This window comes from Wyeomyia smithii, chromosome 2 (genome assembly GCF_029784165.1).
Source record: "Wyeomyia smithii strain HCP4-BCI-WySm-NY-G18 chromosome 2, ASM2978416v1, whole genome shotgun sequence".
In the NCBI taxonomy this organism is placed as follows: domain Eukaryota; kingdom Metazoa; phylum Arthropoda; class Insecta; order Diptera; family Culicidae; genus Wyeomyia; species Wyeomyia smithii.
Genome location: NC_073695.1, coordinates 118910157 through 118982245, shown reverse-complemented (window position 1 = coordinate 118982245; position 72089 = coordinate 118910157). Strand labels below are relative to the sequence as shown.

Sequence of the window (72089 nt, the reverse complement as noted above, 5' to 3'; positions counted from 1 at the left end):
GCTGTATGTGGCAAAAAATGTAAAAAAAGATCTTAAAGTAAAAGAAAAATTTGAAGAAGAAATTTATGAAAATGGTGCGCAGCAATTTGGACAGTTTCAATATGTTTCATTCAAACGCCGTTATATTCTCTTCTTCTTTCTGACAACCACAAATTCAATGCTGCGCCAAAGTTGTAATTTTTGTTTTATACCAGATCTAAACAGTAAAATTTTGTAACTGGAATACATTTAATCCATTTTTATTACTCTTTGGAACAAAAAAGATCGTTTTAAACACCTTTGCACACTGCATAATAATAATGCTAATAGATGGGTAAATGCCTCAAAACTCCTTTTTAGGTGTTTTCATGTAAATCAAAAAAATAAAAAATTTCATTCAATTTTCGAACAAGAAATATAACACCTATGCAGGAAACGCATATCAGCTGATTTACGTGGCAACCATAGGCATATAAACACATTTGCTTGACATTGAATTATGTTAAATATTAAATACGACAGAGTATGCGTAATGAAACAGCACAGGTTTCTTTTAGAAAGCGCGCCTTTTGAATGAGAACGATAAGATGAGCTTCTGTAGCATCTTTCCGATTATCACTGACAGCGCTATCGAGATATAAGTCCAACAAAACCGGTTATTCCAGTATAAAAAGGAAAAATTTCTTCAAAAGAATTTTTCTGACATTCGTCCTTCACCTCGAACGATGAACGACTGTTGAGCAACTTTCTATTCTGCTGTTTTTATTTCACTGCTCGCCCGCTATTCAGCAGTATCACAATAAATCCCGTGAGGTATTTAGGATACTGATTATTATTGTTGTGCTAGTCAATTTAAATTTGAAAGAGTGTCACAAAATTCGAAAAAAATAATGGATAGGTTTGTGACATTCATGACATTCATGAAGTGTATAAAGCTAAATCCAATAATGGCTACATGGCATTATGAACTGATTTGTTCGTGCCTTTCTTTATATTGTATGTTTTCAAGATGCTGGTCTAACAAGCCAGTTTTCGTGTGTACAAATCTCGGTTTGGAAGAGACTGTTAGTGCAATAGGATCTTAACGCGTGTACACTATAACGGTTGGCTAAAGTCTGTGTCGAATCAACAGGTCAAATTCTTGGGCATTTTAGAAAGGCATGTGGATCGATTTTATACAGGTTTTTTAAAAATATTTTTTGAAGAAACAATAGTAAATTACACAGTGCAATAAAAATTGACTGTTTTTTCTGCCTTGGCTTCTATATATAATTATTTTTTTTGTATTTTTATGCAAAACCAAATTTTCCCAAGTTTGAACATATTTCAACTTAAGGGGCAACAATGGCGCCATTTTGAATTTTTGAGAAACCGGTAATTTTTGTGGTTTTTTCGACGCCATTTTGTAATGAGGCCAAATATCAAAATTTTAAGAGTTTGTCCACATATTAGCATCTTTTCACCCATCTTTTGAAAAAAAAAAACAGATCTTAAATCGGACAAAAACTGAGCTCAAAACAGTGATTCTACGAAACCGGGTTTGGCATAGTTTTAGTATATTTCACAAAGCAAAATAATATTGATTATTTCTGAGCATTAATGGTAATTCGCTAATATCTTAAAGTGGTAGTCAAATTATATCTTCTTTTGAGTAAAAAAGTCTCAGAAATCGAATGGTAGATGTCTGATCTACGTAAAATGTTAGCAAATAAACCTATTTTTGTATTGTATGGGAGTTGGGGCAAAATCGACATTTTGCTGACATTTCACGTTGATCAGACACCTACCGTTCGATTTCTGAGACTTTTTTACTCAAAATAAGATATAATTTGACTACCACTTTGAGATATTAGCGAATTGTTGTTGCACTGTGTTATTAATAATATCAAATATGTTTTGTGATTTTAATTTGGTTAGACTATTGTTTTTTTTGCCTTTCTCCTAGAAAGGTATAGCAATCACTTGCAAAACCGAAAGTATAGAAGTGCTCCTAAGGACCGAATGGCATATATCACTCGACTCAGCTCGACGAGCTGAGCATTTTCTGTGTGTGTGTGTATGTGCAGATTTTTATTCTCACTCACTTTTATCGGAGATGGCTGGACCGATTTTCATGAAATTAATTGCAAATGAAAGGTCTTCTTGTCCCATAAGACCCTATTCAATTTTATTGTAATCGGATTTTTAGTTTAGAGGTTTTGTATCAAAATGTAAAAATCATGAAACATCATTAACTCGAAAACTACACAACCGATTTGAACAAAATTGGTTTCAAATGAACGGGCTACCTAAAAAACCTTGAACTTTTGAATTTTATAAAGATTGAACTTGTGGTTCAAAAGTTATGTTAAGAAACATGTCCTGAAGACTGTTTAATCTCACTCATGTTTCTCAGAGGTGACTGGACCGATTTCCATAAAATCAGTGTCAAATGGAAGGTCTAGTTGCCCCATAAGACCCTATTGATTTGTTTTGCAATCGGACTATTACTTTGCCTGTTATGTTTAAAAATGTGAAATCCAGCTATGAAAACGAACATATTCCGAAGACTACTTGAATCCACTCACTTTTCTCAGAGATGACTGACCCGATTTCCACAAAGTTAGTGTCAATTAATAAGTCAAGCTGCCTCATAACACCCTATTGAATTTGACTGTAATCGAACTGTAACTTCGTCTGTAATGAACCGAAATGTGATAATCACGAAACTTCATTATTTCAGAAACTACACAACCGATTTGATCAATATCATTATCAGATGAGCGGGCTAGTTAAGGGTTAACTGATGAATTATGATTGAACACATGGTTTCAAAGTTTGGGTGCCCTATACGTTCCCATTTCATTTGATTATAATCGAACTAAAGCAACAGTTATGCATTAAATTGTTTAGAAAACAACGAAAGTCTATTATCTCAAAGATTACATAACTTACTTGAACATAACTAGTGTCATACGAACGAGTCATCTCTCGAACTTACAGATAACAAATTTAATAACAACTTGATATGTGGCTCAAAAGTTATGGAAAGAAAAGAAATTCAAAGACTATTTAAAACTACACCTGCTTTGATCGATATATGTGGTCCCAACAGATTTTAAATGTGGTATCGCACTATTTGAACGTTCCAAATTCATTGATTCCTTGCGATGTGTTTAAAGGTCTAATCAAGGTATAATAAAGTCTAATCAAAGTCAAATAACAAATCGTTTAAAATTATTGGTTTCATCGAAATGACAACATCCTCGACTTTTGACTTCTCTACATCGCTTTAATTTTGAATATATTCATATTGGGTGGTATACGGTCATTTTCAGCAGATTTTCTGGCATTAATCTGAAACCGAAAATACTAATATTGGGAGGAATTTTATTGTTTCGTTTGTTTTCCAGAAACTAAAAGTGGTCGTCTTTAAATTCAAATGGTGACCAGAGTCAATGTTTGGTTTCTATGCATCATCTCGATTACGGAAATATCCATATAGAGTATTAAACGGTCATTTTCGACTGTTTCCTAGAAGTTACTCTTTAGCAATTCAAAATGGTGCCTGAGGTCAAATGTTAGCTCATTGTATCATTCTGGTTCCAGAAATACTAATATTGGATGGTATTTGGTTATGTTAGGCTGTTTTTCACAAACCGGAAGTCGCCATCTTGGATTTGAAAACGGTATTTAAGATAATTTCTGGCCTCTGAGCGTCATCCTGGTTGAATGTTTTTAGGGGTAACAAATATGTCCATAATGGTTCGACGCCCCTCCCTCTTCAAGAAGCACATGTTCTAGGGAAACAGCCGAAAATGATCGAATAACACCCAGTACCGGAAGTCGCCATCTTAGAATTCAAAATGGTATCTGTGGTCGATTTTGGCTCATGTGTATCATTCTAGATCCGTATATTATTATATTGGGTGGAAATCGGCCATTTTTGGCTGTTTTCCAGAAACCGGTCTTTCAATCCAAAATGTTGCCTGAGGTCGCTTTCGGAACATATTTGTTACCTCTAAAAACATTCACCTGCCAAATTTGGTTCCATTTAGTTTCGGTTTAATTTGCTTGGTTTGTTCTTGAGTTGTGCAGAAATTTATGTTTTATTTGTATGGGACCTCTCCCTTCCAGAAGAGGGAGGTGTCTCAAACAATCTAAGGAACCTTTATCGGTACCAAAAACCCCTACATACAAATTTTCACGTCGATCGGTGCAGTAGTTTTCGAGCCTATATGGATCAGACAGACAGACAGACAGACAGCCAGACTGGACTGCATTTTTATATGTATAGATTACAACATCAATATTTTAGAACCTAAAGAGTGAATATACAAGCGTTCATGTAAATCTACTTAAAAAAAAATAAATTTAGGTTTTTTTTTGACGAATGCATTGCTCATGCCTGGTTTTGTTTTTTTCAAGTACGCTCTGATACCGTTTATCTTTTGGGCTCCTGCTGGTATATCTGAGAAAAACACATACACGTACGTAAAAAAGACCATTGAGCAATTCCACAAAAAAACGGATAACCAATTTTTGATTTGGCTGAAACTTTACATAGACATTTCTATAGGCAAAAAATTATAACTAATTTTTTCCTGATTTCTCCATGATCGGACCGGTTTCATCGTTCAGGTGATTTTTTGTAGTTTTCATTAAAAAAATCAGATTTTTAAAAAATGAGATTTCTTAGATAATTATTTTAAATTTTTCCTTCAACTTTTTTTTTAAAAGATAAAAAGAAAGACAAAATTATTATCTACAACTTTGCCGAAGACATCACACCGATCATCATTCCGAGTCGAACAACCAAGCGCATCGGTTGTGTTTATCGGTCGTTTCGATATATTCGCAAAAAGTATTCGAACAAAAGGCATCGCTTGCCCGGTCCCGGTCTAACGAGTGCTGTGCAGTGCCAAATAATTCCGCTTTGAAGGTCATCCGCTATTGTTTGCTTTGTTGCTGCGTAGCTTAACCGCCGCTGCTGAACCGATCGTTTCGGTGTTTAGCTGTGTTGAAGACAACCAGAGCTACAAACAAAGAAGAAAGTGTAAATCAGCACAGCTGCCGGCTGCTGCACCCAACGATTACGTGACCACATTGTCGAAGACAACTTGAGCATCGCTCGAAATCAAGAAAAGGTACGTGTTTCTTGTCGGTGTTAGGGCGCTAGCCTTAGCACAATGGAAGTCGATCCTCCGACACCGAACCCTCCTGACCCTGTCCCTCCTGCTCCTTTCCCCGCTGTTCACTCTTCAGTTCCCCCTCGTGCCAGGCTCTACCTTGACGAAACAGCAGGTTCACGTTTCGTTGTATATTTCCGGCCAAAAGCAGGACCTAAGTCGAAATCCCTGAACATATTACAAATTTCGAAAGACCTGACGTCACGCTTCAAGGCCGTGACTGAAATAATCAAGGTCAGACCAAACAAGCTCCGTGTTGTGGTCAATGACCTGAAACAGGCCAACGATATAGCTTGTTTCGAGCTCTTTACTCGGGAGTATCGCGTATACATACCGGCCCGAGACGTGGAGATCGACGGCGTCGTGACCGATCCGAGTTTGTCCGTCGAGTGCCTCTTGAAGGATGCTGTAGGCTGTTTTAAAAACAGCAGCCTTCCTGAGGTTAAGGTATTAGAGGTTAAACAACTGCGATCTGTGTCGCTCGTCGGCGACAAAAAAGTATACACTCCGTCAGACTCGTTTCGTGTCACGTTCGCCGGGTCTGCATTGCCGAGCCACGTCTTGATCCACCGGGTTCGTCTTCCTGTGCGCTTATTTGTGCCCCGTTTAATGAACTGCACCAATTGCAAGCAGTTAGGTCACACAGCCGCCTACTGTTGCAATAAAGCACGGTGCGGTAAGTGTGGAGAGAACCATGCCGACGATTGCTGTAGTGCGAATGCTGAAAATGTATCCACTGCGGGGAGAATCAGCATGAGCTCTCCACATGCGCGGTGTACATGCAGCGCAAGGATAAATTGAAACGGTCTCTCAAAGAGCGTTCAAAGCGTTCTTACGCTGATATGCTCAAGAAGACCACGACCACTTCTACCATAACAGCGAACCCCTTTGATCTGTTGTCTTCAGATGAAACCGACTCTGACGAACCACTAGAGGGAACTTCTTTTGCCAATCTTGGGGAGTCTAGAAAGAGGAAAAATCTTTCCTCCCCTAAGCTTCCCAGAAAAGGTCCTAAGATTTCCCAAAGTGGAAAGAACAGTACAACCAAAACTAAAGGTGCTACGGAAAAACCGAAGCAAACCCCTCCTGGGCTTGGCAATTTAAAGTCTCAGAAGGAGTTCCCAGCACTTCCTGGAACATCTAAAACCCCAGTTGCTCCTTTTGCACATCCAGTTGACAAAACAAATGCTGGATTGGTGAATTTTTCTAATATTGTGGACTGGATTTTCGAAAATTTCAATATACCTGATCCAATTAAAAACTTTCTTACAGCGCTCCTCCCAACAGTTAGATCATTTTTGAAGCAGTTGACTGCCCAATGGCCCCTCCTTGCAGCGATTGTATCCTTCGATGCCTAATTCAACTGCGTATATGAAGGATTCTATCTCTGTCTTACAGTGGAATTGTAGAAGTATTCTACCAAAATTGATTCGTTTAAAGTTTTGATAAATAAAAACAAATGCGATGCATTTTCCCTTTGTGAAACTTGGCTTACTTCAAATATTGATCTCAACTTCCATGATTTTAATATTATTCGCCTTGATCGAGACACCCCATATGGAGGAGTACTTTTAGGGATTAAAAAGTGCTATTTTTTCTATCGTATTAACCTCCCCTCGATTCCAGGCATCGAAGTTGTCGCATGTCAAATGACAATACAAGGTAAAGAGCTTTGTATTGCCTCAATATATATTCCTCCCAGAGCACAGGTTGGGCAACGGCTGCTCTTTGATTTAATAGAACTTCTTCCCTCACCACGTTTGATTTTGGGAGACTTCAACTCTCATGGCGTGGCTTGGGGTTCCCCTTACAATGATAACCGCTCCTCTTTAATCTATAACCTTTGCGATGACTTCGACATGACTATTTTAAACAACGGTGAAATGACACGTATCCCGAAACCTCCAGCGCGCCCAAGCGCTTTGGATCTATCCTTATGTTCGACGTCGCTACCGTTGGATTGCACATGGAAGGTAATCCTCGATCCTCACGGTAGCGACCATCTGCCAATTCTTATTTCAATTACAAACGGGTCAACTCGCATGCGACCAATTGACATTCCGTATGACCTCACACGGAATGTCGATTGGAAGTTATACGAGGAAATGATTTCAAAAGCGGTCGAGTCGATTCAACATCATCCACCACTTGAAGAATACAACCTCCTCGCGGGCTTGATTCTCGACGCCGCGTTGCAAGCCCAAACGAAGAAATATCCCGGCGTAACGATCAAAGAACGGCCTCCCACTCCGTGGTGGGACCAAGAGTGCTCCGATGTCTACACGCAAAGATCCGACGCGTTTTTGGCCTTCCAGAAGGGAGGTATACCCGACGACTATATACGGTATTCGGAGCTTAATACCAAGCTTAAAAGCCTGGCTAAAGCAAAGAAACGCGGATATTGGCGTCGGTTCGTGAACGAGACGTCGAGGGAGACATCGATGAGCACTCTTTGGAACACAGCCCGAAGAATGCGGAATCGCGTAACGGTCAACGAAAGCGAGGAGTCTTCAAGTCGGTGGATATTTGATTTTGCCAGGAAAGTATGTCCGGACTCTGTTCCTGAGCAAAACATTGTTCGCGATGCGTCTCCGGGCCACGACGCGATAGAATCACCTTTTACGATGGCAGAATTTTCAGTTGCCCTCCTGTCCTGTAGCAATAACGCGCCTGGGTTAGATAGAATCAAATTCAACTTGTTTAAGAATCTACCCGGCAATGCCAAGAGGCGCTTGTTGAACTTGTTCAATAAGTTCCTGGAGCAAAACATTGTACCGCAGGATTGGAGGCAAGTGAAGGTGATCGCCATCCAAAAACCAGGGAAACCAGCTTCTGATCACAACTCTTATAGGCCGATTGCAATGCTATCCGGTATCCGGAAATTGATGGAGAAAATGATACTCCGTCGTTTAGACCATTGGGTCGAATCAAATGGTCTACTATCAGATACTCAATTTGGCTTCCGCCGTGCCAAAGGGACGAATGATTGTCTTGCGTTGCTTTCAACAGATATTCAGTTGGCGTATGCTCGCAAAGAACAAATGGCGTCTGCGTTCTTGGACATTAAGGGGGCTTTTGATTCCGTTTCTATTGACATTCTTTCGGGTAAACTTCACCGACAAGGATTTTCTCCAATTTTGAACAATTTTTTGCACAATTTGTTGTCCGAAAAGCACATGCATTTTACGCATGGCGATTTGGCAACTTTTCGCATTAGCTACATGGGTCTTCCCCAGGGCTCATGTTTAAGCCCCCTTCTTTACAACTTTTATGTAAATGACATCGACGAATGCCTGGCAAATTCATGCACGATAAGACAACTTGCAGACGACAGTGTAATCTCTGTTACAGGAGCCAAAGCTGCCGATTTGCAAGGACCATTGCAAGATACCTTGGACAATTTGTCTGCTTGGGCTTTACAGCTAGGTATCGAATTCTCTCCGGAGAAGACTGAGATTGTAGTTTTTTCTAGGAAGCATGAACCTGTTCAGCTTCAAACACAGTTAATGGGTAAAACGATTTCTCAGGTTTTAGTACACAAATATCTTGGTGTCTGGTTCGACTCTAAAGGCACCTGGGGTTGTCACACATTTGATCAAACTGGAGCGAATACAATATCGTTGTTTGCGTATCGCTTTGGGATGCATGCAGTCGACCCATACGATGAGTCTGGAGGTCTTAGCTGGAGTACTACCATTGAAAAACCGCTTTTGGAGCCTCTCTTCTCGTATTCTTATTAAATGTGAGGTCTTGAACCGTCCTGTGATTGATAATTTTGAAAGGTTAATCGAACTCAATTCTCAAACCCGTTTTATGACATTGTATTTCAATCACATGTCTCAGAATATTAACCCTTCTCCGAATATTCCAAATCGTGTCAACTTATTAAATACTTCTGATTCTACTGTGTTCTTCGATACATCCATGATAGAAGAAATTCGTGGAATCCCGGATCATTTACGCGTGCAGCAGATCCCTAAAATTTTTTCCAATAAATATCGAAACATCAACTGCGACAATATGTTCTACACTGACGGATCACTTCTGGATGGGTCCACTGGCTTCGGTATCTTCAATAATCATTTAGCCGTCTCCTATAAGCTCGATAATCCTGCTTCTGTTTACGTCGCAGAATTAGCTGCAATTCAGTACACCCTAGAGATTATCGAAAAAATGCCCACGGACCATTATTTCATCTTTACGGACAGTCTCAGTTCTATCGAGGCTCTCCGATCGATGAAAGATGTTAAGCACTCTCCGTATTTCCTGGGGAAAATACGGGAACATTTGAGTGCTTTATCCGAAAAATCGTTTCAGATTACCTTAGCGTGGGTCCCTTCTCACTGCTCGATACCGGGCAATGAGAAAGCGGACTCTTTGGCTAAGGTGGGTGCAATAAACGGCGATATTTATGAAAGACCAATTGCTTACAATGAATTTTTCGCATTTGTACGTCAAAATACGATCATCAGTTGGCAAAATTCATGGACTAAAGGGGAACTGGGAGAGTGGTTACATTCCATAATTCCCAAGGTATCGACGAACTCGTGGTTCAAGGGGTTGGATGTAGGTCGAGATTTCATTTGCGTGATGTCTCGGCTTATGTCCAACCACTATAGATTTGACGCGCATCTCCGTCGTATTGGGCTCGAAGAAAGCGGTATCTGTGCCTGTGGTGAAGGTTATCACGACATAGAGCACGTTGTTTTGTCATGCCCTGTTCACCGTGACGCCAGGTCTAAACTTGTAGCTTCCCTTCAGGCCGGAGGTAGACGGCCAGCTGTTCCTGTTCGTGATGTCTTGGCGAGCCGTGACCTACCCTACATGACCCTTATATACGTTTTCCTTAAATCCATCCATGCCCCAGTCTAGTCCCGTTCCCCTCCGTCTACATCCAACAAAACGACAAGAACACGTTTGAACCTTAAGCACAAAACCAGCAACCAGACCCCGCACAATAGAACCAGGACCCAAGGACTACGAGCCTCTGTCCCAACTCACGACATCGTGGCTCAGCAGTACGAATCCATACATGCCATTCGACGATTATCAGACGACCATTGAACAACAAAACACAGATTGGAAATTCCATGCTAGTTTTAAGTTAGACTTAATTTCAGCTCGTAGTCGGCAGCGATGATAAAAAATTTGCTTTAGTTTTTAAGTCATCAGATATAATTGGCGCCGTTAAACATTAAATTGTATTTGTGCCGTGTCAAATAAATGTTATGTGAGGAAAAAAAAAATCACACCGATCAAACAAACCGTTTTGGCTCTAAAATATTTGTAATCATTAATACCTTCCCAAAATACCATTTTTCAAAAGCTTCTCAAAAATGAGCCGTGTTCCAAACTAAATTAAATTAAACCAATAGCACAAAATGACATCTTTTGCCTATAGAAACGTCTATGCAAAGTTTCAGCCAAATCAGAAATGACAATTTTAAATAAAAAATTTTGAAACTGGGAAATTTTTTGTGGAACTCCTCCATTTTAATAAAACATGAAAATCAAGGAATTTTATTTTCGAAGTTCACTTGCCAACCAGATTCATGTTTCAAAATGCTGAATAAAAGTGTTATTAATAAAAATAGTCATCAACCGGCTTGGATGAATTAGTTCTGAATTAGTTCTCTCAGATATTGTTTCTGTCTGCTTTTACCCTAAATCATTTAGAACGATTTATCGTGAGATACGATACAATTGCTTGGAAAATCTTAAATTGTTTTTGTGTTTTTAACAAGCATATCGCTGTTCCAAAATGCCAATTTTTTCCGTCAGAAAAAACAACAAACGAAATCTTCAATCACTTTGCTATTGAAAATACCTATTTTTCTTATACCAGGTTAAAAAAGTTAAAGTTAAAGTCTTGATACTAAAAATGGGTTGCACACAGGGCTGAAATTTCATCGCTTTGTCATGGAAGTGAAAAATAGCCACCATAAACGTCAGTGCTTTTTTATACCATCACAAGGGAATATTTCGCTTTCATGCTATCTTCTTTCTCTCTTCCTCCGTTTTTCATTATTCTTAAAAAATGAAAGCCAAGTCATCCGTCAGGCGCAGTGAAAGCGTGTTCCTTTGATATTGACTGTTTCAAATTTTCTGAAAATTTTTTATTCTGAGTTTCATTGTGTGATCTGTAATGTTGTAAACTTGGTTTGTGTACTGTACAGGGGAATTACGCGACTAGTGATGGATAAGAAAAATGCTGCCACGAAAGAAATTTTAGCGTTTCATAATGATAACGCCAGCAAGTGTCACGTTGATAACGTCATTTTCGCTTTACCAAAGGAACGGTGATTATCGTTGATTGGACTTTCAGATTTTATTTCGTGACCGTGAACGATGCGTGTGAAGTATTTTATCGGGGTGTGGCAGCTCGTTTCAAGAATAAAATTTTAGTGTGCTTTCATTGGGAGTGAAAATTGAAAAAGATTAACTGTAATCTTCATAGGATTCCGGTAGTGAAAATGAATTTTATCAGCCCTGGTAGCACTTTGATGATTGCATTATTATTTGACTTTTTCCCTAATCTCCAATTTATCCTCACCCCATATTCCAACATTCTTTTTATACGCGATCAAATATTTTTCGATGTTGGCGATGGAGTTAATCTTATGCTTGGGAGTAACTATAATTTATTCAATATTACTCCGAAATTCTCTGATGATTCACATCTTTGAGTGCCTTGAGAACAAGATAAATATATGAAGGGTGAGACTGAGCAACAATCATGTTTATATTCGCGGTGGAGAAAAAGTTTAAGGATGGATATTCAGAGGCACGAGAGTTACTCAGATTTGCTCTTTAATTTTCAGGTTTTCTCAGAGAAACTCAAAATTACTCACTTTTATCTGAGTTACTCTTTTGCTCTGGAGTAACTCTAACTTACTCAATATTACTCTGAAATTTTCAGATAATTCACATCTTTGATTACCTTGAGAGCAAGAAATATATATGAACGGTGGGACCGAGCAACATTCATGTGTATATTTGCGGTGGGAAAAAAGTTTAAGGATGGATATTCAAAGACACGAGAGTTACTCAGATTGGCTCTTTATTTTTCAGGATTTCTCAGAAAAACTCGGAAAAATTCAAATTTACTCACTGTCTTACCCCTCGGCCCTAGATAAAAATAATATAGTTTCCGGTTGTTAGCACTGTAACAGTCTTAGATTCAATAATTTTTGCGTTTGAAATTCAAGAGACCGCTCACAGTCGATCGGGGATGGAGATCGGAAATGACCTGAACAAATGAGTGTAAAACAATATCGCACGCTAGCGGTCTCGATCAACTAAGATTAGTTGAGAGAATTCGTTATCGATATTGTTTTTGGCACATTTTGCATGTGTAGGATAAGTACAACGATACACCGTGTCCCAATGCTGAGTCGAGAAAATTTCCAGCTCGAAAAGATCCTCGACCTGATCGGGAATCGGGAATCGAACCCGATATCACAACCGTGTCGGAGAGCTAGCCGACCGACATCGCTAACCACTGAACCACGGGGACAAATGTGTGTGTACAGCAGAATTGACTTAAACATTTGTATGTAAAAAGTCAAGCAGTACAGATATTAAAAATCTACTAAAGCTTAAGTTGAAGGTGAAAAGTAGTGAACAATTAGTAGTCAGAACCCTGCGGTTTTTATAAAGCCGGTAAAGTCCGGTTACGATCTGTAGGAAAGAGTTGGCGGCAAAGGCCGCAGAAAAACGCGTCGCAGGAACGGTAGAAGTAAAACGCAGAGACGACGTTAAACAGCAAACCTGATAGCGGGGATCGGGAAGAGAAGGTGGATGCAGGAAACGGGGCCCCGTAGGAAACTCCAAAGAGTAGCAATGAACGAGAAATAAAAGTTCTGGATAACGTAGTGCAACGCAGTCTTTACATCGACAATTCCGAGCGTTTCCTTGAATCCGTAAAAACTTAAGATGAGTATGCCGACCCTGCGGTTTCGGTTCAGAAAGTTCGTACAACGCTCGCTACTGTGGCTGGTCGATACTTACAACCCATATCGATTTTTGTTAGAATCCACGGTATTTTGACGTGTTTTGGTATTGTAATCTGAATATTAGGGGTAATATCCACCAAATGCTAAAAAAACAAGGCTTTTTACATGATTTTCTCAAAGGACATTTGAGATGTAAGGTATATAAATAATTAAGCGACTCTTGGAGAAAAGAACAAATATTTTTATTGCTTTCTTAACGAAATGGTGGCTGTGCAGCGATTGCTGTGTACCGCTTTTTTTAAGTTATTCCGCGCCGAGCAGTAAAAGTCGTGCCCAACTCCAACTATAATCAAAACAAAATTTTTTTCTTCATCTACATAAGTGTCGCTAGTGAAGTACACATGATTATATTTTTGGAATTCTTCTTCGCAAAATGGCAACGATATGGAAAAAAATTCTTTTTCGACAAAAAAAAATTGTTTATAACTTTTGTTGTTGTTAATCAATTGCTAAAATCGTGTGTACTTCACTAGATAATCTAATGAAGAAGCTACATTCAAAATTTCAAGTCAATCGGATGTAAACTTTTTCAGTTCTACTGGTCGCCGACTTTGGAAACATGATTTTGAGAAAAACGCGTCCAAAGTTTCAAAATGCTATAAATCTTAAGAATCGCGAAAACAAAGCCCCTTATATTTTTTCACCTTCAGTCAGCTATCCCTGCGCCGTAAAGTTGTCCTTCCTGGGCCTTATTTTTCTCTTCTTCCATTTCTTTATCTGATGTAAGGCTGCGCCTAGCCTCTTTCGCGATATCGCGAAAGCGATGCGATGCTCAGCGACGGACGGTTGGCGTCCGATCCCACGCAAAACTCGTACATGTTCGGTCCAACGGTTAACCCAAGAGCATCGTAAATGGTAAACAGACCCTTGTCGGGTCTTCGCCTTCGTTGAAGGTAATAACGGCTACATCAGCCGCAATATCAACTATTACGTTTTTAACACACTATTCATTCAGAAAGAACAGTAAATATAACATCTGTATCTAGAACAAAAAACTCCAGAAATCGCGTGTAAGATTTCAAAATCTTACTCGTTTGGAACACTCTGAAAAATACGCACGTAAAATCCACCTGAAAAATCACATAAGTGACTGACCTTGAGAAAATCTGCCATTTTACGTGACGTTAGTAATTTGCACCTAAATTTTACGTACGATTCACTGTCAATTTACGTACAACCGGTAGATGGTTCCAGCGCGTTAGTATTTGTGTTTTTTTAACTTTGTTAGTGTTAGTGCGGCTGTGGTTTGACGTTTCCGACAACGATATTTACGTGAATTTTTAGTATGCAAAAAAGTCAATATGGCGGACAAAGGACTTCTGAGCTGCTCCAGATAAATCAATATTGGAAAACACGCAATGTAAGTAGCCAGAATAATATTCATATTAACAAAAAAACATATAAATCTTTTGAATTTTTAGTTGGTGAATTCTTTCCGGAACGATTGCAATCGTCAACAGTCAGTTTCGAGCAGAACACCTCCGGTATCAGCTGCGGAAGAACAGTTGACAATCGTTCCGGCCAGTCCTGTTTCTCTTCTGTCGGAAATGTCGATTCGGAGCAAGTAATTATTTTTTGAAATTTGGAAATAAATTTTATTTGTCATATGCGCCGTGTATTCTATTTACTTAAAGATCACGTAGATTCCATCTGATTAACACGTAAAAAGTACGTGAAAACATGTGGGGTTTATGCGCGTAATTTATGGTTTCACCTAAGTATCACGTAAAAAGGTACGTGAAAATCAGGTAACAATTACCTGACCAACACCTGGTTGATTGACACTAACACACTGACACATGGTCGGCTTTCGAGAAATCGGCAAAAGTTACGTGAAAAGAAGGTGGATGAGAACCAGTCACTTTTCCCGGTAAATTTTACGTGCATTTTTTTTCAGAGTGAATGCTAACGACATCTTTCTGCAACTTGCAACTTTAACTACTTTAGTGATGGCAGTCGAAGCTGCCAGACGCATGAAAATTCTCACAGATTATAGAGTCGCTGTTTTTGAAACGATATAACTGTTTTTGTGAGGTTTGTGTATTTTTTTTTCATATCAACACTAAAACAAACAAATTCTATAAACTGGGATTAAATAAAATTGTCGATTATGTACAAAGCAGGGGGGATCTATCTGTCAAAAATCGTGTAACCAACATATTCGGCAACATGGTGTTTGTTTTGGTTTTTGTTCCTTTTGTTCATGAAATTGATCGATGTGAAATATTATAGAATTGGAATGTTTTTCATCAAAACTCGAGAAACCGCGGAAAACTTTCATGAATGTTGTTTAGCTATTCACATTTTTCCCCCATTATTGTTCATAGTTACAAACATCATGGACCAACAAACGTCATGGACCAACAAACGTCATGGACCAGAGTTGATCTGCGATAACACACACATATATGAAATTTGACAGCAGTGAATCCCCTCTGGTACAAAGTACGACTGCTCAAATTTTCTACTTCAAAAACGGCAACCCTTTTTATGACAATAATATCGATTAGAGCTGGAAAACTATCGATTTTATCGAATCATTGACCACTAAGTGTTTTTAACGTCACCATACTGGGTATTGCCACATGCTAAAGAACCGTTGCGTCTTTTTACACATGAAGTAAAATTAGCTTTGATGTCTGTTATCTGTGATATAAGCAAGCATGCACACCCGTTAGCAAAGACAAAAACCGTTTTACGAAAATAAGTTAGTAGGCATTAAGCTCACATGGTGGCGCATGAGTGTAACGTTTCGAATAAGGACGAAGATATTTGAGGATTTTTCTTTGAAGTGGCACATCTGTGTGTCTGTGGTACATCGTACATCTAACTCTATGGAGCCAGAATATTTAAAATATATGACATATGATTGTATGTATTCCATGCATCTCAAACTTATAAAGCCAATTTAATTAAACACGTTAGGAGCCGTCCACATTCCACGTGGACACAAAAATCGTCATTTTAGACAACCCGTCCCCCCTCGTGGACATTTACCAAACCCCCTCCCCTCTCTCTTTGTCCACGTGGACATCTTTTTTACCACGAAAAGTCGAAAAATGTTTATTTCTGTGGTTTTAGTTAGTGATTGAACAAAAACATGTCAACATACGAATAACAAAAATAATATCAAAATCAGCCCAAAGAGAGCCGAGAAATGCACTAAGTAAACAGATAAGGGGAAAGAATAATTAAGAAGAAACCAAAAGAAATATAATCAAAATTATGGCCCCTATTACAAAAGACGACGCGAACAGCGAGTTACTCGCCTGACCAATTTTGGTATTGCACGAGTAGCTCGTCTGTCACTAAGCTCTCGCGTTTCCTAATACAACATTTTGCTCGTCTCGTTTTCTGTAATAGAGGCCTATGTTTTGAATAAATGAAAACACTTGAATGCCAGAAAAAAACAACACAATAGATATAAAATCGACGCTGAAAAGATTTTGATTTACGAAATAGTTGTAAATTGCTCGGAAAGCAATAAATAGGTGACCAAAAACAAAACGGATTCAATATCGTAGAAAGCTTTTGTTGAAACTGAAGAGATAAAATATTTTCTACAAGGATGCAAATAAAAAAAAATACACAACAAACTGATTGAAAACATTTCAACCAGAAAATATAAAAAAAATAATTTAAATTTCAGGGAAAAAGGTAAATTTAAAAAAAAAACAGGAAAACCCAAACAAAGTGAGCTCAAATTTATCTTACGTCAGGAAGAAGCCGAAAAATACTATCAAAAATTTATCCAGAGATCAACGTCAAAAAACTTTGAATCTTCTCTAAAAACTAGTGAGAAAGCATACAAAAGATTACACTGGAAAAACATCCCTGATACCTTGACTAAAAATACGTTAAGGAAAAAAAACAGAAAATGCTAAAAACGTATGTGAAGGTAAGAAAAAACAGTCCATATAAGCACTGTCGAAATACGTATTTGCGTTGTGACAAAAGTGAAAGTGAAGTGATAGAATCAAAAAGTGAAATGATCATAAAGTGTAAATTCAAGAAAAAATTGAAAGTAAAAGCAATTGTTATTTCTTAAACTCAAAAAAAAAAATATTTAAATGTATCCTAACAGATGAAAATTACTTTTTAAAATATTTGAGACCAAAAACGAAAATAATAATGAAGAATAAAATTTACATGTTATCAACGAATGGAAGTCGATTGTCATTTCCAAATTTTTCATACATATTATCGCACACATAGGAACAGACCAAAAAATATAGCTTCAAACGCGGCCTCAAAAGTACAGGGTGGCGAAAAAGTTTTCAAAATCAGATTCCCTGATTATCCCTGAACCTTCCCTGATATTTTTCAGCATTCGGCACAAAAAACACAACTCCCAGTGAAGTCCCAGTGAAAAAAGTATTCAATTGGATATGAAACCGAACCGTAGAGGCCCCGAATCTGCCTTTTATTCAAGACGAGATAACAAGTGTCAGATCTTCTCATATACCTTGCGAACTTCCAGTAAATTGGCGCCCCCGAACGACTCCCAAAAACATTTAGGGGAACAAGGGGCAAGATGGCCATACGGGGCAGAATGGGCATATGTTGTTTCTAGGTTTCTGGCAGTAATTTTGGAACTGTTATAAACTCGAATCATTAACATTAATCTGAAGATGTAATTTTATTCAAAATAACTGGAAAAAACAAATTCGTTTTTACACAATAAACAATTGTATCATTCATGCATGTCTTGCGTATAATATTATAGCTCACAAGCGCGAAAAATAAGGGTTTTTGCATGCGTATATGTCGTTTTGGGCTCGAAAGTTTATTTTCGATAATCGTTATTGATATTCAAACAGTTTCAATAAATAATGCAGTGTTTTCAAATGAAACATCATCTGAAAACAGCTCTTTTTCATAAGTGTTTCTCATGGGGTAGATTGGGCAGTGCTGGTAGGGGCAAAATTGCCATACCTATGCACGAAAACATAACCTACAAACCAGAAAGTGCTGTCAAAAAAGTAAACATCGTGCTAGCAGCAGTTAATAGTAAAATGGTTCGGAATTACAAATGGTTGTCGGGGCGCAAAAAATGGTCACAGTCATCATTGGCCACTGCTATAGACGCGGTTATTTCTCATCGAATGTCAGTGAACCGAGCGGCTATTGCACACGGCATTCCACGGCAAACGTTAAGGTGAATCGGGATTGTGGCCTTTTCCTATACAATTTTGAGGTTAGAGATCTTTTTACTTCTGTATTTTGATCGTAAAAAATTCGGCTTCCACTAAGTAAACAGCACTCAAATTGCTACTTCAGGCATGCAACAGTTGTGAAAACAATTGATCACAGTTTCATGTACGTAGTCTTCATAAATCAAGAAAAAATTAGATTGCAAAATTCGAGTTGATCGCGACCACGTCCCGATTCACCTTAAGCTGACATTTAAGGCTGAACAGATTCGTTTGTTGACAATCATTTAAATAAAGTTACCTAAATTTAAATTTTGTCATGTTTTATTATTCCTTCATCCGCACAGTAGTGTTTTATGGACCAAAACCTTATTTTTATATGCGGGCAAATTCATAGATAATTTTCAAATTGAAAAAGGCTAAAGAATTATGCTGTTTTGGAGTATAAATAGTGAAACAGGAAAGGAAAACTTTGTTTCGGTACCTACGATTGTACGTTACATTGATACATTGTTTAATGTTTGCTTGAAATCGAAAAATATTAACATGCCCATTATGCCCCATAGGTATGCCCAATCTACCCCGTACCGCGACCAGCCTCATACTTTTTAGTGGCTTAGGAAATTATTTATAAATATTTAAATAACCTTTTTCTTTAGTTTCCAATGTAGCAACTCTTGATTGTATTATTCTTACTCTATGTAGTAAAAATGTATTCAGTAGCTTTTTGCTCACTTTGCCCTAACAATTTGATAAGAAGCTTAAGGTGCTCATCTTGCCCCTTGTCCCCCTACGGTGAATGTGTGTGTGTAATGTGCATAAACTATCAATTACGAGCTTGACAAAAACAACTACAGAAATGTCTTGTCAAACGTGCCAAACCAATAACACGCACACAGACACAGTTGATGTTTCTTGGACACGTTGAGGGCGTTTCGATCTTGTTTCCAGTCACATGCAGGGAGCTGTTTCTTGTTATTGCTCGTCTTAGATTTTATGCAAGAAAAATCAGTTTTTTTGCTACAGAGTCGTCAAAAAAAGAATCGCCTTTCGGTTACAATTTTTTCCCTGAATGTTTTTCAGTTTTCCCTGATTTCCGTGATCGAAAAATGAATTCCCTGACATTCCCTGATTTTCCAGGTTTCCGGAACCCTGAAAGTATGAAAATTAAATCATCTCGAACATATCTCCAACTTTTAGAAGTCAGAACGGTCAGAAATGGTCAAAATTCAGCCAAAATGCATAGAAACGTAGAAAAGCGGAAAGGTTCTAAAAGAACTGTTCGAATGCGCAGAGAAATGCCAAAAAGAAACAAAGAAAACAAGAAAAACAACTAAGCAATTGATCTCAAATTAATATCTAATGACTTAGAAAATACCAAACTCAAGGAAAAACTATATCAAATTTAATTTTGAATGCACAAAAACTCTAGTAAATGTAGCTTGAACCTGATCACTCAACAATAGTGGTCATTGTATTTTGCAAGGGGACACGTATAGCAATTAACTGGGATATATTACAAAAGTTCACATCAATTCTAATTCTAATTCCCTAACAAAAAAAAAGCTTGAAACATCTGAAAACACTTCTTTCAAACAGAAAAGAGGATTACTGAATTTAGTTGAAAATGATTAAAAAAATGTCACTGATGTCTAGAAATAACCAACAATGGAAATAACGGTTTATGACGCTTTATTTAGACAAAAAGGATTAACATAAAATATGATCATAAATTAACCGAAAAGGGCTGGGAAATGTTTCGCAGGTAAAAAGAAACAGAAATAAAATCCTATAAAACTATGTTAAAAAAGCCTTTACAAAATGGATGAAGCAAATTAGGTATTCCGAACTAACTTGAAATGCTTATGAACGCTCTGAAATTAAAAAAAAAAATTTAGAAAATGATCTTAAATTTGGTTCAAATTATTTAAATTAATTCTATGGAGAGAGATAGCTAAAAAAATGATGGACTGATAGATGAATGAGACTAAAGAGAAAACGTTTTCCAAATTGAGCTTAGTTGAAGGTGCCCCAAGACCTCTGCGAAAGTGATTAAAGAAGAAATAATCTCAGAAGCCAAATTTATCAGAAATACAGCTGACAACGACTCTAAAATTGAAACAGCTGTAGATTTTTTATCGCGGGCCTTTTTTTGACAGATTTCCCCTATCTTCTGGAAAAATATCGTATCATTATAAGACCCCCCCCCCTACCATGGTACCCCCTTCCCTCCGCCCCCTCTATAATGTCCACGTGGAATGTGGACAGCCCCTCACTACAACCATTGTAAAATCAAACATCGTAGCAATTGTTCTTGCAGATTATTAAACCTGAACTGATTTGGAGAATCTGGACCTTGAACATCTGACCTGAACCTTGAACTTGAACATCTGATACACAGTACCACCAAAACAACTAATTCAAATGAAAGCACATGAGGGTTCCTAGTACATAAAGTGAAAAACATATACAATTTCGAACCGTTAATAATGCACAATACAGAATCGTTTTAAACCATGTAAATTTGTACGTTAAGTGATATGAACATAAAGCTTTGAATATAAATATGCATGCAACTCAACAATATATTCATTTACATTGCATGTGAATATAATGCCACACGGAGTATTATATGGTTTTCAATGCTCCATTCATGTGCATTTAAACAAATGTAAATTTGTTTACTGTGTATGTTCACTTTTACCCATATCATGTTTTTGAACATCTATTATATTTTATATTTTATTGCAAAGAAACACCCATGTTTTTATTTAAGGCGACGAGTCACGCATAAAAAATTAACTTTTCTGATGTTTTGTTTTTTTTTTGGATATATAGCACAAATTTTAGTAGTCAGAAAACCCTACACGGTGCTCTCACAGACCATTATTGTAAAAAAATGCAACAAAGGATCTGAGTACACAATTCGCTTCGTTATGAAATCCTGAACCTCTGGTCAACAAGGAGTAATGCCCTTTTAAAGCTCGTAAAGTACAAAAAGGGGTCTACACGAAACACGAAAGATTGAATGACGAAAAGCTGAAAAATCATAAGGCTGAATATTCTTAGAGTTCATTTCTGAAAAAAACACTCGCGGCCCACGGCTGACTCGATTGTCTGAGATGTATGCTGTCCTTACTCGCTATCGCTCGTTCGAACCAAACTAGGAAAAAACCTTCACGAGGTAGTAGACCTAGGAAAACGAACGAACCTATACAGAGGTGCCGCCGTGAAATAATTTTGCACAAACATCCAGAAAATCCACGAACCTCTCTTCTGGAAATCGGAAAACAACTCGGAATTGTGCATTCAACGGTTAGTCGTGTAATAACGTTACTACGAAACTCCGAGCCTCGAATTGAAGAAGAAATGCGGTTGGAATGAATATTCTATAAGTGCTAAGAATCACAAGCGTGTCATAGAAGCGTTAACTGTTTGGTCACTCTTCCCAATACTTCGTTCAGGGAAGTGATCAAAAAATTGAATCTGTCCAAGTCTTTCGTTCAGAGAGCCAAGGACCGAGAGAAACTGTAACGTACAGAGTGCAGAAGGCTCCAAATCGTGGCGAATGGCGAACTATGGTGGGATGCCTCATTGTATCATCATGAATGAAGAGGCTTACGTCGAGGCGGACTTCCAACAGCTTCGGGGGTTACTGTTCTTCAGTGCCCAGCACAACTTTGATATAACGGAAGAAGTGATGAGCCATAAACTTCAAAGTTTGCCAGGAAATACATGATTTGGCCAACGGGGTCACTTTCATTTCTAAACCCTCGCTCAATGAAGAGATATCAGTTTAACCTGAAAAAACGGCCATCAAACTTTTATTACTCAGCAACATACACAAGTGGAACAAACTGTATTACAGATCAAGCTGTTACCTAACCCTGGAACCCTAACCTATTGAACTGTTTCATTAGTCAAAATTTCGGACATAATTGTCAAACTTTAATCAAAGTTTAAATGTCAGGTGATGCCAACAGCAATGTTTAAAATTGCTGTTTGTTGCTATAATTTGTACCCAAAGACATATCTGGAGTTTCGGATACAAATAGAATAGTCTGCAAGAAAAAATGTATAGTGGGGAAAACGTTCCTATAAATGCGGTAATCTTAGCATTTCAAATGTTGTTGATATGTGCAATAATGTAACAAAAATTCCAACGTAAGAGTACGCTAGAAATGTATTTGCTGCCACAGTTTTTTTTTTCAGCTTTTTATGGAATACATATTCGAAATCTTGGAAATAAAATACAATATTGCTTACCTAAAATTGTCTGGTAAATAATACAAACAGAATCGTGAGTTTCAATACTTTAATATGCATGATCAGAAGACATTGTTACACAGTTACACTCTATTTACGAGTAGTTTAAGTACAGTAATTGAATATTACCTAAACTTGTTCAATCAAAAGAGAAATATTTTACGATCATTTCGACCGTGTCACTTGCACTGTCATTCAAGGTTCAAAATTGTCACAAATGAAGAAACAATCTGATAAAATGCACATATTTATATAATATTTGTTCACATCACCAATAATCGGTGAAAAGCAAAGCAATCTTCTGCTGTTAGTGAAAGAGCGCCTTAAAATATAAGGTAACATTTGTAAAACCAATTTCGAAATCAGAATTTTAAAAACAAATGCTACATTCTATCATCAGCGCTGGAAAGATGACGTCAGCAGGTTTAGTGCAGAGGCACGAAAAACCACTGGTCACTATGAACTGTTTCTTTTAAGTGATGTAAACTTATTTACAATAAATTATACACCACATTTCACATCACAACTATTCAATTAAATTTATTATGTAAAACATTTGTGGCCCTTCGGGGCATCGCATGTTCGCACACTGAACTTCACTTTGCCAAGAGAGTACATCAAATACACAACCGCAATTGATCACTTCTTAAAATATCAAGTATAGTTTTCGATACATTGCATTTCACATGGACGAAAATACCTAAAAAAAGTTTTCACAAAACTGCCAACATCAAACTTCTCAGACAAAAAGCCACAACCAAAACACAAACACAAAACTGTTGCTTATATCCGAACACAGCTTGGCACCAATGATTTAGAAAATATAAAAATAACAATCACTTTGATAGAAACCCATTTACAATCGTTTCGTGTGCATTTTGTCAATGTATTAAACAACAAAAAAAGAAACCCACATTTGTGCAATGTCATTCAACAAATTCACCAATGTGTCACTTGTCACAGTTTTTATATTCCTCCCGAAAACACAGGTTAATTGAAGCAAGTGATGATATTTAGCATTTTGTAATGAAACTGAACACAACTCAAAAAACTGAATATTGAACGAACACTTATCTGACAGCGGTTTATATAGCACAATTTCATTCATTAACATAAGTTTTTTTGTTGAATAGATTCTACTACACTAAACACATTTTTTCCTTACTTATTTTGATAATTATTTCACGAAACTGTTAGATAATAAATTTTATTTTTCGATGTTTATATGTCACGACACTCCAATATAAGCTAGATAACTAGTTCAGTTGTTATGATGTACTACATAAAATCACTAATTTTATTAGCAACGGCATGTTTTATGAACCGAATTGACACATTTTTCTACTAAAAAAGTAATGATTTTCATTTTCAACATATAATTTGCAACGCTTCAGCTTCTACAATCACTAGTGTTTTTAATGTTTCAAAATAAATTGAATAAAAAATCTTTAAACCTAGTACAAGATAAAATTAATGTAATAGTTATACATTCTTAAGCTTTTCGAATATTATTGATGCATTTTCTACCACTCTCTGTAAAATACAATGTGTCGTATTGTAAGTCATACTGTTGAAAACTTGAACGTACCGTTAGTTCTTCCACATCTTCCACTAATCACTCGGAGCACTCAACGTCTGAACCTCATTTTTAAGCTCTTCCTAATCCAAGTGCTTGTTACACTTTTCGACACTCAATTCTCACTGGCGGCGCCTTACTAAACACCATCACTTGCAAAAAGGTCTCACGATAAACGTACCACGTGCAGCTTTTGATGATTTCGAATTTAAAGGCGTCGCGCAAGTTTTTTTGTCTTCTCTTAAGATTTGTGCACTGAGCAGTGGATGTAAAGCATTTTAAAACAGTACTCGATGAATGCTATAATGATGATTGAATTGGATCTTTTGTGTCCGTCGGATTCATGTTTGTTGTGAAAAGTTTATATTATAAAAGTTTTTGTTCACCTGCAATGAATGACAACCGTTAGTTCAGGTTTTTCTGCAACAAAGCATATTATTCAATCAGTAGAAATATTACTATTGCACAATAAATCCTGGAAATAAAACTAAAAAAGCAGCGAACGACGCTTATCGAAGTTCATCAATCTCAAATCGCTGTATTCCTTTGGGAAAAGTTGGATTTACTTCAAAAAAGTAGACATAAATTTAGCAGACGTAATTTTTAATAAAGTTATCGTAGAACTATGTCATTTGCAAAATCTTTGTAAAAAAAAACACAAAGCAATTTATTTTGTATTTCGAAATAACTTTCTATTGAACATTCCGACAATCTTTGAGATGCTGTTTGTAGCTTTATGTAATGTCACGTTCGTTGAGACTGTGACTGAATTTATAGGTCGAAATGATTTGATAAATAAAAAGAATGAATTTCAGAAAATAATAAAATATAACTTATCTAATATTTTTCGGCAATCACATTATTGGTCAGTTTAAATACTTCACAACAGACCAAAATAATCCTTACAGTGAAGAAATTCATACAAAAAGTTAGTAAGCTTCGGCAAGTTTACCATGTTATTCAGGTGATTAGTACGATAGTCTTTTCATGAGCCTGCTAGAATCTCAAAGAGTGTCATGTCTAGATATATAAGTTGTGATTATCCTATACATTAAGGTCGCTTTCACGCGGGTTTTTTCACGCAGCTGTTTTTATGCGGATTCCGGAATTTACGCGGTTTTTTTACGCGGATTCCAGAATTTACGCGTTTTTTACGCAGATTCTGAATTTACGTGGTTTTTATGCGGATTCCGGAACTAACGCGTTTTTTACGCGTCACGTCTCCCTCGCGTAAAAAGCGACTTCAATGTACACAACAACAAAAATTGCGAACGATAGCTTCAAATAGCCAATCAGTCGAAATCCTGAAAAGATTGAGCATTAATATCGAGATTGATTTATTACCTTTTATTTGGTAGTGCTGCGATTCTCGTCTCTCAAGCAGTGCCACCTCTAACAACTACGATGACCAGGTGATCTTCTTTTAATCCTTCCTCTGTTAAATTATGACAAGTGCGCTTAAGCAGTTCCGTAGAGAAATCACAAGGAGGAAATGAGTATAATACTCCTGTCGCTTCTGTTTCTTTGTTCAACAATGATATTACACCAGCTGCCTCTTTTTGTTTAAGATACGAAACCAAATTACGCAACGGACGCGTTTGCACACTAGCATCATCCGATGACGCTACCGATGAGGTAGAACCTGGCAAACCAAGGAAAATAGCATGCGACGACGAAGTGGAGATTCTTTTTTGTACATCTTCCAACTTGGGTTGATCCAAACGGAGACGTTGAGTAATTCGAAGGTGATGTTTGCCTTCTTCGTCTTTCATTAGACTTTCCACAATATCATTATCTCCATCTGTCAGATGAAATTTGGCTGGGAAGAGTGAGCTTTTTAATATTAGTGCCCCTTGCCAAACAGTTGTAGATTTCCGTGCTACTTCCGGTAAAGTTCTAGCATTGGATAACATTCCAGTTCGACGGGAAGAGGAGTCAGAATCTGAATCAGCAGGACTGCGTCGACGTGGAGAACGAGATCGAGACCTATCAATACCAGGTTCACGAGATCCTGATCTACGACGTGATTCGTAATCTCCATCCCCTCCGGGCCGACGCCAGTCATCTCCTTCTGCATGGTGATGGGGTGGACCTTCGCGATGGAACCCACCACGAAAGCCACCACGACCTCGAAACCCTCCACGTCCTCGGAAAGGTCGGCCTCCATATCCTCCATATCCAGGCCCATCTTCATAAGCTGGTGCCCCTTCCGAAAATTCATATTCTGGGCCTCGACGATATTCTCCTCCATCTTCAAATCCACCACGTTTCGGGAACGCTGGCGTTGTACCATTGTCAGCGAAATCGATACGGATTCGTCGATCTGGAGCTCCGAGTGGAAAACCTCGCATCTCTTTTACAGCGGCAGTTGCAGCATCAATTGAATCATATAATATAAAGGCTTGAGTATCACCCTTGTTATATTCAATTTTTTTTATAGCACCAAACCGATCGAATTCTCGCTCTAATTGAGTAACTGATGTCCACGCACCCAAACCACCTACCCATATTCTTGTAGTTGGTGTGGCTTTACCATACCCAATTTTACACTGAAACTTACCAATATATTGACCGGATAATTCAACTTTCGCACGGTGTGCCATGTCCAATGTTTGGTAACGTACAAAAGCAAAGGCGTTACCTGTACCAGGAGGCGGTCGTTTGATATCAATATCCTCAACAATACCATACTTCCCAAATATACGACGAAGTTCGTCATCAGAGATGTTAATTTCAAGATTACCGGCAAACAATGTTCTTGTAGCCAATGGGTCGTCCTCCGGCTGGATATGGTGTAAATAATTGGGGAATTTATCCTTCTTATTTTCAGGTTTATCGAATGGTACTCTAGGACGAGGCATATACGGACGTGGCATATAGTGATGATGAGGAGGTCCTGGATGCATATGCGGAGGACCATGGTGATGCATAGGTGGTCCACGGGGCATATAGTCATGATGCATTGGAGGACGAAAATCTGGATGATGCATGCGACCTGGAGGAGGTCCGTAACTGTCATACGGATGATGTTCAGGGCGCCTGCGTTCAGGTGGAGGTATTCCAGGAGATCTAGCGTAGTAATGACGATCATAATCTTGAGGTGAAGTAGAGCGAGGTCTGCGATACGATTCAGTTTTAGCCGACTCATAAACTGGTTCGACCAACGCTACTTTATCATACAAAACAATTCGTGACTTAGCATGCTTCGCTTCCCGAGCATCTTCTGATGTACGAAAACACACATAAGCTACGCGTTCATCAAGGTCGTGCGAAATGCGAATACTGAAATCACCAAATTTTTTGTATTCACGATACAACGTTTCCTTAATAAATTCGTCAGACGCTTTTGGGTGCAGAGCGCTTACACACAAAACTTTGTATGAATACCGTTCAGTCTCTCGAGCACTGCGAGAATACTCTTCCCGATGGGGAGAAGCGTAACGACCACTTGCTCCTCGGGGACTCGGTGATCTAGCAATACGTCGCCGCATTCTATCTGGGCTGACTCGTTCGTCTGAGCTGCCTTCGTAACGTCCGATGCTTCCGCGCCTATTTGATCTTGGTGGAGTATCACGCGAGGCACTACGTTTCATGTTACGTATCTTCACAGTAATACGATCTCTGTCGCCTGACCGGTTGCTACTCATCAGCCGTCCTCATCAATTTGGCCAGCTTCTGCGTTTTGTCACAAGAAATATCTAAAAAAATTGGTGCAGAATCTGAGAAAAAAAAAATAGAAACATACGACAATGTAAGCTAAAATGTTTAAAACCGTGTATAAATGCATGAGTGCCAATTCATTGAGAAACAAAAAGCATGTTGGTATCACTATGACCGCGCTAAATGATTGCAGTTACCGTCAGAGTGTCTTATAACATCAAGGTGACTTACAATATTTGCGTTTATACAAAAGTTTCCTTTATTTACGGTAAAAAATACATCTGACAGCATCTGTTATTGTTTGTGTATTGTTCACAGATCATTTGTAGTTTCAAAATAGTTACATTCGATCATCTACATCTAAAATTGTAAAATCATGCAGAAACACAGGAATAAATCTACATAGGTTTGTGTTTCGGAATAAAACAATAGGCATATTTTCCGCGATGATATACCAACAAACATTTTTGAGATCCACTTCTCTTCCCAGTAATGTGAATATTTTTCCTTGATTGTATAGTATTTGATGTTTCCAAAAACGTAGTAATCGAAGTTTTAGTTTTTATGAAACTATAGAAAACTTATTGCGCAGTTTAAGTAGAATCAACAAAAATTCAGTACTTTTTGATACATTTTTTTTATGCCAGATGATCCGAGGGCATCATACATGTTTTTCCAGTTATATGATTATGGAATGTATGCTTTATGTAATCTCTGGGTGGTTTTAGTGTAAATTTTAGAATATGTTCATTTTAATTGAAAACCGCTGTTCAGCGTTTCAACACTACGAAAAACGTTCATTTGTTTATTTCATGGAAATCCCATACATTTGATCAAACTAATAGATATTTCGTTTTGTCTTTATACTCAAAAATACCTTTAATTTGACGCTAAAAGATCTTAACTAGGCTGAATACAACTTAAGTGGCAACCAGGTCGAGCTTGCTTTGCAACATCACCAAATTTTTATTTCTCTTCATAAAATATTTATCTATGTCCAGGGGCGACTCGTGGCTTCTGAACCTACCTGTTCAACTACAAATTTTGGAAAACGCAGTTTGAGGAAGTAATCACAATCATGTCCGCGTAATCACGCAAGTCATTCTATTTGTTATTATTTGAAAGTGAAACTAAAAACCAATAAAATATTAATATAAATTTGCGATTGAAATATATTTTTTGCATGGCGTTCCCGTGTGCAATGCACAGGTTGCACCTATGGACGAGTCGCCCCTGTCTATGTCTGATAACATTATGATGAAAATTACTTTACTAGTTTACTTCACACCTGAAACTGAGATTAATTTTTTTCAAATGAGTTGTTGCAACAATTGGATTTTTTTCTCTCAGGAGACTTTTAACCGCTCTTTACCAATACCATACATCTGCAACAATGCACTCGAGTTTGCTTGCGTAAAGTTGAAAAACGTGACTACTATTATTTTGAAATTAAATGAAAGAAAGCATGTTCTTCAGTATTTATAAGTATGAAAAGGCTAATAAAATTATATCATATACTTATTATAACATATACTGCATGCTGCAGAATAAGTGTTATAACGTAACGAAAAATAAAAGCTCCTCAAAAATAAATGTTGCTAGTTATCGCCAGTCTAGATACGGCAAATATTCTAGAAGAAATCTAGCTTTTCGATGTAAAAACTTAACCCTGGAGAGATAATCTGCATCAATTTGACTTCTCGCTTTTAACAAATATTGTCAATTTTCTTTGTTATCCTCGCAGGGTTAACAAAAAAAAAACAATGAATGATTTGATTGTTTTGAATATAAGTGTTGTAACTCTCTCGCATGTGGATTACTTAAGCAAAACCTACACGTTCTTCACCAGCCATTTGAGTACGAGAGAAATGCAGCATTAGCGCTAAGACCCTAGCAATTCTACACTCATTAACACTATGCGACAGCCTAGGAACTTTTTTTTAAAGGTTAAATAAAACTTAAAATCTCAATTCGCAATCGTTACGAACAGTAATTGAGTAACTTTGTCACTTATTGACTGAATTAACAAAAATTAACTTTTTAGGAGTCCCACCAGCATGAACTCGCAAGTTGAGACCATGGAAGCCATGATAATTGTTAGGCAAACCTTCGATCTTTTTTGTAACAAATTTCACGATCATTTTTTAAAAAATTACACTCTACTATGCATCAGTTCAATATTTCTTTGTATACCTAATGAGGCAGGTTCAGCAAAACAATCAATGCTTTGGTGAATCAAAATTTTCAGAAATCTATCGTTCCGTTTTTGAACGCATTTGTCCCGTTTTCCTTCCGAGAAAATCTGGTCAGCCTATTTAGAAAGAACTTCCAAACATATCTGTGCAAAGTCGGAAAATGTGCTCATTCTTGGAATAATCATTTTGTCATGGTTAAAACGTAACACTTATTTATGTACATTGAAAAAATAAATTAATTTATGGTTTGTATTAAGAATCGATATTATATTTGAACTTATTTAATTACTTAGTTTACCAAAGACAGATAAATAACTACATGTGATAACCGATTTATAGCATAAAATTGTCCAACCATTTTCTTTTCCATCTTGGTTTTACTATATTAATCATATAATTATTGTTTAACCGATTTAGCTACTCGATTGAGAAGTATCACTATATCAAGTTAACTCCTAAAATTGTAGAAAATGGAAAACTTAAACTTTTTGTATATCTAATTTCATTGACTCGCGGTTTGCATATAGGTAGGTAGGTATTTTCGGTATTTTCAGCAGCAGCTCACAAAGCGTTTGTCTCGTTTGCCTTCCCACTATTTCATATGCTAGGGGAAAACAAAATGGCGTCATTAACTTACATATTTCACCGCTGATCAATTATAATTTAAACATTGTTTCCATTCTCAACATTTTTGCATTTGTAACGAATTTAAACAATAATCTTTGAAATAATCAAATAAAAGCTATAAATTGTAACCTTCACATCTGACGCTCAAACCATTGCCGAGGTAGAAGTCATGTAGTGTACGACACGAGTACATAAGCTGAATTTATGTACTTAAAAAAAGTAACAAACCTTTAATACTTTAAAGCGTATGCATACTTACTTTTGGAATCACAAAAAAGTAAAATCCCTGCCACTATTCACAATGTTAACACTTTGAGAAGAATAACCGCTTGCACTCTTCAACACCGTAGCAGAATATGGAATGAAATGAAAAACGTAATAGGGATGGGCAAGACAAGCTGCAACAGAGCTGCCAAGTATACAGACTTTTCTGTATTATACAGGATTTTTGACCACGATACAGAAATGATACAGAATACAAAATTCATACAGAATTTTGATTTGAAATACAGATTTGTACAGAATTTCAGCAATCGAATTTTTTTTAAGTTTCAGTGTGAAACTGTGACGTTTCACAAAATGTTTGTACTAAAGCACTGGTAGCTCTACCTCACAAACATTTCATCCGAACATCAGTTTTCAGTTTTCCGAATGCGTTTTCCGCATAGCCGCCAGCGTTGCCAGGTCATTTTTTCAAAAATCTGGAAAAGGCAAAATAAAAATGTGGAAAAAATCTGGCAGTCATTTCGTGGGGTGAAAGGTTAATTTTTCGAATAAAAGTCTTGGGGTACGCAAAATTTGAGGTGACAAAATTGCAAAATTTCGTGCCAAAATTGAAGTGATGACCTTTTTGCGGAACAGAGAAAATAAAATCTGGATCATCCATGAAAAATCTGGATAATTGGACATCAAAGCTGTCTACCTGGATACATGTTCAAAAATCTGGATAATCCAGCTAAATCTGGATACCTGGCAACGCTGATAGCCGCCAAACTGGCCGATTCGGTTTTCACAAGCAGTTCCGAATGGAAATTTGTATACACACTTAGATAATATCACCGAGTACGGTAAAATGAATTACCGAGATTTCAACAGCTGAGATCTCGGTAATACATCAAAATACCGAGATTCTGTAAAATCAGCAATTAACAACTTGCCAAACTTCAACGAGATTCTCGGTAATATTTTACCGGGACTCGGAAATTTCGACTCTCGAATTAATTTCGGTAAAAATTACTGAGGTACACATTTTGCGATTTCTAAGATAAATCCAGGAAATGATGAAAACGATCAATTATCCGTATAATTTTATTATTTATTATTTCAAATTATTCAACCTATTACAGCATTGGTAGAACAGGAGAGTTGTGTTGCTTCCTGGAAATAAAACCACATCCATCACTGCAACTTCCATCCTGCGAAGCGAGTCATTAACCTACAAAATTGAGTAAGGAAAGAATTAATTGTTTTCTTTTAGTATTATGTTTGCAATAAACACAAACAAGATCTGAGACATAATATTGTATACTTACTCAACATTTTAGGTTAGTCTGAATATTACAGATTTCTCCAGAATGATGATTAACCGCGAAACCTGTTCCTTTTACATCCAAACCGAGACACGAACAAAACTGATAGTGAAGCTTTCGTTATTTTGACCGTTCTATTTTTCGGAATCTCGGTAAGAGCTTTTTTGCTTCAACGAAATCTCGGTTAAATGATGTCAAGCTTTCGAGATTCGGTGATTTAGTTTACTGAACTCGGAAATTTGCTGTTTTACGGATTTTTTCGGTAAACAAATTTGCGGTATTCCGGTAAACACATTCGGTTTCCGATTTCTCAGTAATTTTGATACGGAACAACGGTAAACGAAAATGTTTTCAAGTAGTTCGGCATTTTACTTTACCGAGAAAACATTATGCAGTTAAGTGTGTAGGTGCGAGCAGGCTTTTGAATCTGTTTCTTCGTTCAACGTGTAATTATATTGTGTTTGCGTTGACGACAACCAACACTATTCTTTTGCCCTTTTATTATTTCTGTTCGACTTTTTTTCTGGACATCCGACATTTGGATAAGCTGGAAAATATCTGATTCGATGGTACATAGAAAAAAAACTCGGTTTTAGACCTGTTTTTTTTCAGGATTTTTTTCCAACCTTTTAACGGTTTTAGGCGACGTTTAAGGTCGGATTTCAAGCCCAACTACCACAGCCCCAAGCACTTGTAGGCACACGAATAAAATACAGAATAAAACAGATTTTTTCACGAGTGCATACAGATTTTTCCAAATAAAATCTGGCAGCTCTAAGCTGCAATACCTATGACCAGAGTTGCCAGAACTACTCCGTGTAAATTTGTAATTATACGAATATCAACGGATTTTTGGTTTTTGCGATTTCAAGTAAAAAGTAAAAATTTATGTGAATAATCAAACGACAAAGGCACATAATTTTATCGTCACTAGCAATCATTTTTTTAAATGAGATAAAATTGCGAGAACACTCCATTTGAATTTATTAAATATATTCATCCCAGGTTGGCGTAGAATTTCGTAGCTATTTTCAAAAACCCGAAGATTTTATCTACGGATCAGTATCTGTAAAAGTATAACTCTGCGGTATAACCAATCCGTGGATCTACGGATAAATCCGTAGAACTGTCTATCCTGTCAAATCGTGATCGTTGTGAGCCAAACGAACATATTGTCAGTCAAAATCCGAGCCAAACGAACCTAAACGAACAAGAAAGGTAAACCCTGTAGTACACTCTTTGTCTAATGGTCAAATATCTGACCTTCTGACATAATGATCAAATTTATTTGGCATCATGGTTGTTGTTTGCCCGTGTTTGCCCCATGTTAAAATTGGAGAGTGACAAATAATTATCTTTGATCAAATTTTTATCTGTCAAAAAGTGACAAATATTTGATGCTCGGTCAAAGAGTGTACTACAGGCTTAACACATTGAGAGCAGAGTCTATGTTTATAATATAGAGTCGCGCAAAGATGAAACCAAAGGAACTAAATCAGTGTCAAACGAGTGTACCAATCGAGCAATGTGAATAAACAAAGTGATAATGTTAGGAGTGGATGAAAAGTGTTGTAATTAAGCGTGATAAAGAATATGTGTTTTTCCGAAGTCTTAACTACATATTTTAAATCCAACATGCTGAGCGCTGCAGGTTAATACAAATGGATGCTCTCGACGTCAAAAGAGATGTCGCTAAAGCCTGCTTTATCAGCGACTTGCTAACTTCTAATATAGATTGCCCCGAGCTTCTCAGGCGTCTGGACGTAAACACCCGTAGACGTGCTCTTCGGTCCCATACGTTTCTTAAGGCCTAAAAACAATGGATACGTTGCGGCTGCGTTTGCGGCAATTTGACAATTATCCCATGCATTTTCTGTCAAACAAACGTCAACGCAACGCAAACGTATCCATTGTGTTTGGGCCTTTAGCACAGGCAAGTCCAGGACGAACTACGGGATGCGCGAACCGATGAAATGTATGTGTCGCGTTTTCGACAATTGTTTTGAATGTTTCGATTTTAATTTGTCTAGACGTGTAATTAGAAATAACTTTTTGAGAGTGTTGCTTGTTTAAGTTAGTCTTTACTTGTTAACTTTAGTTCTAGTTTTAGTCATTGAGGTTGTTTCTACCTGTTGGCTGTACTAACAAATAAATAAATAAATAAATAAATAAATAAATAAACATTAAACCTGTACACTGGTTCAGTTAAATTTAACAAAGCATCCCCGCATAATCAATAACCATAAACGGATTATAATCCGTATGGTTTAACGATACCCCACACAGTCGAGACTATATACCCCAAACTAGTTGTTAGGCAGGTTTTATGGTTACTGATTATGTGGGTCACCGGTGTAATCTTTCAAAACTGTGTACCTTGTGAAGAATTTCAAAAAATTATATTCGCTTATGCATGGTGAAAACAGGTGAAAACCATAACTGAATCCAGCTTTTTACGCACCATAATGGCGGGTGCTATAATGCGTGTTCATAATTTGTGAAACTCTCTGCTTACGTCAGATTCGTGATTTCTGCAGATTTGGCAACATTAATGTTGCCAGATTTATTGTTTTTCGTGCGAAATACATGAAGAGTCAAACTGACGTAAGCAGAGTTGTCAAAAGGGTAGGTAACATATCACGAATTTTTCCATTTTAGCGTCCGCCATTATGGCGCGTAAAAAGCTGGATAGCTCTGGGCAATAAATGGCACAAAAACTGTGTTGCCGAAACGATAGATTTTCTCTTTGCGCGACTCTATATACACATAGACTCTGATTGAGAGGTATTGCAATCAGGTAGAATGAGAAATATATTTATTTTCAAACGTTTTTCATGTTCTATTGCTAAACAATGAATTGAGAATGCTCTGGAATTGCTTTATCACAGTGATTTTTAACCGGTGGTTTACAAATCTTTTGTATGGTTAACAAAATAATGATCAATCACGGTGAAAGCATATAAAATTAAACATAAAAATACAATTTAACACCTTCGCGGTTTTGATGCTGCACTTTATTATTCCTCAGAACTTCCATCATCACCATCAGTTATACGAGTCAAATGAAAATGTTAGTCAACATTGCGCTTTAAGAAGAGATCTGGCAACACTGATTTGTGAAGCTTAGTTGCCAAACTGACGGTTTTTTTTTATATCTTATCTCTCTCTCTGAGTATCTCTACATCTGTAGCAGTTAAGACCTTATGTTGATACACGTTAGAAATGTATTCAGTATTGATGGGATCGATGGGATAGCCAACGCCAGACACCTGATTCTCAAATCTTACAGCGATTTTTTTCGAAACTAAAATTCATCAGTAATACGGCCATTATTGAAACTTTTATAGAAAAAAACCATTTGGTGCTATTCTTTCAAATTCATCGGTTAATTTGTTTTGTTCATTCACAGTTATGGGTACACCGATAAAGGTAGGAAAACTCGCTCAACATGTGATTTGTGGTAAAAATTTATTTTTATTTAGATTGGAATAATTGGGGGAACTGGCCTTGATGACAGCCAAATAATCGAAGCTCGTGTGGAAAAAGTGGTCAACACTCATTTTGGAAATCCTTCTGATGTTTTTATTGAGGGTAAGATTGCTGGTGTTGATTGCGTTTTGCTGGCACGCCATGGACGAAATCACTCTATAATGCCATCTAATGTAAATTATCGTGCCAATATATGGGCTCTCAAGTCTCTTGGATGTACTCATTTAATTGTATCGACTGCAACGGGATCACTACAAGAGAACATTCACCCTGGAGATATAGTCATTCCTGATAATTTCATTGATCGAACTACTAAGAGAGCTCAAACATTTTTCGACGGCAATGAATTACTTGTTGGCGTTTGTCACATTACTATGGAACCAGCATTTTGCACTCGTACTCGCGAAGTCTTAATTGAAACTGCCAAGGAGTTGGGAATAGGAGTTCATCAAAAAGGAACTGTAGTTACAATTGAAGGTCCACGGTTCTCCAGTAAAGCTGAGAGTAAATTATTTCGACAATGGGGAGCTGATCTGGTAAATATGACATTGGTTCCCGAAGTTGTACTAGCAAAAGAAGCCGGACTTTGTTATGCGGCCATAGCGATGGCGACGGATTATGACTGTTGGAGAGACTGTGGTGAAAATGTTAATGTAGCAGATGTAATGTCTACATTCAAAAAAAACGTCACAAAGGTGACCGAACTTATAACAACCGTTATTCCGAAAATTGCTGCTATTGATTGGACCGACACGTTTGAAGACCTGAAAAATGTCGTAAATGGAAGCATTATGCTACCTCATTCAAACTAAATGATAGTAATATGAGGTAAAATTTACAAAACTATGAAGCAAAAACTAAGCTGTGTCATATTCGTTTGTACCTAGTCAATTTCATTGATGTATATGATTTCAATGATTTATAAAAGATTGAGTGAATACAAAATTTGACGCAAACAAACAGAACTGCAGTTTCATTACCGAACAAGGTAGATTGTGCGTAAATATTTTACACCATAATTGATAAAAAGTATGGCGGTTGGTAATACAAACTGGAACAACAGGATAATGCGTTGAACATTATACTAACGTATAAGACGAACTGCCACGCAGAAATCTGATCAATCACCCCGTCCAGTCTATGCTTACTCATTGTACAAAATTTTGAAACAAATTCATATTGACATTGTTTATTCCGATGTAATTTTACCAGCTAGGTACTGTGGGTATTTACATGAATTTGCTATACGTTATACCGGAAAAAGGTCACAGACTAACCAATTGTAGTTTAATTAATTTTTTTTGTGGAAGATCTACTGAGTCGAGAACTTCGGTTACAATCCCAGTGGCGACTGTTTTACCATTCTCCCGTATGGTAAATGTTTGTCCGCAAGACATAACCATTTTTCTCAAAAGTGTAAGTCGAATAGCACCATGATCTCCGGGCATAAGCATTTCCTGACTGACTAGATCTACCCGACAAGGAACATTCCACGTTTTACTAAAAAGTTGTTGTATATATTTAGATGTCAATGGTTTAGAGCGACCACCTTCATTTTTTGCCAGCAGATAGATCGTACAATTAAAATGATTAGATACTTTTTCACTTCCTGCGGCACACAGAAGCATACCTCGTTGAACCGCAGAAATTTTCACATTTCTCAATAAAGCACCTATGTTGTCGCCAGCTTTGGCCTGATTGACATCTTTTTGGAAAACTTGAAGACCTCCAATGGTAGTTTTAATATGCTCGTCGAAGCCGAGTAATTCTGCCTCAACATTTTTCTTTATTGTGCCCCTAGCAAGAGTGCCAATGACAACAGTACCTCTTCCAGGTACGGTAAAAGCATTGTCAATAGGCAGGAGAAATGGTGATTTAAAATCCCTCGTAGGTGTCGGGAAGTAATCATCAATTACTTTTAGTAGCCGTTGTATAGACGGTTCCCCTAGTTCTGAGTTATCTCCTTGTAAAGCGAGTAATGCTGAACCAGTTACCACAGGACTATTGATTCCATCAAAACCGAAGTCTTCTAGTAGTTCTCGTAGCTCAATTTCTACCAATTCTATCACTTCCTGGTCTACTTGATCTGATTTGTTGATGAATACAACAATTTTATCAATGCCAACCTGTCGTGCCAGCAGCAAGTGCTCTCTTGTTTGTGGCATTTGGCCATCGGTCGCAGCTACAACTAAGATTGCTCCATCCATTTGAGATGCTCCAGATATCATATTCTTAACGTAATCGGCATGACCTGGACAGTCAGTATGAGCGTAGTGCCGTTTTGTAGTACTGTATCCAATATGAGCCGCATTGATGGTAATGCCTCTAGCTTTTTCCTCGGGTGCACGATCAATCTGATCATAAGAAATATAATTTGCTCGTCCTTCTTTCGACAACACTTTTGTTATTGCAGCTGTCAATGTTGTTTTACCATGATCAACATGACCAATAGTTCCAACATTACAATGGTCTTCTGATTTACCGGAATAGGAGGAAAATATCCGGTAAGTACATAAACTTTTCGTTTTTAAAACACAACTGGGACTCAAGGACAGCAAAATTGACCGGTTCAGTTTTATAGATGCAATTATATGTTTTAGATTGTTCATTATGTCTAAAGCTAAGGTCATATTAAAACACAATTTGATATGTGCGAATTAGTGATGGGAAAGTTATCGATATTTATCGTTAATATCGATGATTGCTTTATATCGATAATATCGTTGATATCGGTGACACAAAACATGCGAAATATTTCTTGCACTTGCAAAATATCATATAGTAGTTATCCAAAATAGCCAATTATCAGACATTATCCTTGCTTTTGCAACCTCGCACCCCCTGCAGAAATTATCGATAATATCGATGAGAGATTGGGAACTATCGATGTTATCGTTAACGATTTTGCTCGATTTTTCCCATCACTACACTGTAAAAAATCGACACGTTACTGCCAAGTGGATTCCACTTACTTCTGTGCTAATAGAGATAAGTGACTTTTCACCTACGCACACTAGTAAACGTGTCAACCCGTGTAAAGTTATTTTTGTTTCTTCCAAACTGAAAATCATCACATCTCGTTGCTTCGACTTTTATCACTTTTTACCATTTTTGGTAGATTATGTTCAGCAGCTTCTTCCGATTTCTGATCACAAATAAAAAAATTGATTCAGATACAAGTTTAAAACATATAATAAGTGTTCAACTGAATATTTGTCCAGCTGCTAAAAACATAGCATTGCAAACAAAACAGCTATTTGTAAATATTTTCCCCAACTAGTTGCACTAACACATTCGTACGTAAAAAGGTCTATAGATGAAACCGAGGGAATGCCTTTTCCTATCCCTCGCTGTACATTTGACAGAGTATAACATCGAAGATACAAAAACGTCAAACCTGATACGAAAACGTCAAACCTGATACAAAAACGTCAATGTCGGTCAGATTGTTTTCATTCTTTTGCTGTTTCGGTTGGGGCTTAGCCCTTGTGCTTCTTCGGTAGACGCGGTAGACACAATGGATCTGGTTATTATCAAACAAAAAGATGTAATCCAAGTCGAAACCTCTTCATAATATACATATGAGCATTCCGTTCAAAAAAGGAACGGCGAGAGGTTCGTATCTACAGCAAACACAAGAAAGAAAACAGAAAAGAGCAAAAAAATTGATTTGACATTTCTATGTTGTACTCGATGTTATAACTCATAGCACATTCCCTCGGATGAAACATTTCATATCTACGTGAAATACACTTGCGTTTTAGTTCACAGCACAAAATCAAGTTTCTTACACTTCGGTTTGCCATGTCATGCATACCAAAAATCAATCATTTTACACCCAGGTTGCAATGCTTGCACACGTCAAATGCCAAAACACGTTGAAATAGCGTGGATTCCAATACAAATGGATATGTGTCGACATAATAATATTATTAGGTTCGTTTATTGATATTCATATGTAACAAGCATTAGGGATTAGCGTGCGATTTACTTTCAGTGTAGTGCGAATAATAAAGTCGTAAACAGAGATGCCAGATGTTTTGAAAAATGTCTGCAACTACTCGAAAAACCGGAAAAATCTGCTTGAAATCTGACAAAAATCTATTCGTGATTCGAAAAAATTTCGCTCGCGCTGGTAAAAGTCTAAGGAGAGACAACTGGGTATAGATTTGCATCCACTTTGGGAACCACTCACTGATTGGCTGAAATTGAAAACCCCGAGTGCGTTAAAATTTATCATCAGGCTTGCTGGCAGTGTTGTTGAGCAACATTGTTCGTTGTTTTGATTTATGCTTTTTAATGATGTCACCTGTTACAATCTGAAATAATTTAGAGTGAACATTAAAAAAAAGTACAAAGCGTACAAATACGGGCGTAGTATGAGATCCGACATGGATCATCACTAAAATCAATTACCAAAAGATCCAAAAGTGCGCAAGGAGTTATTACGGTTTTGCGTGAAGCATTAAAACAGCATACCGCTGCTCGATGTCGGGAGTAAATAGTGTAGTGTGAGCTTATTTCTATCCGTTCTGGATTAAGTTTGGAACATACCTGTTGAGGCATATTGCTTGTGCGGAGAGTACAATTCAGATGGGCCATTGAATGAATCATAATCATTGATGGATGACACGTTCGATTTTAGGTATATAGAAGATGCAGATTCTCCGGTAACCCTCAGACGGTAAAACTATCGCCTACAGGAGGAATTGTGCATAATGGTGATAAATAGCATTAAAATATTAAAGTATTTTCCGAGTGAATGGCATCACTTACGAAAAATACAACAGGGATCATCGAGGTGGATGAGGAAGAATAGTAAGAAGCCAGATGTCGCCCCTTAGGTAAAAGTCTATAAAAACCTGCACACATTTCGAGAAAAACTGCGCAAATATAAGGAGACTCTGACAAAAATCTGCAGAAACTATGAAAAATCTGTGAATATCTGCAAATCAATAAAAATCTGAGTTTTGCGGACAAATCTGCACATCTGGTATCCCAAATCGTAAAGCGGGTATCCAGCTTTTTACGCGCCATAATGGCGGACGCTATTCGGGTTATTCGCGTTGAAAGAGTTTTTGAAGGCTGTTCGCACCTACGTGAACACTCATATCCAATTGTCAAAATGTGCGTGATGACAAAAGCAAAAATATTTCCTTCTTTCTTTTTCGCATGCAAAAACCAAACAAATATCAGCAACACCGTCAACGCGAATAATGAAAACTTCGTAATATGTTAGGAACCATTCAAATATTACATAACGCGGAATTTGGCAATTTTCAATACCCACCCACCCCCACGTAACGCAATTTTACATCCCGATAAAAAGACCCTCCTAATTTTCCCCATATCATATTCTAAATCCAATTGAATCAGATAAAATATGCAGATGAGTAGAAAGATTATTTTTATTCAAGCATACTAAATAGGCTGATTAATTCATTTATAGAGTTGAAAAACAAACAAGTAATTTTGAGCAAAAGATTTTTCGTCGGAGAATTCTATATATTTCAAGTAAGTAAAAACACATTCATGAGTATTTTACAATTACTCACAGTTGCATGAATCGTTTATGTGACTTCTTTAATCATTAACAGATGATAGCAACTGTTTTTTAACTTTCAGACAAATTTCCTGTTGCAATTCTACATTTCGTAAGTGATTTATTTTGTCTTTCATCTCAGGTAAGAGAATTCATTATATAATGATAATGAGTAAGATTGTGACCTATTAATCCAAAACAAGAACAATCTGAATATTGGGAAACCTTTGATGATTCTTTAACCAAATAAATTGTTTTGTTTTGTTCAGATGCTTGGAACAGAAATCGTTTATCAACAGGGTACTGAAAAGTTACCGGGATCGGAGCCGATTCAAAGCCCTTATTCAACTCCCCGGCTGTACGAGCAACAGCTAAAGCTCAACCAGCTGGTTCGATAATTTTAATAGGAGGATTACCCGGTCCAGAGGTGCTACAGAAGGTATGGATCGGCTGCGATGTATGTTAAAATATAAGTTCAAATTAAAACTTAACTTCCAGATTACTTGTTTGTTTTTCAACTCTATACATGGATTAATCAGCCTATTGAGTATGCTTGAATAAAAATAATCTCTCTACTAATCTGCATATTTAATCTGATTCAATTGGATTTAGAATATGATCCACCGATTTCTCAACCTATTTCGTATGGTTCAGGCAATTTCATCACCAGACTAATCTACCTGTTTCGTCTCATTTCGTATATGGGCTCGAACGAAATCACCCTAAAATCACTTGGTTTGGTTGGTTTTCGTCGACTGATTTCGTATTCTGATCAATCGGTAAACCCCCCCCTTTTAAACTCCCATAAGGGCATCTTCAGCGGTGGTCCAAATCTCGCGTAATTTTTTAAAAGGGACCTAAGTAACAATGACAGATTCTCTCATCTCTCACTTTGTTTCGTTAATTATGCTTTCTTCCCCTTAATCGAGAGGTAGTAATACTGTCTTGCTTACTATGCATTGAGTGTTCTGTAATATGGGAAAAAACATTATTATTGATCAAAGAGAAAGTAAACAAAGAGAGTCTCTCAATGTTAGATAGGTCGCTTTGAAAAATTACGCGAGAAATCGTTGTTTTGTTCTATGTTTTTGGAACAACCTCAAATTCACTGCTGCACCGGCGATGTAAATTTTGTTTTATACCAGATCTAAGGGCATCTTCAGCGGTGGTCTATTTTTGAAACAACTTTATACTAGATTTACACCAGCGAAACCTGAATAGAACCAGCTAATATAGACCAACTTTTCGTTCTCCGCACCGGTGTTGAATATTTTGTTGTTTTAAACCGCTGACATCTGTCACACTGTCAACAATTCAATACCCCATGCTATCAGTTAATGAGACTGGTTATCATAAAAAACACACAATATTCAACAAACGGAAATTCGATAATTTTTACGCACATTAAACGATTACTTTGGCAAGACACTTTATATTCACAAGACTTTATGGATTTGACGGTTTGACCCGAGCGTCAGTGAAATTTCTCAGGATGGATCGGTATGATCGAAAATTTCTAGGGGTGTTTCGGAGGATAGTGAAAAATATTTGATCGCGTAGATGTTCATCTTCCGTTTTCGTCTCATCAATCTTTCAAAATCTTGCAAATCTTCAAACTTGGTTTGGGTTTTGAGGATATTGGGTGGCATTGCGCAGCGAACTATTTTCGCTATTTTCGAGTAGATCACATACTGCCAGTTATGCTTCAAGCTTAGAAGGAGCAGTCAGTGTCATTTGTCCTGCGGCTCATCTAACCCGCAAAGTCGAAAAATACGAAAAACGAAACATAACGCCCCCCAGCGATCGTTTAGTTTTGTTCGAGTTACTCGAAACGAAATGCGCAATGTCACCCCAGCATTTTGGACGTTTTCAGTTCAGTGCCTTCGAAGAACATTTTTCTGGCCTCTTAAGTTCTCCTCTAGTCCCAATACAATTAAGGCGATTAATAAATAGCCAACATATTTATCATCCTGGTGGCTGATGGTTGCAAACAAAGTAGTTGAACCTACGGTTATGGTCTTTCAGAATTCCCCCTGCTGCTGGTCGGTTTCCTTGAAGCCAAAAACGACAAACCTGTTCATATTCTTCTTCAGAAAAGCCACAAAAATGAGTTGTGAATTGTCATAAAAAATCTTTGTTTTGTTTATTCCCCAACACTCGCAAAACGATTCATTTTTGTGGCTTTTCTGAAGAAGACTATGAACAGGTTTATCGTTTTTGGCTTCAAGGAAACCGACCAGCAAAAGGAGGAATGCCGAAAGACCATAACCGTAGGTTTGCAACCATCTGCTACCAGGATGTTGGCTATTTGCAAAGATGACTAGAACAAGATACCTGACTATTGCAGAATTCATCGGACATGATTGTCGCTGCGCGAACTAATTTATACACTGTTAATATGATAAGTATACATATCGTCAAAATCAACTGACGACAAGGCCAAGACATGACTGTTGAAAGGTGAAACAATTTTTTCAGTATCCATGTGGACGACTTTACGGTGCTGCCATCTGAAAAATGATTATAACGTGTACGAATGTTTAGTTCTCAAACATGAAACTTTCCGAAAGAATCAAGAATTATCGGCGCATCATTTAAAATTAAGCATACCATCAAAACTTCCTGATAACCGCTATGAGCACGCTCTACAGCAAAGTTTTCCACTCTTGCCGAGGTTAACAAAGCAAAAATCGGGTATCCCGGTGAACCTGATCATATGCACAATGGTTCTGAAACCTATCAAACTTTAAGTTTTGGTAGAATGAGATCTGAAAATAAATATAATTCCTCAATATAAACTCCCACTCTGACAGTCAACTTCACACTTTTCGTTCGTACTTTGAAGTGCAAAAATACGGCAATAGCATCAAGTGCAAAAAATGACAATATCATTATTCTGCATGTTATCTTAAGCGTCGAGCTGACCAAACTGCTAAACCTTTTTCATATACAATCTTGAACAGCTTAACGATCGATGACGGACTATGCACGATAAATCGGTTTTGCTCATAGCGACAGTTTTATGAGAATTTAAGTTATCAGATGGCAGCACTAACCGTCGGAAATCGGTCGTGTTCAAAATGTATGAAAAATATGGAAGTTAGGTATCTTGTTCTAGTTATCTTTGCTATTTGTTAATCGCCTTAAATGTAGTGGGACTAGAGGAGACCTTAGGAGGCCTGAAAAATATTCCTCGAAGACACTGAACGAAAATGCAGGCTTGTTTCAATATCCTCAAAACCAAACCCAAGTTTGAAGAACTGCAAGATTCTAAAAGATTCATGAGACGAAAACGGAAGATGAACATCTACGCGATCAAACATTTTTCGCTATGCTCCGAAGCCCTACTTGTAGCAGAAATTTTGCGATCATACCAATCCGTCCGGAGAAATGTCACTGGCGCTCGGGTCAAACCATCAAATCCATGAAGTCTTGTGGATATAACGTGTCTTGCCAAAGTAATCGTTTGATGTGCGTAAAAATTATCGAATTTCCGTTTGTTATATATTGAGTGCTCAGTATTATAACTAGTCTCATTAACTGATAGCATGGGGTATTGAATTGTTGACAGTGTGACAGATGTCAGCGGTTTAAAACAACAAGATATACAACACCAGTGCGGAGAACGAAAAGTTGGTCTATATTTGCTTGTTCTATTTAGGTTTCGCTGGTGTAAATCTAGTATAAAGTTGTTCCAAAAATAGACCACCGCTGAAGATGCCCTAAGAGTTGTTGCAACAATCAGTTGATTCGTCGGAATCGGAATCGGGCAGTTGTGCCTACGAGAATGTACTAAATATGGGGAAAAATAGGAGGGTCTTTTTATCGGGCAGTTTGACTCTTCATGTATTTCGCACGAAAAACAATAAATCTGGCAACATTAATGTTGCCAAAACTGCAGAAATCACAAATCTGACGTAAGCAGAGAGGTCCACAAACTACGAACGCGCATTATAGCACCCGCCATTATGGTGCGTAAAAAGCTGGATAGGGGATATTAGCAATACTTATAGGGAGAAATATGCGAATAGAGTGTTGTAAGCCAAACGAACATGTCAAAATCCGAACCAAACGAACAAGAAAGGTAACACATTGAGAGGTATTGTAATAAGGTTCAATAAAGAATTATTTTATTTTTACACGTGTTTCATGTTCTATTGTTAAACAATGAATTGAGAATGCTCCAAAGTTGCTTCATCACAGTGATTTTGAACCACCAGTAAGTTCACAAACCCTTTGTATGGTCTACAAAATCATGATGTTAGTGTATATAATTAAGCATAAACATAAAATTTAACACCTTCACGGTTTTTGTGATGCACTTTATTATTTCCCACACGCTCCATTAATTTTACTCTAAATTGAGCAACTTTGACTCAGTTTTACATTGTCTATTAAAACGACAAAAATTGAGTAAGTTTCGTTTACCGATCTGAGTAACAGTTACACAGATTGTCATAATTTTCTGCTTTACTCTTTGTTTTTTTTTTTGAGTGGCATTGAAAACATTTAAAAACGTTTCGCTGAAAATAAGTTGTTTCGAAAAACGTGTTGTATTGTTGTTTGAAAAAAGTATTTTTTATTTGTGTATTAGAGTTTCTCCAATTATGAGAATGGTTATGGATTTTTTGGCATGTGTACTATTTAAAACCTCAAGTCACAGTTCCCGGGTAACAGTGAACCGCATTGCTGCGGTTTTTAATGAAGCTGCTAAGGCAGAAGATATACTAATGATTTAATAAGGTTTGTTTTTTATTACATATATCCGGACTACTTCGTTATTAGGGCGAATCTTACAATGACTACGAAACTCAAAAAAGACAAACAAAGTTTTCAATCCAAAATTCAAATCCTAAATAACGGTAGCACAATATATTTGTCATCCAAATACTCTAATAAAAGCAAAATTGTTCTAGCTTTGTACATGGTAAATCTAAAACTTGAATTTCAGTCGCTTTACATTGTATTTTCGAGAATTTAAAGTTTCGCCTTTTACTATGCAACCTTTTCGATCTGCTCGAAAGTATCGCCCTTTACTTTGCGCCTTATTTAGATCTGCTCGAAAGTATCGCCCTTTACTATGCGCCTTATTTTGAGTTGCTCGACAGTATCGCCCTTTACTATACGCCGTGTTTACGTTATTGTATTGGAATACGCCCTTTGCTTTTAATGTTTATTTTGTTGACAACTTTGATTTCGCCCATTCATCAAGACGAAGTCAAGTTTCGCCTTTTACTAACGTAAACAACAAAAAGGGCGTATTCCTCATTTAACTCGTTTTGAGATAAAGTAGATTTCGCCCTTAACAAACATCGTACTTTTTAATAGTTAGAAAAGAGATACATTATTTTTTCGAAGTTTTAAGGTAGATAATAACTCACTTCATACGTTTCCGGTAAAATCTCTATTTGTTTACAGTTTGTTAGATTCGCCCTTATCACGAAGTACTCCGGATATGTATATGCAAAATACAAAGATTTAAAAAAAAACTTGTGATTTTGTTATAATTGTATGCAACAATCCTCTGGCAGTTTCATTCATCAAAGGGATCAAAAGTCAAAACGAGCAAACTGAGTAGCTTTTACTCAGTTTCATTTCAAAGCAGTTTTCTAAGAAGAGGGTAATGCCTACTCAATTTCTGACACATGGTGACTCTACCCATAAATGAGTAATATCATAAAAACTCTGTTCAGAGTAGGTTCACTTGTAACGAAAGTGAGTGACATATCACTCAGTTTAGAGTTAAATTTGACGAGCGTGTATGTTTTATCACGTAGCATCTACGTCCAGGGCAACGTCAAACAGAATGAAGTATCGCGTGAACTCTCCGTGCGAAAATATACAGAAATCAAAACGGCGAAGCTGTTGTCTGATTCAGTCTTTGAACATGTAAGGAATTCCTCGATGACTTCCCAATAAGTGAGCTTTAGAAAAACCATAAGAATCCGTCATCGAGATTTCACACAGATTCAGTTCAAATTGCGAGGAATTTTCTTAACATAAACAGTTGCAGCTAACAGTGATGATCTCCAACGAATGTCGCAATATCATTTTGCCATTTTGTATGTCGTTTAATTCATTTACGATGATTTTGCAACTATTTCTAACCTCTAAAGAATTTGGGAAACCACAATTGGAAATTATACGTTGTTTAAAACCAAAGATGACTACAACAAGATACCTGACTCGTGCAGAATCCATCGGACATGATTGTCGCTGCACGTGAGCAAAAGTCGAACTAATTTATACACTGTTAATATGAAGTATAGTTAACGTCAAAATCAACTGATGACAAGGCCAAGACATGACTGCTGAAAGGTGAAACATTTTTTGTACGATGCTGCCATCCGAACATGATAATAACGTGTACGAATGTTTAGTTCTCAAATATGAAACTTTCCGGAAGAATCAATAATTATCGGTGCATCATTTAAAATTAAGCGTACCATAAGAACTTCCTGATAACCGCTATGAGCACGCCCACAGCCAAGTTAGCCACTCTTGCCGAGGTTAATAAAGCAAAAATCGGGAGTCCCGGTGAACCTGACCATATGCACACTGGTTCTGAAACCTGGCTTGCGACATATCAAAGTTTAAGTTTTGGTAAAATGGGACCTGAAAATAAATATAACCCCTCAATATAAACCCCCACTCTGACAGTTAATTTCACATTTTTCTTTCGTACTTTGGAGTGCAAAAAATATGACAATAGCATTAAGTGCAAAAAATGACAATATCATTATTCTGCATGTTATCTTAACCGTCGAGCTGACCAAACTGCTACACCTTCTTCATATACAATCTTGAACAGCTCAACGATCGATGACGGACTATTCACGATGAATCGGTTTTGCTTATAGTGACAATTTTATGAGAATTTAAGCCATCAGATGGCAGCACTAACCACCGGAAATCGGTCGTGTTCAAAATGTTTGAAAAATATGGAAGTTAGGTATCTTGTTCTAGTTATCTTTGTTAAAACGTAGAACCTATCAGACAATCAAATGCTTTCCACTTTACCGGTAGTTAAATTCTATGTGAAACTCACATGAAATGATATGTCTACTGCATAGTCTACTTCATAGGATAAATCATCTCATAAATCATCATGTAAAATCTACGTGGAAATGACAGTGGAAAATATTCACATAATTTTTCCGGTAATTATAACGTGAAAAATATGTTGAGTGCAGGTTCGTTCCGTAAGGTTTTTTCAGTATTATTGATTCATTCAAATTTCGACTGTTGAAAACATCAAAGTAATCGTTGACTGTCGAAATAAATTCTGCTAGCTCTTTTGCAAGAGGTGTTCCAACTTTTCGTTGTAGAGCGATGGCACACTTTCTGGAAAGAACTTTAGCTGCAAAAGCCACCTTTTGACGTTGACTGCCAGAAACAGTCAAAAGCTCCTCCGTTAAGAAAAATGTATCTGATATTTCTGTACCCTTTTTCGGTACTAATTGCTAAAGAGGGTCTCTGATTGGAACCCCCGCAATCTAAATCGCGACACATTCAAAACCAGCATCCCATGCGAGTTTCAACGCTTCGTCTAGCAATTCCATGGGAATGTTGACATCAAAGTCGGCATATATTGGTTGCTTCCAATGTCCAAATACTGAACGGATATATAAATACTCTTATTTCATTTATTGCTATAGTTCGCATTACAGCATCTTACTTGCATTTTTTTCGAAGGTTTCAGGACATCATCATTTTTGCGATCGTACTCATACGCTTCCGATACTTGCACCTCGTCGTAAATTATTGCACATATCCGCTCCCTTTCTGACAGCGTATCTGCATATGCTTTGAGAATCTGGATAATTTCCTCGAAGAAGCCTCTCCGCATATTGATTTTAGCGGCATAATCGTGTAGACATTTTGCTGATGGTAAGGGAAAATGGCGTGTCTGGCTAATAAACTTGAGTGCAGGCTTACTCAAATAGTTGAGAGTAAATCCCATCGCTAATTCCTCGGCAGACCATTGCTTGACTTTCTTTTTTTGATCAAGCATGATGTCGATTTAATTTTTTGTGTATCGTTTTGATAGAATGACCTTTGATTCAAGCAATGTTTGCTGTTTATTGACTAGCTGTAAATCTTTGTTGGCTTTTTCGAGTTCAGTCATTCGTTTTTTAGCTTTTTGAAGCTCTCTTTGGTGCTCCGATGCCTCTTTTGTTTGATGTTGTTGTTTGATGTCAATCATGGCTTTTCGGTTATGCTGTCTCGAGGGCTTCTTATTTTCGGCCTTCCTGATAGAAGGAACAGCTAAAAATTAACTATTTTGAGTACTGGTTCTGAGCTCCAATAAAATTTACCTGTGGGAATCAATTTTCGACGATATTGTACTTCCAAGCCATCGATATACATGAAATAATCCGGACTAAAATGAAGCAAGCAAATGTACATATTGTTCGTGTTGGTGCTTAGGACCTGTCCAAAAAATCGTAGCCATTTCTTCCGAATGGTCGCATCTCTCGGGAATCGGTGGAAAGATAATTTGTGGGATAGGTTTAATGAATTCAAGAGAGATTCGAGCTTGGATTTCGATGACCGAACGTTTCGACAACCCGGTACCACATATAGAGTCATAGAATTTACTGAAAATAGAAACATTATCTCACAAATTTACCAGCAAAAAAATACTTTTATTCTCAACTGCTATGCAATTGGGTTGTTTAGCTATTCACGGATTTCCGATTTTTATATATCATCTGAAAGAGTGTATTTTTCTGAGCAAAACGTGATTTTAAACTTTCTATCATTATCCTTCGATTTTTAAATGAAGAATAAAAATTCGCTCTAAATCGCTACAATGACAGTTATGGGCGAACTGTCATTGTAGCAATTTCGAGCAGTTTTAAATCGTGATTTAAGCTGCTGATTTGTTCTAATTGTTGTGTGTAAACATAGGATATTTATAATTTGGAAAGTGTTAATGGTGAATTACTGAAACAGGATGTACGAGTCGCTAACATTTTTCGTAAGTAATCTGGTTAATTTAGTTTGATTTTAGACGGTACCGGCAGGCTCATTCATAACTGACTTTTTCTGCCACCGGTATTTTTTACAGGTGCGTTCGGTATTTTTGTTCATTTTTAAAGTTTCTGTCGGTAAATTTTACTGGCTGCTCGGTTTGTAACATTACCGAAAAGCTGCGAAAATTACCGACCACTCGGTTGGTGGTTTCACAAAATGTTCGTTAATTTTCGGAAACACCGAAGATGTCACCGAACGTTCAGCTGTTGAGATTCCGGTAAAATTTTACCGAATTCGGTGTTTTATTTTAAGTGTGATAGAAAATGCAGATCTTTAAGATGAGAAAGAAACTGATATAGCTAAACAACCCAATTACTGCACTCTATCAAAGCTAACACGTCATAGTTGAGAGTGTATGTGTGAATCGTGTATCGATACACTTCGTGTCCAGAATATCATGTCATTAACGTACCCTGGCGATAGCATGTAGCCGAGGTGATATCCGATGACAGCTCGATTGTATGGGATAGCAGGTGATATGGATGGTGATATGGCCTCGATAGCACGAATCGCCAGATATTAGGTGATATGCGGTGTAGTGTAAACGGGGTATGAACAAGGCATTATAGTTATTTTAATATCAAAGATTCAACAAAACTTACTTTCAAACAAATTGTCAATCCCTGGGGAAAATGAGCTGCTTGCGCCTTTCGCCACCGTCACTATTTCAGTTTCGTTTTATGTTTTTGACGTTTGTCAATAGGGGGTTTCAATTCGAAAAAATACCTGCTTTTTCTTATACTAATCGATAAGCGACCTTTCAGTAGGCATTACGTAATTTGTCTAAGATCTCTACGAGTTTTCTTTGATTTTAAAATTGAAAAATTATATTTGTTTTAAATTTTCACTAACTGGCAAGTAGTGCACAGAGAGACATTGCTGTTGCTGGCTTTTGGGGAATATAACCCTGATAGTAAGCAAAGTGACATTTCCGCTGCTGGCTTGTGGAAAATATAACCCTGGTTGACTATAGACACTATATTCGGACTACTTCGTGATTAGGGCGAAACTAGATAGGAAAACAAGCAAGGATTCGCCCCTATCACGAAGTAGTCCGGATATATATATATAGACCTGCGTAGTGAATGACAGCAGCACTGGAATCGCTGGTTTTTTATATTCGTGTTATTGTCCTTTCACAAAAAAATTAGAATGCAGGGTATTTTCAAGAAAAAAAAAAAAAAGAAGCAACACCCGCAACTGTCAGACATCTCAAACACTGGTAAAAAAGTGCTGTAAGGAATATAGTAAAATGATAGTAAAATGTTCGTAATTGAAATACAAAAATATCCGAATAAGTTTTATTCTCTACACCTCATCAGTTAATTAGAGTCTTCTTATTTGTTTCTTAAGCCTGTATTACATTCTTTGACCGAGCGTCAAATATTTGTCATTTTTTGACAGATAAAAATTTGGTCGAATATAATTGTTTGTCACTCTCCAATTTTAACATGGGACAAACACGGGCAAACAACAACCATGATGTCAAATAAATTTGACCATTATGTCAGAAGGTCAAATATTTGACCATTAGACAAAGAGTGTACTACAGGCTTTAGGTTTTCGTTTGTTTTGATCGCGAAAAGAATATCATATTCATCATCAAAGGCATGCACGATTTATTGCCATCAGCGATGGGCACCATTTCGCCTATTTTTACTGGTTTGATAGAGTTCGCATGCTTTTGTCGATTTGATGTATTTATCACAACAATGCCATGATATATAAAATAAAAGTCGTGGGACAATTATGTCTAACATGTTATTTTAGTAATAACGCTACATGTTATGATATAAGCTTATTTTTGAAGAGTCAAGAAACAGACATAGAAACAATGCGCTGTACGCTTTTGCGGTACTGGAAAACATTTATGTTATCCAAGGAAACAAATTTCCAAAACAAGACTTTCTGGAGCTTAGGAATTCTCATGCTGGAGCCAATAGAAGTTATGGGGAAATTAGGCCTTCGAATTTCGTTTAGCGGTAGGGCTCAGAAGCTTCGGATTTTCGTTAGAAGTAAATGTTGAACATAAAAGGAGATGATGTTAACTGGTAATTTTAGTGATTTTAGTTCCGTGAACAGTGAAAAAATAATGTGGTATTCATAAGACTAATTTTTTTGGCCATGAGCCAAACGCTAAAGTTACGTGACAAGTTGGTTGACCTCGAAATTAGAGCGGAGGCAACGCCATGGGGACCATTAAATATTGAAACAGTATTTTGCAAACAGCTCCAAATGGCCGAACTATAACAATACTAACGAAGTCCGAAACTTCAATTCGTCGAAGCACGGAAGGTCTTTTTTTTTGAAAACTATGTTATATTGCATACTGTTTAAGCAACATCAAATGATGGATTATAATTAGTTTTTTCGTAGAACATTCTGATTGCAAACCATAATGCGGCTCTGCTGCATAGTCAAGGGCAAGAAATCAAGGCGGCACTAATAGCGAATTTTTTTATTCCACCAGCTAACCTCGTTTTGACCCGGAAGCGCACTAACTGCTGCCAAAACCCTTCTTTATTCGCTCGATTTTGACCCAGTTTGGTCCTGCCGTGCTGCCCGAAGCGCACTGTAAAATTTGTCAGCTTCAACCCACTTCCGCACGTGCTATATTCGTAAACAGTTATCTGACATCTCTTTCTTACTCGCGTCTTAAATGGCGATGACGTTTTATTATTCCTCGGCAGTTTTGCCCGCACACAGTGGAATAAAGAAATTCGCTATAAGTCAATGCTATTCAATTTCAATTGAAGTAAATTAAGAGTGCATACGCTTTGACAAACAAGTTCTTGAGTCGCATTTTTATCGGTGCTGTCTGAGATTGTCATTTTCGGTTGTCAGTTGCGGTTGTCAGTTAGAGCGCAAAATTCTAATTTTTCTCTGGAATTACAATATTTGTTTATAATACAAATTTTTCGTTATGGTCATTTTGGCTCGCACGTTTGACAGTTATTTTGGCTCGCTGCGATTCAGTCCGCAGGTCTATGTATATAGTGTCTATATGGTTTACGTGTCATGACAAGGATGCATTCTCTTCGCGAACGCCTTAGCGAGCAGTTGACTGTTGGGCACGAGCGACAATAAAAGAGAATTCCACGTGTTTTTCTATCAGTTAAAAGTTATCTTTTTTTTAATATACCGGTGAAATACTCCGTGATTTAGAATTTCGAAGGAATAACCGTTACGTTATGGCCGAAGGAGGAGGTCGAGGAGGAATTCCTCCAGACAAATTACCATCTGGTGCAATTTCGGAAGACCAAGACAAAATGGACGATTCACAGGCAAACCAATCATACGAGTATGCGGAAACAGACTTAGCTCCATACAGGGTGTACGTAGAGGTATTGGACAAATCGAAGCGAATTAACAAATTTTCTTTCGGATCAATTCTGCGAAAAATGGAAAAATACCGGAAGTACGTTACTGACATGAAATATCTGGGGAGTAACAAAATCATTATTTTTTGCGATTGTTGAAAAAGTGCGAATTCACTGACAAAAGAAACATGTCTGAAAGAGAAGGGATACAAAGCATACATCCCACGCCATTTGTTGTGTATAAACGGAGTTATTGGAGGAATAGCAGCAGATATCGATAATAATGAGATTCTGAGTGAAATTGAAAGTCACTTTCAAGTTCTCGAAGTGTATCGTTTGAACCGCTGGGTCAGTGAGGCTGTAGGGAAAGTACCGTCAAACAGAGTAAGCATAACCTTCAGAGCTGAAGTTCTACCTGAAAAAATTGAACTCTTTGGAAGACCAGTAAAAGTTCAACCATATGTTCGAAAATTAATCTTCTGTGATAATTGTCACCGATTTGGCCACAAGGGAGCTAACTGTGAAGCTAATAAACGGTGTGAAACGTGCTCACGTGTCCACGACAATGCCACATAGGTGTGCCAAAATGCAGTCAAATGTCTGCATTGCAGAACTTCGGACCACCGTACTACTGACCCTAACTGCCCATCACGCCAAAAAGAAAAGAATATCAAATCAATGATGGCTAGGACGAATCTGACTTATATTGAAGCAAAGGAGTTGTTAGCGCCAGTTTCCACGAATAACTTTTTCGACGTATTGGCGAATTACGAGGAATTTCCCAGTGTAACCGAAAGTTTTGCTTCAAAAGCAGTATCGAATACAAACATTTATCATAGCCAACAATCGTCCACGAAAGAAACTGGAACAAAAAATACCCGAGTTATTACGAAAAAGCCTTCGGTTGGCGTCGGAGGAAAGAGAAAACGACCAGAAGGAGAACAAGCATCAAATGATGAGTACATCAGCAGCAACCATGGCGTTGGGTTGAATAACCCGCACGCTACATCAGAAAAGGATCGATTGGAAGCAGCGTATAACAAAATGGCAGCTGACGCAGAAGAAAAAGCAAACTGAAGTGTGCAAGGGGATCTAATGAATTTCTATGCGGCACTCTTTCAACTCCCTGAAGTTAATGATTTGGTGAAAGAAAAAATTAAAGAATGCTCAAAAAAATATTTCAAATTTGATCGCGTAATTCAGTAAATCTTAGTTTATTGCAAGTACCATTTGCGACTTAGAAATTGTTATCTGAATAAAATACTACAAGGTATACAGCCCTAGGGGTTGTATGAAATGGTGACGTAGGACTAAATATTTAATATATACTTTTACGAACTAATTTCATTTTTTGTCATATTGACTTACATTTTAAGTTTTAGTAAAGCGGGCAATGTATGTAGTTTCGCGGGAATGCGAAGATGAACGGGAATAGAAGGTGTGACTAGAATTAGAAAAAATTTTCCCTCGTCCAGACGGGTCTCGTCTGGACGAAGGAAAATTTTTTCTAATTCTAGTCACACCTTCTATTCCCGTTCATCTTCGCATTCCCGCGAAACTACATACATTGCCCGCTTTACTAAAACTTAAAATGTAAGTCAATATGACAAAAAATGAAATTAGTTCGTAAAAGTATATATTAAATATTTAGTCCTACGTCACCATTTCATACAACCCCTAGGGCTGTATACCTTGTAGTATTTTATTCAGATAACAATTTCTAAGTCGCAAATGGTACTTGCAATAAACTAAGATTTACTGAATTACGCGATCAAATTTGAAATATTTTTTTGAGCATTCTTTAATTTTTTCTTTCACCAAATCATTAACTTCAGGGAGTTGAAAGAGTGCCGCATAGAAATTCATTAGATCCCCTTGCACACTTCAGTTTGCTTTTTCTTCTGCGTCAGCTGCCATTTTGTTATACGCTGCTTCCAATCGATCCTTTTCTGATGTAGCGTGCGGGTTATTCAACCCAACGCCATGGTTGCTGCTGATGTACTCATCATTTGATGCTTGTTCTCCTTCTGGTCGTTTTCTCTTTCCTCCGACGCCAACCGAAGGCTTTTTCGTAATAACTCGGGTATTTTTTGTTCCAGTTTCTTTCGTGGACGATTGTTGGCTATGATAAATGTTTGTATTCGATACTGCTTTTGAAGCAAAACTTTCGGTTACACTGGGAAATTCCTCGTAATTCGCCAATACGTCGAAAAAGTTATTCGTGGAAACTGGCGCTAACAACTCCTTTGCTTCAATATAAGTCAGATTCGTCCTAGCCATCATTGATTTGATATTCTTTTCTTTTTGGCGTGATGGGCAGTTAGGGTCAGTAGTACGGTGGTCCGAAGTTCTGCAATGCAGACATTTGACTGCATTTTGGCACACCTATGTGGCATTGTCGTGGACACGTGAGCACGTTTCACACCGTTTATTAGCTTCACAGTTAGCTCCCTTGTGGCCAAATCGGTGACAATTATCACAGAAGATTAATTTTCGAACATATGGTTGAACTTTTACTGGTCTTCCAAAGAGTTCAATTTTTTCAGGTAGAACTTCAGCTCTGAAGGTTATGCTTACTCTGTTTGACGGTACTTTCCCTACAGCCTCACTGACCCAGCGGTTCAAACGATACACTTCGAGAACTTGAAAGTGACTTTCAATTTCACTCAGAATCTCATTATTATCGATATCTGCTGCTATTCCTCCAATAACTCCGGTTATACACAACAAATGGCGTGGGATGTATGCTTTGTATCCCTTCTCTTTCAGACATGTTTCTTTTGTCAGTGAATTCGCACTTTTCCAACAATCGCAAAAAATAATGATTTTGTTACTCCCCAGATATTTCATGTCAGTAACGTACTTCCGGTATTTTTCCATTTTTCGCAGAATTGATCCGAAAGAAAATTTGTTAATTCGCTTCGATTTGTCCAATACCTCTACGTACACCCTGTTTGGAGCTAAGTCTGTTTCCGCATACTCGTATGATTGGTTTGCCTGTGAATCGTCCATTTTGTCTTGGTCTTCCGAAATTGCACCAGATTGTAATTTGTCTGGAGGAATTCCTCCTCGACCTCCTCCTTCGGCCATAACGTAACGGTTATTCCTTCGAAATTCTAAATCACGGAGTATTTCACCGGTATATTAAAAAAAAGATAACTTTTAACTGATAGAAAAACACGTGGAATTCTCTTTTATTGTCGCTCGTGCCCAACAGTCAACTGCTCGCTAAGGCGTTCGCGAAGAGAATGCATCCTTGTCATGACACGTAAACCATATAGACACTATATACATAGACCTGCGGACTGAATCGCAGCGAGCCAAAATAACTGTCAAACGTGCGAGCCAAAATGACCATAACGAAAAATTTGTATTATAAACAAATATTGTAATTCCAGAGAAAAATTAGAATTTTGCGCTCTAACTGACAACCGCAACTGACAACCGAAAATGACAATCTCAGACAGCACCGATAGAAATGCGACTCAAGAACTTGTTTGTCAAAGCGTATGCACTCTTAATTTACTTCAATTGAAATTGAATAGCATTGACTTATAGCGAATTTCTTTATTCCACTGTGTGCGGGCAAAACTGCCGAGGAATAATAAAACGTCATCGCCATTTAAGACGCAAGTAAGAAAGAGATGTCAGATAACTGTTTACGAATATAGCACGTGCGGAAGTGGGTTGAAGCTGACAAATTTTACAGTGCGCTTCGGGCAGCACGGCAGGACCAAACTGGGTCAAAATCGAGCGAATAAAGAAGGGTTTTGGCAGCAGTTAGTGCGCTTCCGGGTCAAAACGAGGTTAGCTGGTGGAATAAAAAAATTCGCTATTAGTGCCGCCTTGATTTCTTGCCCTTGACTATGCAGCAGAGCCGCATTATGGTTTGCAATCAGAATGTTCTACGAAAAAACTAATTATAATCCATCATTTGATGTTGCTTAAACAGTATGCAATATAACATAGTTTTCACAAAAAATGACCTTCCGTGCTTCGACGAATTGAAGTTTCGGACTTCGTTAGTATTGTTATAGTTCGGCCATTTGGAGCTGTTTGCAAAATACTGTTTCAATATTTAATGGTCCCCATGGCGTTGCCTCCGCTCTAATTTCGAGGTCAACCAACTTGTCACGTAACTTTAGCGTTTGGCTCATGGCCAAAAAAATTAGTCTTATGAATACCACATTATTTTTTCACTGTTCACGGAACTAAAATCACTAAAATTACCAGTTAACATCATCTCCTTTTATGTTCAACATTTACTTCTAACGAAAATCCGAAGCTTCTGAGCCCTACCGCTAAACGAAATTCGAAGGCCTAATTTCCCCATAACTTCTATTGGCTCCAGCATGAGAATTCCTAAGCTCCAGAAAGTCTTGTTTTGGAAATTTGTTTCCTTGGATAACATAAATGTTTTCCAGTACCGCAAAAGCGTACAGCGCATTGTTTCTATGTCTGTTTCTTGACTCTTCAAAAATAAGCTTATATCATAACATGTAGCGTTATTACTAAAATAACATGTTAGACATAATTGTCCCACGACTTTTATTTTATATATCATGGCATTGTTGTGATAAATACATCAAATCGACAAAAGCATGCGAACTCTATCAAACCAGTAAAAATAGGCGAAATGGTGCCCATCGCTGATGGCAATAAATCGTGCATGCCTTTGATGATGAATATGATATTCTTTTCGCGATCAAAACAAACAAAAACCTAAAGCCTGTAGTACACTCTTTGTCTAATGGTCAAATATTTGACCTTCTGACATAATGGTCAAATTTATTTGACATCATGGTTGTTGTTTGCCCGTGTTTGTCCCATGTTAAAATTGGAGAGTGACAAACAATTATATTCGACCAAATTTTTATCTGTCAAAAAATGACAAATATTTGACGCTCGGTCAAAGAATGTAATACAGGCTTAAGAAACAAATAAGAAGACTCTAATTAACTGATGAGGTGTAGAGAATAAAACTTATTCGGATATTTTTGTATTTCAATTACGAACATTTTACTATCATTTTACTATATTCCTTACAGCACTTTTTTACCAGTGTTTGAGATGTCTGACAGTTGCGGGTGTTGCTTCTTTTTTTTTTTCTTGAAAATACCCTGCATTCTAATTTTTTTGTGAAAGGACAATAACAAGAATATAAAAAACCAGCGATTCCAGTGCTGCTGTCATTCACTACGCAGGTCTATATATATATCCGGACTACTTCGTGATAGGGGCGAATCCTTGCTTGTTTTCCTATCTAGTTTCGCCCTAATCACGAAGTAGTCCGAATATAGTGTCTATAGTCAACCAGGGTTATATTTTCCACAAGCCAGCAGCGGAAATGTCACTTTGCTTACTATCAGGGTTATATTCCCCAAAAGCCAGCAACAGCAATGTCTCTCTGTGCACTACTTGCCAGTTAGTGAAAATTTAAAACAAATATAATTTTTCAATTTTAAAATCAAAGAAAACTCGTAGAGATCTTAGACAAATTACGTAATGCCTACTGAAAGGTCGCTTATCGATTAGTATAAGAAAAAGCAGGTATTTTTTCGAATTGAAACCCCCTATTGACAAACGTCAAAAACATAAAACGAAACTGAAATAGTGACGGTGGCGAAACTACATACATTGCCCGCTTTACCAATATTTAATATATGCTCATTAATATATGCATACAATATATTATTAATATATGCTACATATATGCAATATTAATATATGCTACAATATATTGTTAGTCACAGTCTTTCTATTTTTTCCTGTTAAATTTCCTATTTTCGAGGATAATAAAGGGTTGATATCTTCCACGAATGTTCGAAAGCTTCTTTCACGCTCTTGTTTTTTCAACCTATTGAACAGTGCTTGTTTCCTCCTCAGCGTAATGAGGTTAGCTACAGACGATGATTTGTTAAAGGCTATTCTTGCTGATTTTTTCTCTCCCCAAATCAAGCTTAATTCATCTGTCCACCAGTTCTTTGGAGTAAATTTGTTACGAATTCTATGTTTTTTATGTAAGCTGCAAACTATTTTTTTTTTTGGAAATCTTCTATACAATTATAGTTTTCTGGGTTGATGCTTTTGATTTCCTCATTGATTCCCTTATAATTGTAAAACCACTTCGACTTTTCTACTTTGTTTGAGCTATATGAGATTTTTATCAGAACATGATGGCTACCTATGCCGTAATCCAGTGTCTCCCAAGTGACCATGGATAGCATATTTGGACTGCATACGGTTAAATCTATTGCTGTTGATCTTCTGTTCATTTGAATAGGAATAAATGTTTTGGATTTGTCGTTTAGTAGGATTACATTATGATCATTTATTGCATTCATGACCGTTACTCCTTTCGAGTCGTGGGCGTCATTACCCCACGCGTAATGGTGTGCGTTGAAATCACCTCCTACAATGATTTTCCTATGATCTTTGATTATACTAAAAATTTTGGTTAAATCTTTTTCCAGGTCTTTAACAGACATTGAAGGAGCTATATATAACGAAACTAGAGCTAAATCCAGAGAGTAAACTTTAACAGCGATTGCTTGTGTGGCAGTCAAACTTTGGAAGGTCAATTGTAGTATATCCTAGATTTTGTTTTAAAACAGAGCACAACCGCCATAGCAGTCTCCTCTCGATTCAATAAACTTATGGTAATAAGGAATATGATATTTACTGGTTTCTTCAAACTGAGAATTGGTCCATGTTTCTGAAATGAGAGCTGCTGAGTAATTGCCCATTTGCAATTCTCGACATAACTCATCTTTGTTTTTTGCTAAACTTTGAATATTGCACTGTAATATATCAAATTTTATATATTGACGTAGGACTACGTCTTTGTTTTCTATACTAGATTACACTTTGTGAAAATGAAAATGGCAAATGTTGCGTCAGATTTCAAACGGTTATAGCAAGCGAACGACTTAATGCATCTTAGTCATTTATATTTCGGTGGATAGATAAAATGTGTAACAATTTTTTGATATTATGTTCAACATTGTTGCTTTACTGCTTAATGGTGGAAAAAGGTGAAAAGTTCCAAGGTCAAGCTTTCTCATACATTTCCCTTGTTCTTGGCTTGCTTCCCAAGCACAGGTAACAATAACATGGACGAAATAAATTCCACTGCCTACATATTTTGACTCAACAAAGTGTTTTGGTTTGTTTGTCTTTGTCTAAGCTGCGTGGCCACGCCTTAATGGTAAAAATCTACGCTGAACTCGATACAAAAGACTGCGTGTGGAAAATTCAGCTTCACTTTAGTTTGTTCCACAATAGCGAGTGCGGTGCAGCCGTTAAAGCTTTGCGACATTGAGAAACGAGAGCTGCATACGAGTCAACTTCCAGGCACCGCGGAGCATGTTACCTGTATTCTGCACACGGCAGCAATAATAACCATTGTACGCTGCAGGATATTTTGCTGGCACAGCTGCTGGAGGGCACAGTGGAGAGCAAATTTTATATTTTATCGATGCTACCGGTGGTGGTGTGATTATCAGCATTCTGTAGCATACATTTCGAGCTGAAGGTTATCGAATCGGTTCTTTTTAGAACTATAAATGCTTGAAGATAAGAGTTACGAGAATTTTCACAACTACTCCTAGTGTGAAATGTCCATCTATTTCTCAATAATCATTTTTACAATAACGACCAGGGCGCACCAAAGATAAACGGTAGTGTTGCCTATGAATAGTTTATCACAACAAAACATAACCCTCATTTCAAGAATTTTCACTGCTAAATTAAGTGATTTTCCGGTTTAATTGTTTGTTTGTGTTCACTCGAACACCGTTATCAGTCAAACATAAGAAACGAAAATTAGTTAATCTAAGAACCAGAGTGATTTGCGCATCGGGAAGGCAAAACCTTTCTTTTGATGCTTATGAAAATCACTCAGTAGTATCGAAGGTGTTTTGGTTTGTTCCTTTTTCTCGAAGCTACGTAGCCACGCCTTAATTGCAAAAATCTGCTCTGAACTCGATACAAAAGACTGCGTGTAGAAAATTCAGCTTCAGTTTAGTTTGTTACACATAAGCGAGAGCAGTGCAGCTGTTAAAGGTACGCGACATTGAGAAACGAGAGCTGCATACGAGTCAACTCAAAATATTCATGGTGCGATTATCAGCGTTCTGTAGCACGAATTTTTAACTGAAAATTATGGAATCGGTTTTTTTCAGAACTATAGATGCTTGAAGTCAAGCTTGGATGTCGGTTGGTCAAATATGACTCCATCCATCGGACCACATTTGCTGCCACGCCTATACGATCCATTTTTGCCAAAAGAATTCGATGATTCACTTTGTCGAATGCTGATTTCAGGTCAGTGTAAATTGTGTCGATCTGAGCTCCCTGTTCCATGGATTTGAGACAAAAAGTAGAAGGGTGGTATTCAAGACACGACCGCATGACGTTGGACTAGGGTATTCTTATATTCCATTAAAACAAATAATAGAGAGAATTGCAACTCTAGTATTTGCTGCAATTTTATCTTACAGTGCATTTCTGGATGCTGAGACGTTAAAACGTTGTAAATAATAATATATACTAAAAGAATGGATATCTTTTATTTAATCGCTGTCATTTCATACATATTCGAATCAAACCTTTGTTTGCTGCACTACCAAGACAATCATTTAATTGAGCGAATTGGTAAAATTTTCCTTTCTAAGCAAAAAGCAACCTTTACGAAACTATCTGAATTGGAGCCCAGAACGATTCAACCGAAAATTTTAAATTTGAAAATTGTTTGACATTTAATCGATAAAACTCATGCTAGGTTAGTTCCAGCCCAGCATATAACTTCATGTATTTGAAAAAAAAAAAAACGTTTGGTTCAATAACTCAATATAGCAAGAGCTCAATCACACGTTTTTCGGTAGTTGTTATCAAGGTTTGGGTGAGTGACAGGAAAATATCTTAACTTCTTCAGTTGTGATTTAGAGCATTTCTAATTGTTTTGTTATTTTCACGATAGCGACAAGTTTGTTTCTTTCTCTGTGTGCGAGAAACAAAATTAAAACCGCGCACCGAGAAACAAAAACGAAAATTTAATGAATGCTCATTGAGAAAACTTGAAACTCTTTTTACCAATAACTTATGATACTCAAAAGAACCCGTTTTGATCTAAATCAAATTTCTAGTAAATAAGCGTTGATCATTCATAGGTAGTAATTTTTCCTCGATGAATAAAGACTGGCTGAAGAAGTTAAAATCGCTGCTGTAAAATCAAATTCACAACTGTGTTCGTTAAGACGTTTTAATATTTTCAATGACAATAATAATCTTCGATAAACACCCGCTATAGTTATTCACACACATGCTATAACTATCTAAACACGCGTTAAAACTATTCATACACACGCTGTAGCTATAGCTATCCATACACACGCTATTCCTTTCCATACATCCGATACAACTATCTATACACACGCATAAGCTATCCAACCATGTGCTATTACTATCCATACATACGCTATCACTAATCATTACACACGCTGCAGCTATCCACACACAAGCTATAACTATCCGTACACACGCTGAAGATATACACGCAATAGCCATAATATGCTACACATGCTAGTGTCTTACACACGCTATAGCTAGCCATACACACGCAACAGCGCCATCCCTATCATCGCAAATGTCATAGCAATACAGATGCACATACGCTATATGTGCACACTGCACACACACCCAACGTTTTCACCCAACGATATCTGAATTGGATTACCGCTGGTGGGGTCCAACTCAGATCGAAGGAGCACCGAACTGAATGAAGAAATGCAGCTTCCCACTACCTCCGCCGCTGCTGTCTGATACCACCGCTCTGGTTCTGCTGCAGCTCAGTTTGGCCGCTGGAATCAGCCACCGCTGCTGATTATACAAGACCGGCCTGGTGGCCTTTCACTTGTTAACTGATGACTGCTATGAGACGACACAGGCTATTATATAGCCCAAAGCAAAAATCCATCCGCGAGCAAACAAGAAGCGAGCTTGTGATTGGTTGAATGTGCACGACTTTTAACACAACTTTTAACTAGTTTAGTATCGAAAACATATTTAAATTGTTATATGACAATCTTGCGCAATATTTCCCCTATCAATCAAGCCATTGGTGTTTAGAATCTGTTCAGTGGTAATGATAAAAGAAGCATTTTAAAACGGTGTTGAAACACCTGTTGCAGCTACCGAAAGCGAGCTCGTTATTGGTTGAAAGCTGTGAGACTGTTTACAAAGTCAGATCGGTTGTATCCGTTAGTGTCGACTGTGCTTGTGAAGAGAGGTGGTGATTGGTTGCTCGGTATGATTTAGACAATCGATGTGATTTATCAATTTTTCAATAGTGTATCTCGAACAATAGGTTATTTTTGTTACATAAATTCAACCGTAAAAGAATTTCTGATCGGTTGATGCCAAAACCTCGAAATTCTGAAATGAAATGACTGATATACAAGCGCTCAAAACCTGACCACTTTTCCCTGGTTTTCCCCGGTTGAATTACTAGATTTTCAAATTCAGGTGCCTAACTTCGATATAGACGTTAGTCCAACGTCAAAAGAGGTAAATTGCACCAAGTTCGTTGCTGTTGATCTTCCCGGGAAAAAGCCGTGTTGATCTTGCGATATGTACGATTTTGCTGCGCGAAACAGTTCATTGCTTACCAGGATCTCAAACAGTTTGGATCCTGCACTTAGCGAAGTCACACCGCGGTAATTCGATACATTCCGCTTGTCACCCTTCTTGAACGCTGGGAACAAGACAGATTTCTTCCACATTTCCGGGAATACCGCTAACGAAAGCGACTTGTTAAAAATATATTTCAGCGGACCGCAGATGGCTCTGGCGCATTTTATTAGAACTACTGCAGGAATTCCATCCGGCCCTGGTTTAGTAGATGATTTAAGCTTGCTGATGCCATTTAGGACATCCTCGTCCGTAAGTTCACCGATGTTCACACTCAAAGCTCCTGCTGGTACGTTCTTTATGGCCAAATCGATTTGTTCCTCGCTAATTTCCGTTCCATCAAAAACATTTGCAAATTGTTTAGCAAACAGATTGCATATACCGCCCATGTCGGTTGACGCCTCATTTCCCAAAAACATGCTTGAAGGTAAGCCAGATTCCTTTCGCTTATCGTTTACGAACCCCCAGAACCGCTTGGGATATTTTTTTAGGGCATGTTGCTGCTGTCTAACATATCGGGCGTATAGAACTCGATTGTAACTCTTATATTTCGAGCTGGCGTAGTAAAACTCTCGTTTCGTGATCGAGTTGCGATTAGCTGAATATTTTTTAAGAGCGCGTGCGCGTTTTCGTTTTAAGAATCGGAGGTAGCTGTTAGACCAAAGCGGTTTTGGCCGAGGGTAGCAAACAGGTACGAACTCGGAAAAAAGCTGCGTGAGAGAGCTAGTGAAACACTGAACTGCTTCATCGATGCTATGCGCATTGTACAGCGGTGCCCAATCGATGGTCAGAAGTGCCTCGTTCAGCTGCGCATAGTCAGCCTTCGAAAAATTCAGCTGTCTGCGATCGACAACGTCTTTAAAAATTATTCTGGCCTGACATTTCAAAGTAGTGAGAATTGGGGGGTGCAATGGATCAATTGGTACTAAAGCATCATTCGTTTCAACGAGAGTACACATCGGTAGTGAGTCTTCATTCACAAACAGCAAGTCAAGAGTACGGTTTAGGCTGTTCCTCGTTACGTTTAATTGTTTTAGATTAAGCAAGGATATACCATCAATGAATGCAACGCTAGCGGAAGTTGATTCAGAGATAGAGGTAATAATATTCTCTATGATTGAAATGTTTCTGGATTGATCCGGAGGTATGTTAATGACACCGAAGCAGATTGATTGACTGTCGCATTCAACGCTTACCCAAAGTTGCTCAGAGTCGAAGCCACCCGAATTCGCGCATAGTGAAGAACTGAATGTGTTTTTTAATGCTATGAGTACTCCTCCCCCTCGGCTTTTTCCCGTAATGTCCGGGTTTCGATCTTTGCGGTACACAGTGTAATCTTGCCCGAAAAGTTGAACAGAGTTGATAGTGTCGTTTAGCCATGTTTATGTAAGAATGATCACGTCGTATTCCTGGTCCGATACTGCGACGAAAAAATCATCTATCTTCGTTCTCAATCCCCTCACATTTTGGTAAAAAATACTCAGAGATCTGCCTGGCACTGAGTGAGCTGTATACTGGTTTACCATCTCTGGTGGGAGCGAGTCGGTGGGTTGAAAGTCGTCCAGGGGAGGCTGGAATGGTTGAGCTGGACCAGCCGGGTCGTCGAGCTGGGTAATAATATCCCTCGTCGAAGGTGATCTGAACGTTGCGCTGTCAGTGAGGAACGAGATGATTGCTAGCTCGAAAAGTCGATCCTTTGTTTCGCTTTGGCCAGGCGTTTCTGGTAAATTGGACAGTCGTAGCTCCAAGCAGCATGTGCAACATCTCGCAGTTCATCGGTAATACCGGCACGTTTCTCATTTTCTATTTGGCAATTGATACACTTTTCGAAGTCAGCATCGCAATCCACTGCCTTGTGATTGTCAGCACATTTCGGACAGCAGACTGGTTTCGTACAAACTTCTGCCTTGTGTCGAAACTCTGAACAGTTGAAGCAACGGAGAGCATCGGTCGCATCAAGTATTCTACATCTTTCCCAGCCAAGGTTGACACGCTGAAGCTTCATCAGGATATCGAAACCGCGGGCATCTGTCTCGATGACAGCCGACATCTGGTTGAACGTTCGTTTTTCATTTTTCATCAGCCGAATGACTTTCAAATCACACGCTTCAGTCAAATTGTTCTGCTTTTTAAGATTGGTTAGCAAACAGTTTTCATCCATATTATCCGAAAAGCCAACAATTTTAATCCTAGGTTTCAGCGGTTTTTGTATTTCTATATTATATTTTTCAGATAACGCTTTAGTGGCTGTATCAAAAAGATTTAGAGCCAGCTCTTTTGATCCGCATCTTACCGCAACTTCACCGAGCTGCCTGAGCTGCACTTCCTTTACCGCAAAAACGATTGGGTCGAACCTAGCACAAATATCGCTTTTTGTCTTTTCCGATGGTTGATTTGATATTGGCTTAAACAGTACGGTTTGCTCAATATTAGCGATCGTATTAGATTTTTTCATTTGGCTAACGGGAGTGCTGAATGTTTGCAGTGCCTCAGAAGTTTTAGGTGTAGCAGTGGTTGTACGAGTGTTTGCTAAGCGTCGTTTACCTGAGCGCAACAAACCGCCCGGCTCTGGAGAGGTAACAGTGATAGTGTTTAAGTTATTTACAACCGATGCACGATCAGTCCCAGTGTCTTTCACTTTACTTATTGACGAGCTAGTCAAGCTTGCCGAGTTGCGTGCAACATCCGCGTAAGAACTACATTGTGTAGCCTCATCATAACAAGCATTGTTTGTTGGGCAGATACTTTTAAACTTACTTTGAATAGCAGATAACATTTTTGGCAGCAAGGTAGTTCCAATCTTTTTCAAATCAGTTGTGGATAAACCAGTCAGCATTATCTCATGTTTGTTTACAAGATCGCACAAATTATCAACTTTATTCATCAGCTGAGCGCAGTTGTAAATAACTTCTGAATGTCATTTAGAGTAGTTTGTTTCTTTCTGCATCCGAAGCAAATATACTGCAGTGAGGTATTTTCTCGGAGAGCAGTAGCAGCAGCCACAGTCAAATCCGCACATCGGGGATGTAGTATTTGCTCACAACCACCAAAACAATATACTCTATCGCTCTCAGTACCAATACTTTTCGTGCACACATTGCAGGCAACAGAGATCATTGTGTTGCTCTTGTTACTCACCGCAGCCAACAAACGGCTTGGTGCGGGAGCTACTTTGCGCGTTAACAAAAGAAGCTTTCTTCGATCAGCAATTAGCAAATTATTTTCACCACTTTTTCACCATTTCATTTCATTATTCTCATATTTAACTAAACTAGTCGTCAAAGCGGCCCGTGGTATAACCGTGAGTTAGCGTGTTCCACAGGTTACACGGTAGGATCAGTTACAACAGAGTGCGGGTCAGTTATCACAGGTAGAAACGCATTTAATTCGCAGCGGCGACGGAACAACCCTTCACTTGCACGAATGACAACTTCGAAAAGCACAATAAGGCAATCCACGGGTGACGTTTTTTTGCTTGTACGTTTGTTATTGTTGCTGTTTTTCAAGCTGTAAAATCAAAACACGGCCAAAACCGAAATCTTTTAATGTCGGCAATAATACCAAAAGTGATTTTATATTGTTGTATTTAGAATTGGCACTCGCGATACTAGAGCTACCGATCGGATAACATTTGTTTTTCAAGCTTCTGGATCTGGATTGCATCCAAGTTGAGACCGATCGAACATACATAAAGCTGTCATAAGTTGAAAACAGACTGAGATCAGCTGATCGCAACTGTCTCGTGGATTGCCTTATCGCTTCTAACTCACATTGACGCAGTTGCATCACAATTAAATCTTTTAGACGGAAATGAGAATCCTGACAAACTTTCATACGTAGAATCTACTTTTGTATTAGAAAAAACCATTCTAGAGAAAATATCTCCTATAGTAACTCGCGAAACAAATTTAAGAAAAATTGATGTAGTCAATAACCTGGAAACAGTATCAACTGCAAAACATCAAACCAGTACAGTGCACCTACGCCAGGCAACACTATTCGTAATGAACAGCAGATATAAAGGTAGACCCCAAGTGTTCACTGATGCCTCTAAAGAAAAAAAGTCATGTGGAATAGGAATTTACACTACTTACAACAAAAATCGATACTCGTTTAAATTAGAAACAGAAACGTGCATTACAACTGCAGAAATTATAGTCATTGACACAGCGCTGTCCTTTATTGAACAAGACCAAGTAAGCAACGCAGTAATATACACTGATTTCAAATCGGCCTGTGAAATCATAGTCTCTGGTCAAAATGAAAACAAAATTCCTTTACTTATTCTAAATATTTTAAAGAAAGCAGCAGCTTGGAACGTCGCATTGCAATGGATTCCTAGCCACACAAACATCATTGGCAACGATATTGCCGATGCACTGGCTAAAAATGGCCTTACTGAGACTAAAACCTTTTCGAATTCAATATTTATAAACGATGCTTTTGGCAAATTCAAGAATGATATGCTTGATAAAACTAATTTGTGGTATCAGGAGTATGCGTTGACTAGAGGTAAAACATTTTTTCAGTTTCAATCAAAGTTTGAGAAGGTTTCATGGTTCACAAACAAAAATATAAATAATGAAAATACCAGGCTACTCAATAGGCTAATCACGGGCCATGATTGGTCCAGATACTGGAAATTTAAGATGAAACTAGTAGAAGAAGAAAATTGCGATTTATGTCAGTTACCCGAAACAGCAGAACACATTATATTGCACTGTAATAAATACGAAGACATCCGATCTAAATTCTCTTTCAACTCGAAGTACAATAATTTGATTGACGTTTTCAAAAGCAAAAACCTAGACTACCTTAACGATATATGTAAATTTTTAAAAGCAGCAAAAATGGATATTTCATTGAGCAACATTTAAGTAAGGTATGCAAAAGAACGAAAGAGTGTCAACATAATTCAGTTTAAGTCGAGCAATTGCGATTGGGATAGACAACACAAATTACCACAGGGCCTTATAGTCGTAGCCATTCAGCCCTAGTTAGCCGAGACGCTAGCGAACCTATACATTAGAGAAATGACGAGACACTCACCGTTAAGGCAACTGTCAACATCAAAACGGGCGAGCTGTATAAATTTGCATTGCCGTTATCCGTTTTGATGTTGACAGTTGCCTTAACGGTGAGTGTCTTGTCATTTCTCTAATGTATAGGTTCGCTACGAGACGCCGAGACACTCACCGTTAAGGCAACTGTCAACATCAAAACGGGTCAAGGTCGCCCGCCTTTGTGCAACTGTTTCGCATCGTGGCTGTTTGCTGGTGCGTAAGCCGATTTGGCTGCTAAGTGATTTGTGCTACAGCAGTGGACGAGAATCTCAACACAAAGGAGCAAAAAGAAGAAGCCAACAGTTGACAGCGAGTTGTGTCGCTGTGCTGAGTGATCACACACCCGGCTCGCTGCTGGTGGCTGTTTGGAGCTGCTGTATTGGTGCTGCTGGCTGTAACGGCTGCAGCTTCGACCGTTCGGACAACCAACCCTGCTGAAAGGAGAAGTAAAGAGGTACGTGTTCTGTCGGCGCTAGTGCGCTAGATTTAGCGCGATGGATGTAGATCCCTCGCCTCCCGTGCCACCATCCCCGAACCCCTCCGACCCTGTCCCTCCTGCCAACCCTTCCTCTGTTAATTCTCCAGTCCCCCCTCTCCCCAGGCTTTACCCGGACGGATCTCAGGGCAGCTTTACTGTTTTCTTTCGGCCAAAAGCAGGACCGAAATCGAAACCGTTAAACATCCTGCAGATTTCGAAAGACCTGACGGAGGGGTACAAGGCCGTGACCGAAATCTCCAAGGTCAGACCCAACAAGCTCCGTGTCGTGGTCAGCGACCTGGAACAGGCCAACGCTATTGCTCGCTCCGAGCTTTTCACACGCGAGTATCGCGTTTATATACCCGCACGAGACGTGGAGATCGACGGTGTCATAACCGATTCGAGTCTGTCGGTCGAGTGTATCTTGGCAAGCGGTTTTGGCTGCTTCAAAAATGCTTTGTGTCACGACGTAAAAGTGAAGATCATAGATTGCAAGCAATTGCGGTCTGTGTCTCTTGTCAACGGCACAAAAGTGTACACTCCGTCAGACTCGTTTCGTGTTACGTTTGCCGGATCTGCTCTCCCTAGCCACGTCTCGATCGATCGGGTTCGTCTGCCTGTGCGATTGTATGTACCCCGTGTTATGAATTGCACCAATTGCAAGCAGCTAGGCCACACAGCCGCCTACTGCTGCAATAAGGCAAGATGTAGCAAGTGTGGAGAAACTCATGCGGACGATTCTTGCAGTGTAAATGCTGAAAAATGTATTCACTGCGGGGAAAATCAGCATGAGCTCTCCACATGCCCGGTGTACATGCAGCGCAGAGATAAAATCAAGCGGTCACTTAAGGAGCGTTCAAAGCGATCTTACGCTGAAATGCTGAAGAAGACCGTGACCACTTTTACCATAACATCGAACCCCTTTGATCTGTTGTCCTCTGATGAAACCGATTCTGACGATTCACCAGCGGGAACAACTTATGCCAATCCTGGGGCGTCTAGAAAGAGGAAAAATATTTCCTCTCCTAAACTTCCCCGAAAAGGTCCTAAGATTTCCCAAAGTGAAATGAAAGTTACAAACAAACCAAACAGTGCTGCGGAAAACCGAAGCAAACTCCTCCTGGGCTTGCAAATTTAAAGTCCCAGAAGGAGTTCCCAGCACTGCCAGGAGCATCTAAAACCCCAGTTGTTCCTTTTGCACTCCCAGTTGATGAAACAAACTCTGGATTAGTGAAATTTTCTGACATTGTGGACTGGATTTTTGAAACTTTCAATGTACCCGATCCAATTAAAATTTTTCTTACAGCATTCCTCCCAACAGTTAGATCGTTTTGAAGCAGTTGACTGCCCAATGGCCCCTCCTTGCAGCGATTGTATCCTTCGATGCCTAATTCATCTGCGTATACGAAGGATTCTATCTCTGTCTTACAGTGGAATTGTAGAAGTATTTTACCAAAAATGGATTCATTTAAAGTTTTAATAAATAGAAACAAATGCGATGCATTTTCCCTTTGTGAAACTTGGCTTACTTCAAATATTGATCTCAACTTCCATGATTTTAATATTATTCGCCTTGATCGAGACACCCCATATGGAGGAGTACTTTTAGGGATTAAAAAATGCTATTCTTTCTATCGTATCAACCTCCCCTCGATTCCAGGCATCGAAGTTGTCGCATGTCAAATGACAATACAAGATAAAGAGCTTTGTATTGCCTCAATATATATTCCTCCCAGAGCACAGGTTGGGCAACGGTTGCTCTTTGATTTAATAGAACTTCTTCCCTCGCCACGTTTGATTTTGGGAGACTTCAACTCTCATGGTGTGGCTTGGGGTTCCCCCTACAATGATAACCGCTCCTCTTTAATCTATAACCTTTGCGATGACTTCGACATGACTATTTTGAACAACGGTGAAATGACACGTATCCCGAAACCTCCAGCGCGCCCAAGCGCTTTGGATCTATCCTTATGTTCGACGTCGCTACGGTTGGATTGCACATGGAAGGTAATCCTCGATCCTCACGGTAGCGACCATTTGCCTATTCTTATTTCAATTACTAACGGTTCAACTCGCATGCGACCAATTGATATTCCGTATGACCTCACACGGAATGTCGATTGGAAGTTATACGAGGAAATGATTTCCAAAGCGGTCGAGTCAATTCAACATCACCCACCACTTGAAGAATACAACCTCCTCGCGGGCTTGATTCTCGACGCCGCGTTGCAAGCCCAAACGAAGAAATATACCGGCGTAACGATCAAAGAGCGGCCTCCAACTCCGTGGTGGGACAAAGAG

At 38.0% G+C, this 72089-nt stretch overlaps 3 protein-coding genes and 2 long non-coding RNA genes across 5 annotated transcripts; 2 read left to right on the top strand and 3 right to left on the bottom strand.

Annotated features, from left to right (window-relative positions):
• Window positions 1-22616: 22616 nt before the first annotated feature.
• LOC129723381 (RNA-binding protein spenito) lies at window positions 22617-31056 on the bottom strand. The gene is made up of 3 exons (XM_055677574.1): window positions 30899-31056; window positions 25502-27876; window positions 22617-24543 (listed from the first exon to the last, which is right to left on the bottom strand). Exon 2 carries the CDS (start codon window positions 27802-27804, stop codon window positions 25534-25536), a length of 2271 nt encoding a protein of 756 aa, XP_055533549.1. The 5' UTR covers window positions 27805-27876; window positions 30899-31056; the 3' UTR covers window positions 22617-24543; window positions 25502-25533.
• A 4314-nt stretch (window positions 31057-35370) lies between these two features.
• On the top strand, window positions 35371-36612 carry LOC129724501 (S-methyl-5'-thioadenosine phosphorylase). Its single transcript, XM_055679454.1, has 2 exons — window positions 35371-35597; window positions 35651-36612. Exons 1-2 carry the CDS (start codon window positions 35580-35582, stop codon window positions 36467-36469), a joined length of 837 nt encoding a protein of 278 aa, XP_055535429.1. The 5' UTR covers window positions 35371-35579; the 3' UTR covers window positions 36470-36612.
• Window positions 36613-36818: 206 nt separating this feature from the next.
• Window positions 36819-38341, bottom strand: LOC129724500 (elongation factor Tu). Its single transcript, XM_055679453.1, has one exon. It carries the CDS (start codon window positions 38285-38287, stop codon window positions 36923-36925), a length of 1365 nt encoding a protein of 454 aa, XP_055535428.1. The 5' UTR covers window positions 38288-38341; the 3' UTR covers window positions 36819-36922.
• Window positions 38342-41028: 2687 nt separating this feature from the next.
• LOC129725779 (uncharacterized) lies at window positions 41029-41753 on the top strand. Its single transcript, XR_008728175.1, has 4 exons — window positions 41029-41171; window positions 41283-41341; window positions 41469-41638; window positions 41698-41753. It is a non-coding gene; the product is annotated as an uncharacterized LOC129725779 (long non-coding RNA).
• Window positions 41754-48958: 7205 nt separating this feature from the next.
• Window positions 48959-49962, bottom strand: LOC129722992 (uncharacterized). Its single transcript, XR_008727693.1, has 3 exons — window positions 49859-49962; window positions 49518-49799; window positions 48959-49467 (listed from the first exon to the last, which is right to left on the bottom strand). It is a non-coding gene; the product is annotated as an uncharacterized LOC129722992 (long non-coding RNA).
• Between the last annotated feature and the right edge of the window lie 22127 nt (window positions 49963-72089).

Coding starts and splice junctions, on each gene's coding strand:
- LOC129723381 (XM_055677574.1), bottom strand. CDS start 27,804: ATGAGTAGCAACCGGTCAGGCGACAGAGATCGTATTACTGTGAAGATA.
- LOC129724500 (XM_055679453.1), bottom strand. CDS start 38,287: ATGACCTTAGCTTTAGACATAATGAACAATCTAAAACATATAATTGCA.